The sequence below is a fragment of the Podarcis gaigeae genome (assembly GCF_964106915.1).
Source record: "Podarcis gaigeae genome assembly, chromosome: 11".
Classification (NCBI taxonomy): Eukaryota; Metazoa; Chordata; class Lepidosauria; order Squamata; family Lacertidae; genus Podarcis; species Podarcis gaigeae.
The window spans coordinates 37,581,321-37,652,930 of record NC_139687.1 but is presented as its reverse complement, the minus strand read 5'-3'; the positions used below and the strand labels follow the sequence as shown (position 1 = coordinate 37,652,930).

Genomic DNA, 71,610 nt, shown 5'->3' with positions numbered 1-71,610 from the left:
CATCTTAGCGCAACGCTAGATGACAGCATTAATGAGATTTGGGTCATTTTGGCTCAAGCCTGTACCTTCAGCTGAATCCCAGGTTCTGCAACAGCTCTAAACGGAGTTGCCTGCCAATAGGTCTGCTCAGTCTGTTTCCACATCACCACATAAAAGCTGGAACTGTCTTGATAACCAAAAATGAAGCCGGCGTAGTCATCATCCGTTGCCGTGTTGACAAAGAAAGTGCCTTCAAAATCGACTCCATTGAAAGCTGTGTAACCTGTTCAAATGTATAGGTATACACATCAAGTCCAAACCAATTATAAGTGTAAAACTTGTAAATACTTGTTCTTCCTTTAGATGAAAAAGGTCCAATCAACTGCTCCAGACCCCAGGCCTGCAGTGCCCAACCCCTGCTTTAACCAGAAATGCTGGAGATTTATCTGAGATTTAATGCTTCTAGCACTAGGCTATAGACCAAAGCATCCTGAAGCTGGATGAAGGCTGCACATTGGGGATCACTATACAGTGGTACCTTGGGTTACATACACTTCAGGTTACAGACACTTCAGGTTACAGACTCCACTAACCCAGAAATAGTACCTTGGGTTAAGAACTTTGCTTCAGGATGAGAACAGAAATTGTGCTCCGGTGGCGTGGCAGCAGCGGGAGGCGCCATTGGCTAACAGTTTCAGGTTAAGTACGGACCTCCGGAACAAATTAAGTACTTAACCCAAGGTACCATTGTATGCATCTTTTGAGCAAATAGTTATAATCCATTTCTGCTTGTGAGCTGCCTTGTGAGTGTCTACAAAAAAAACCAAACTCACATACCTACAGCAAGTCCAGGATCACTATTCATGGTCTGCACAATCTCCATGCCCTATAAAATATAAGCAATATAATTCATGAAGCTAGTCTAAGGATGTTTTATTAAGCCATGCCCAAGATGATCGATAAAGACCAGTTTCATTATCAATGCTCATCCATGTGTCACCTTGTGAGTCCAGCACATTTATGTTCTTTGCCAAAAAATATCCAGATTGTTTTCCTCCAATAAGTACCACCCCCGCAAACCCCACCACCACCACATTTCAACATTAACACCCTTATTCTCCCAAGTTTTGAGAGAAGTCTTTGTTGCTTTTTCCTGCCTATCATTCCTGGATGCTTTTAGATATTAAAAAATGTTTTACCTGGTTCAGAACCACCCAGTTAGGGTCAATCTGAGCATCCCCTTCTGGATCCAGGACGACAGTCTGATAAGCCCTGAAATCTGTCAGGGTGATCTCTGCATTCTCGGGACAAACGTCAATCCTATCTATCACTGTGTCTTGATCAAAATCTGATTCACAGATATCACCAACTCCATCACCTGGACACATGAACACAACACCCAAAGGATGTGATTTGATAGCTGTTTTCACAAAACAGCTGTTTCAGCAGCAGTTAACAGGGGGAAACAAATACTTATGTTTTTCCAAGCTCATAGATATGCAGGAATTGCATCAGGCTCAATTTCTGATTGCCTTTAACAGTGAAAGGGAGGAGGGGTGGAGCAACCCTAGTAATGGCCAGGTACCAAGAGATAAAACTAAAGAGAAGCATTTGAGCGATGTGTAAGCAATCCTGAGGACTGAATTAAACAGAGTTGTACATCACTTTAGGAGATTCTGGCTGAAGCCAGATTATGAACTGAATCCATTTCAGGTTTCATTAACTACTATAAAGCAGGTAGGGCAGCCATTTGGACACCACCTGGTGAAAATAGGTGAGAAGAAGCAGCAGCCTTGCTATGAAGTGAACAAAGCAAAGGTGTAGCAGCTGGTGAATCACTGCTCTGGTACTTCAGCCCAGAAGCACAGGAAGAGCCTGTGTTCCCTGTGGATTACACTTAAAGTCCATACTGATGTATAAAATGTGGGTTCTAACCATGTTTGTGGATAAAATCGGGGAACTGTGGTTACTCTGAATGAATCACCCAAAAATAAACGGGTGCAATTTATACCCATTTATACAATTACAGGTGTTGTTTAGTCTTTACATCTTAATTTTATTGGGCTTCATTAAGAGCCTTGACTTAATGTGCTTCATACCAAACCTTACCACCACTGCCCTCTCATGGCCTTTTGTAACCTGCATGAAATTGTTCACACTTGTGGTAGAGTCTGGTTTGACAGACAGGCCTCTGCTCTGCAAAAGAAGCTGAGATACACAGGACTGTCTGCGCAAGGGGAAAACTTTCTGCTCCTACTATGGATAAAATGGCCCTTGCGCCTTATAATCATCCATTATATTCAATTCTCATTCAATATAAGTTTATTGTTCCTGTCAATAAAGCTCAAAAAAGGCATTTCTTAAGGAAGCTGGAAAGAGTCTGGTCACATAACTAGCTCTAAAATGCTCTGTTTTCAAGAGTGGATACCAAGGGGGAAATGTGGTGTTTCTAATTAGTTGTAGGTCCCTTCTGGATTCGATCCAGAAGAGCCAATCCCTTGGTTGACACTTATTCAAGGTCAGAGCAAAGCTCAGTTCTGGAAAATATAGGTTCCTTATAATCAAAGGAAATCATCAGCTTCCTTTGAGGATTAGAAAGTACCATATGTTATGTATTTTTTAAAAAACTGAGGTAAAAAGAGGAAGAATAAGAAATGTCTGCCATACTGTTGTCATCTTCTTGTCCTGGATTAGGAACAAGACGGCAATTATCTGGGCCTGGAGGAACAAGGTCTGGAATTCCATCATTGTCGTCATCATCATCACACTCGTCCCCCAGCCCATCCTTATCGGTGTCTAGCTGGGAACTGTTAATGACTGTGGGACAGTTGTCGGTGCTATCTTGGTGTCCATCCCCATCGCTGGGAGTAAAGCAGGAGGGAGCAAAAGCAAAAACACCCTGTGTTAGTTACTATTTCTGTCTTTCTAAGTAATAGGAATGTTGGCTACTACTTCTTGTACTACCAACAAGGAATGCTTGTTTGTTTTCCTGTATCCATCGTTACACCAGAAGGCCTCTAATGAAGGTATGTTGTGACAGTTAGTTCTAGGAGACCAAACCACCTTGTTTGAGGAAACAATTGGAGATATTCACGTGATCTCAGGGAACTTCTTGAATCTTCTCTAACCAGAATATATCTGAGGTTACTACAAGCTGGAACTAGACATGAATGGAAACACTGATGTTTATTCCTGTCCTAAGAATGGTAAACACTCTGCAGCCTGAACTGAGGTCTTTAGCCATAAGGGAAGTCATTCCTGCAGTTAGGTTTATAATGACTACCATCCTTGATGTATTACTGAGAATGGAGGGATCCAGCAAATGATTTCAACCCTTCTGACAATATTTGCTTATTTTACTTGTATGAAGTAAAGCCCAAATGGTCTTTTGCTGTATTTGTTTCCATGCACTTTTGGCACACAAAAACCTGTTTTCTATACACTTTCATGCAGTTGTTATTGAAATGAGCTTTATTGCTCTTCTGCTTTAAATAACGGCATTAATTAAAGAAGGAGTAGCTAGGGGGTGAGCCTTGCAGTGCTGGGGTGTAGTTAACTCTTTCTCCTATGCTATTTTCTCAAAGGTCATCCCCACACCTCTCTAGTCCATAGCTGGGCAAATAGTAACTTGGGGAGGTGAACTGGTTATGAGACAGTTTAATTGCTATCCGCCTCAGCCTGTGAGGGTGCTTTTAACATATATGAAGAGAGACAATTTGTGGAAATAGATTGTAAATCTGCATTGGTTCCAATAATGAGCACAGTGTATTGAAAATAATTTAAGCTAACCTTTTACCTTGGTAGAGACATAGGTGCAATTTCAGTGAAATTAGTGGAAGGAATCCAACAAAGTGAATGTTTCATCATTTCAAGGATATTTGCTTGTGCAGGGGAATGTTTCCCCCCTGACACATGCCCCCTACATCAGGAGCAGATTGAGAGAGGGTGCAGGCATGTCCCATTACACAAGCATAAATATTTGCAGTGATGGGGCAGGTTAGTTAAATACCTTCCAGCGGCATCATAACAAGGATGAATTTGATTCTGATTAAGATTTACCCTACCTGTCTTGATTGGTGTCACAGGAATCTCCTACCAGATCATTATCAATATCTGACTGTAAACAGAAACAGAACAAGATTGAATTACTAAATTGCGGAGAGGGGAAAATATAAAATTACATTGCTGGAAGTCATTAAAATTCAACGCACATCTTTCAATAATCTGTATTAGAAGGGGATTAATATCTGAATAGGTGGAAAGATGGATTGGACCCCAGCTGTGCATACAATTCTGTGTTCTATAGGCACAGATTATTTATCCTTAGAGAGATCCCCCCCCCTGCATAAAATCCTTTTCAGTTTCTTTGTTTGCCTGCTTTTGCAATTAAATAAGATTGACATTTATTGGCATTGAGCTTTATCTCAGTGATTTGCACAAATGAGGGCTCAGGAGTGGAGAACATGTTTTGAAAGGAGGAAGTCCCATGTTCAATCTGACACCTTCAAATAATGGCTGTCAGGTACAGAACTGGGAAAAAGCCACTTCCAGAGATTCTTAGACACCTGCTACCAGTCAGGCTGAGGTAGCAAACCTTTTGGGTTTTCTGGACACCTTTATGCATGGATTGATTAAATGTCAGATCAAGACTTGTGTCATACAGGAAAACAATAACTACAGCATTACTGTAGTTATCATAGTTCATACTAAAGTTTAACAGAGCTGTACTTTTCTTTCTTTCTAAATATTTATTGCCACAATGGAACTGGAACACTACACTTGAAATTTTCATAATCTTAAATTGACAGTTCCATTGTTGCTTCCACTAAGAACCAAAGACTTTGATTCCCCATCCAGGTGCCATGCAGATGTTGTTGGACCCCAACTCCCATTTGTCCCAGTCAGCATGGCCAATAGCCAAGGATGAGGGGAATTATAGTCTAAAATTATCTGGAGGGTAACAGGTTGCCTACTCTGGCCTATGGCTCCCCCCCCCCCCCCGCTGTTGCTCACCTGATTTGGGTTGCTAATATCTGGGCAGCTGTCACAAGCATCACCCACACCATCATTATCTCTGTCTTTCTGTTCCCGGTTGGGGACCCTCTGACAGTTGTCCAAAACGTTCTTAATACCTGAATGAAACAATGACACAAAATCCATGTTGGCTTTGCATCGCTCTAGCAACTCACAAGGGCAAAAACAAAGAGTCAGTGTGGCATAATGGATAGCAGATGAGATGTGGACCAAGGAAGACCTTGTTGCAAATTGCTACTTGGCCATTAGATTCACTGGGAACTCTTGGGCTTGTTGGGATCTCTGTGCCTAATCTACCTCAAAGGTATTGCCTGAGGATGAAATGGGATAGTCCCACATATAATTCTGAGCCCTTTGGAAAAGAGGAAGGATACAAAACAGCAGTAGTAATAAGGATGGTGGAGAAGTAGTTTTAAAAAACCAATAATAAATGTTTTCTAGAACAGGGTTGGGTTTAGATACAATGTCTATGTATATGGGGTCATGTAAAGGGTTAAATTTGATGTCCTAGCTATCTGTTGGTGACTGACAGTTGGCTTTTATTTACTTACATAAGACTGGGGGCGGGGGACTAGATTCTTAAGGAGAGTATTGTAAAATTGCAGTTCTGAGTGGCCGGCTAGGTAGAAATTATTGTTAAATCACTGAATGGCAAAAATGGCCTGATGAGGGGGAGACTTATATGCCACTCAAATCTGATGTGTTGAAGGACAGGGTGGCAGGAAGATAAATAAGCCTATTCTCAGTGGCATAGCGTGGGGGGTGCAGGGGGGGGCAGCCGCACCGGGCTCAACATCTGGGGGTTAGGGGGCGCAAATCCACGGGTTAGGGGGCGCAAATTACTTGCCTTGCCCCGGGTGCTGACAACCCACGCTATGCCACTGCCTATTCTACTACTGTTGAGAGAGACAAAGAAGAGCAAAGAGATGAAGAAGAGGAAGACAAGAATGAAGAAGATGACTTAGGATGAGACTAGCTAAGAATACAGCTGAGGGAGAAGGCTGAAGTCTAGACTCCGGAGCTGAAGCAAGATGGAAAAGAGGTTATCGAGGCAAAAGAAAAGCTTGGTAGTATAATTTGCCCCCCAAAAAGCTGAATCACTGGCTTAAGCCAAAGCCTGGCCATGAGGCCATATAAGGGCATTGAACAGTACAGAGAATTCAGCAAGGCGCTTCTGAAGATGATCAGAATGAGAACTGCCTGCTGGTCTGGCTTGAAGGAAACCAGGTGAAGTCCACAGTACCTGGCGGTGGGCTCAACTGAGTAATTGCCATATAGATTAAATAGTGCTAGGAACTTCTCTTTACCAGCCAGCCTTATGTAAACCTCTGAAACGGTCAGTTAAACATACAGTAACCTTACAACAGAAAACAGTCAGTCTTAAACAGTAAGCAGCTATTGTTATTGTTTACCTTACTTTACATGTATAAAGGTAAAGGTACCCCTGCCCGTACGGGCCAGTCTTGACAGACTCTGGGGTTGTGCGCCCATCTCACTCAAGAGGCCAGGGGCCAGCGCTGTCCGGAGACACTTCCGGGTCACGTGGCCAGCGTGACATCGCTGCTCTGGCGAGCCAGAGCCGCACACGGAAACGCCGTTTACCTTCCCGCTGGTAAGCGGTCCCTATTTATCTACTTGCACCCGGAGGTGCTTTCGAACTGCTAGGTTGGCAGGCGCTGGGACCGAGCAGCGGGAGCGCACCCCGCCGCAGGGATTCGAACCGCCGACCTTTTGATCGGCAAGTCCTAGGCGCTGAGGCTTTAACCCACAGCGCCACCTGCGTCCCCCTAACTTTACATGTATAGGGTTTTTTAAATAAATAAAAAATAGACAAATGATATCTTGCTACTTTTATTTTATGATACAAGTGTGTCTGGCTGCTTTTGTCCCACATCCAAAATACCACAGCTACTGGGTTATAGAGTTACGGACTATAGCCAAACCTAGTTAACAGTATAGTACAGATATTTGGTTGCAGTGGTTGCAGGTGGTACATAAAAGCTCATTCTCCACATATAAAAAGAAAAGATGAACTCACCACAAAGATCACAATTGTCACAATGACAATAAATAGGCCAGGGCTTTGTTAACTGTCATTTGTGACTAAGGGACCTCATTGATGTTGTTGCTGCCTCCTAGTCTTCAGAAGCAGCTCTTTGGGGCGCTGAGAGCTGTGTTGAGTAAGTGGGGCCTAAGAATGTGCTACAGCTGCTTAAAAAGTCAATGTTGAAAATGGAAGCTTTGATGCTAGTTCCCTCCTGTGCCAGTTTCAAGCGCAGAACAGAGAGGGTATCTAACAGGCGAAGATGTACTCACCATCTCCATCCATGTCATCATCACAGGCATCTCCTCTGCCATCTCCGTCCGTGTCTCGCTGGTCATTGTTTAAGACCATACGGCAATTGTCACAAGCATCACCAAAGATATCTTGGTCGCTGTTTCTCTGGTTAACGTTAGAAGCCAGTACACAGTTGTCCTGAAACAGAGAAAGGCAAAGTGCTCTGGGCTACAGTCTCTCTGGAGCACAGTGGCGTAGCGTGGGTTGTCAGCACCCGGGGCAAGGCAAGTAATTTGACTCCCTAAGCCATGGATTTGCGCCCCCTAACCCTAACCCCCAGGTGTTGCGCCCAGTGCGGCCGGGCCCCCCCTGCACCCCCCACGCTACGCCACTGCTGGAGCAGAATCACTTATCATCATCAGTCTCTGCTGACTTTGCTTTTGCAAGTGATGAATTTGCAGAAGAATTCAGCTCAGTGGGTTCACACAGGGAATCTCCTTTTGAAACTTTGTTGTTGATGATGATGCCTGGCAACTCTTACAAGGTCTGCTGTACCATGTCCGGGGAGACTGAAATGCTCCCCCACCGATATCTGTTACCATTCTATATGTCTAATCGAGTTCTGCATACAGATAGACCTGTTTGATCTAAGTAAATAATCAATAAACACACAAGACATAACCGGTTGTACTTTTGAATAAATAAGGTATACTATTCATTGTATCAAATTGTAGATTTCAACGAAAGTCTCATAAAGTTCAATGAAGAAAGCAGAAGACCACTACTATGCTATAAGATCCACTATCCTGTAATATTACATATGAGCCTGTTCTACTGATGAAGCCTAGGATGGCGAAACAAGGCTAAAATTCCGGAAATTGTTGTCTTAGACTCTGTGAAAGGATTCTGTGGAACTGTAACAACCCTTCATGTGGATTATTAGACTCTTTGAACAGACAGGTGGAATAGATACTATTACATGTATGGACCTTATGCATGAACTGACTAGAGAATGAACTGATCCACTGGGTCTTCTGCTTTTTTCGTTGAACTTTATGAGACTTCCATTGAAATCTACAATTTGATACAATGAATAGTATACCTTATTTATTCAAAAGTACAGCCGGTTACGTCTTGTGTGTTTATTGAGTATGTTACACGTAACCATAGGTTTGTTGTTGTTGTTGTTGTTGTGTTGATCTAAGGAAATGGCAAAAGGCCACTGATGCACTAGAGGCTGTGCAGGGGCTTGATATAAAGGCTGATGCTTACGATCCTGCTGTTTGAGTATGGGAGGGATGTAAATTACACAGATAAATAATACCTATAACCAGTACCTGTTCATTCGGAATACCATCCCCATCGGCATCATCATCACAGGCATCTCCAATTCCATCTCCATCAGCATCTTCTTGTCCAGAGTTTGGAACCACCTTGCAATTGTCCTATGGGGGAAAAACAAGGTGGCGATCTAGAACCCATGCTTTTGATCATGGGTTGCAAGCTGTGGGCATATTTGCAAACTGCCAAAACTATTATGGGCATCATGCACATGATGAAGCCATACACCTGCATGCACATTCATTTAACCCCTCCCCACCAGCATTTAAAGCTTGAAGAAGTGTTTTTGCTTTTTGAAAAACCTAGTTGGCAAGTGACCATCCTGGAGAGAGCAGCTGGGGAGGGAAGAGCTAATTTCTCCAAGTCTAATTTCATAAGCGAAAGAGTGCAGGTGTCAGGGAAGACCACGTGTGTCCAGAGGCAATACGTTGCTGACTCATGTTTGCTCTGTTTCTCACCCTCCTGTGCCCTTCCCTGTGCTGTGATTTAAAATGAAGAAGACATGAGCGATCAGGTGCTTGCCCTCTTATATCTTACCTTTCTGCAACTCTCAGCTGAGCATGAAAGTTCTTCATCAGGATAGCCATCAATATCGATATCTTTTCCGCACACAAAGCCATCGCCAGCCCAGCCAATACCACACTGCGAGCAAAAGTGTTACAAAATAAAGCCAGGCTGAGGAAGTCATTATACAGACAACACACAGTGCTGCTGGAATATGGAATTAGAAGACTCACAATACAGTGGTACCTCGGGTTAAATACGCTTCAGGTTACAGACTCCGCTAACCCAGAAATAGTACCTCGGGTTAAGAACTTTGCTTCAGGTTGAGAACAGAAATCGTGCTCCAGCGGCGCGGAAGCAGCCGGAGGCCCCATTAGCTAAAGTGGTGCTTCAGGTTAAGAACAGTTTCAGGTTAAGAACAGACCTCCGGAACGAATTAAATACTTAACCCGAGGTACCACTGTATGCTCTTAAGCAGAGCAGTGTAATTACGTACTACTAAAAATGTAAATAATTAGTATGTAATTAAGATGTCCTACTTAGAGCGTATTGTCAAATTAATTGCATTTTTTAATATATATATTGAGAACTATGGCTCACCCCCAAAGGATAGCACAATACATTTTAAAAAATGAATGAATGAATGAATGAATTACAGAACATGGTTTTACTGAATAATGTCAAAATAGGATTTGCTGCTCTGGGATCAAATGAAAACAAATCTGTGAGATCATCAACTTACAACACATGAGATGTCTCCTTGCCGCACTTCAGCACACTGTGCATGGATGCTGCAAGGGTTCAGAGCTTGATTCCTGCAGCTCCTTTCAGGCCTGCATCCCTTGACCTGGTCTCCAGTAAAACCTGGTTTGCATGTCCCACAGCGGAACGAGCCCTTTGATGAAAGCAAACAAGCATATAAGCCACTCAGACGCTGTTTGTGATTGGTCCGTGCACGTATTGTAGGAGGAACAATTTAAAAAGAGGTATTCTTTCCTCTGAGAGAGAGAATGTTTTAACACATCTACACTTCTTTCTTTTCCTTTTTTAAAAAATGTAATGTTTTAATAGACCCCCTTTAAAAAAAGTATTAAAAATAATGCATATTTTAAAAGATTTGCCACCTGATTAATTGAAGGTAACTTTTTAATCCTTCCACAAAATGTAAATTGGTGGACCTAAACAATTAATTGATTAAAGTGTCTTTCTGTTTGTTGCTTCAAGATAAGAAAACTTTCTCACAACAGTGGTTGCCAAGCACAGGGAGGCTATTCCAATATGCTGTATACTGGCTTGATATATTTTTAGAAATGTGTGGGATATAAATACTTAATGAATAAATCTGTGGATAAGAAGAGAGGGAGAAATTTACAATGGGGCAGGGGGGAGGGACCGTGTAATACCCATGGCCCACTTTGGAGTTTCTTGAGGTTCCAAAAGGCACTTCATTAAAGTCTGCACAGGTTTTTAAAATCTCTTAATGAGAACTTTATGCAAAAAAGGTAAACTCAAACCTAATATTACACCCACCAAGGCACATCCTTGGGCACTTGAGAGACATGTGGCAGAGCACATTGTTTGCTCCCAGAAGATCCTGGGGTCAATCCCTAGTATCTCCCAGGGAAAAAGACCCAGTATCAGGTGCTGAAAATGCTGAGATTCTGCTAGCTGTCAGAATAACCAATATGAGGCTGGATGGACAAAGAATCTGAGCTCATTTAAGGCAGTTTCCTATGTCTCTCTCTTGGTTTGCACAGGGAAACTGTTTTTCTTGTTAATGTATCTGGTTAGTATAATATGTCTTTCTTGTTGCAACCACATGGATGGAATTCCCTTTTTCACAGATGGCAGAAGAGGAACACACTGGATAATGTCATTAAGTGGAAGGGGACCAGAACGGGACTACATAACTATCTGCTGGCTTCACACAATCGTTATGTGGTTGGCATTCAAGTGAATGTTGTGCCACTGAGTTTATAATCACTTGACGGTGGTTTGTGTGAACTGTCCCCTTGTTTTGGGACAGCTCCTCAAACATGCAGGATGACAATCTGACATAACTATGTGCTTACCACAGTGTTTACACACTGGGAATTGGGAACACAACCCCCGTTTCCGTTGTTCTGACATTCATCTACGTCCAAGCAGATCTAACAGAATAAAAACAAAAACAAGTTACGTACAGTGAGTCAGTCATTAAAGTATAAAATAACTAGCATAAATCTGTTAAAATTTATTGGTTTGCTTTTTTAATATGGTATTAATGCAATTGTGAAATAGTCTAAAAAGCACAGCAAAAGGTCCTTTGAGTAGTAGATAGGTCAATTAATCTCTGCTGTAGCTGCTGAGCTGGTGTAATGGAAAACATTTTATTTTAGAAGTTTGATAGTAACTGTCAGGGAACTGCCATCGGAAGAACAGGTGGTAGAAAGGCTCCAGGAGAATAGGAGAGACTCTGCAGCAGAAGAGGGAACCAGTAGGGGGAGAGCAGGAGCTCAAAGGGAAAGGGAGTCGGAGGGGAGGCTCTGGGATACTTCCAGTGAGAACAGTGAGGAGGTAACAAGACCCCCTTTAGGAACCCCCACCCCTCGCCGGAAGCTGTCACGCAGAGAGTCCAGGAGGCGCATGTCCGTCAAACAGCTTTTATGTTGGAGTAAGTTCCATAGACGCCCACTGTCGGATTCTACCAGCGACTGACGGAGTCATGCTTTGGGGGCTCCGTTAGAGACTCAGGTTGGCTGACCAGCCAAAACCCGGAGGGATCAAGCTTTACGCACAAGCAGCTCATTATCCCATCACAGTAACAATGAATGGATGCCAGTTGCAAAGACAATATTTGGCATGTTTGGCAGTTTCAAGTAAAATAAGTGTGCTAAAGTATGGCAAGTTTTCTAATGCAAACTGAAAAATTTCCAGTGCAAATCATGAGAATCTTTTTCCAGAAAAGCCACATCTCTGTCCACAAACAAACCTATTAATACTGCCTTTAGTTAGGCCAGCATTATTTTGCCATACATTCGGAAGCAGCGCAGACATTTTTTACAGACATATCTGTTAAGATCTTTAAGAGAAATACATTCAGCTGTGCAGTGCACCCATAAACAGATACAGAGCTAGACTTTTACTAGCTTTTGATGGATTGCAATGAGATCACACACCTGTTTGTTATTTTTGGCAGAGTTGATTCCCACTCCTTGAATGATTTGCCCGCTGTATCCTGATGGGCAGGCCTCACATCTGAAACCTGGAGCTGTATTCACACATCTCACCCCTGGGAAGCATGGATTATACCGGCACTAAAAGGCAAACCATCAAAGTGATTCAATGTACTAATTATATAGGTTTCAGCCAGCAAAGTTAAGAGTCCATTTGGACATTTGCTAGAAGCCTATGTTCTAACAAATACTTCTTACACTGGAGTAGGCAAGCTTTTTTCTCTAGAGGGTTAACGTAACCTCACAAAAAATGGGCATGGGGCAGAACTAGCAGTGGGTAGGGGTTATAATAATAGTAATTTATAGTAAGAGCAGTCATGGCTTTAGTAAACATGGTGTATTTCCTCTACCTTTCTCCCTACTTCTTTATCATCTTTTTCTCCTGCCCCCGCACCCTTGTCTCTCTCTTACTCTTGCAATGGAGATAGAACGGGGAAGGAAAGGGACATGAGCCAGATAGCTCCCCAGTCCATGTTAAACCAGCCTGAGGGCTGCATGTGGTCCCTTTGTCCATCCAGCCTCATTTTCTAATGTAACACCAGGAGAAAGGGGACTCACTCTGAGCACCAGGAATTTATTTACCCTTGGTCATCAATTGATGAGACATCTTGGATTTCTCTAGCTCCAGAATTCATAGGCTGAACCTCTCCTTTCTCAATGGGCTGTGCATGGGTGCTTTTAAACAACATTTTACCTCATCAACATCTGTGCATATAACTCCATTTCCAGTGAAGCCTTCAGGACAAGGCCCACACTGAAATCCATCTGCCGTGTCCATGCATCGCACCCCTCGGAAACAAGTGTTGGCTTCACATTTGGGCTTAGGGGGCGGGGGGGATGGTGTGGGGAAATTTCCAGCTCCCAAACCTGTGAATGGAGGTAGAGCAATTTATTTATTTTTTTAGTAATCAGCTGCTGATCAGTAAATCCTGAGGTAAATGTTGAACGTTTGTACCACGCATGGCAGTGGATCAATCCTCCGGTTGGGTTGGATATCTTCTAAGATAATTGTGTGAAGAACGTGTATCTATTTTGCTTCTTGCAAACACTACAGTAACCACCACAACCAGCTACCATTGTTGGCTCCAGATTCGGTGAAGACCTTGGTGCAGGCTGTGTGCAGTGAGTGTGTCACCAGTGCCCGTCTCCCTCCAAGTCCAATCTGACCAGAAGGAGACTACAAACCAAGTGAAAGTTGCCAGTCCTCTTTGCTCTTACCACTGCTCTTATGCTTAGAGAGGCCAGATAAGAAAGCAGCAATAGCAAGGGAACGAGGAAAAGGGCTATAGGGATCTGGGAGGTGACACCATCTGTGGTGCTAGCCCCATCAGGCGCTCAACAATACTGATTTTCATGCCAGCCCTGCCCACCACTTAGCTTCCCACTGCCTGTCCAGGGATGGGAGTATACATGTGTGTTTGTCTCACAACAATGCACAAAAAATCAAGGTACAATTTTCTACATGAAAGTAATAACTGTGTAGGAAATCTGAAAGGTGTGGCTCTGAATTCTGCATGGGACAAGGCATTTCAAGGTCGTGTTCATGACTTCTTGTTTTCTGTTTAAGAGCAATGGGCTCATAGTTTTGCAGCAACACCACCCCCAACTGAAAAAAAAGTATGAAAGGCTAACAAATTTACTATGGCATTATTCTATTCCTGTGGAATAAATTCCACAAAATCTTATGCCGTAATAAATTTTAATGTTCAAAGCTGCTGAAATACTATTTGCTGTTTGTGCTGACAGGTATGTTCTCTGTTGAAATATGCAGAAAACAAAACTACCTAGAACGGGGTTATTTTCCGTTTGGTGTTCAGGCAATCAATATGTTAAGAAGAACATGAAACATCTCTTTACTCTCAGTCATTTAAGCTCCAGTTCTATGCACAATTACCTGGGGGTAAGCCTCACTGAATGGTGGGTTGACAAATCTGTCTCAGGAGACAATGGAGGAGTGCTACTGTGGCAACTATTTCTGCATAAGCATGCATAGAACAGGATGGTATATTGTTTTAAACTGCCAATCAGTCAGTTAAAAACTCAACTATTGAGTCCCACCAGCAAAAGCTCTGCACAAGGACTTCTACTTGTTCAGCAAGGCTTTTCCCCCATGATACCATGATATTAGGTCAGGGGGGAATAAGGAGAACCCCTGGAAAAGGGAGGGTAGGAGAGCCAAAATGCTCGCCCTGATTGAACAAACACCTAAGCATGTTGAATTTTCCCCCATGTCTAGTTGGAACTCCTATGAAATTCAGTAGACCTACTTCAAAGGAAGTGTTCACAATTGGTGTGGCTAAGGACAACAAATATTGCTTTTTCGGTTTTATGATTTGGTTTATACCATCATATCTTAAATCAGGAAATACAAAAGTGCTTACCACATGCCTGGCATTCAGCTATTGTGTTCCTCAAAAATGTTGTTTCTTTAACCTTTGAATTATATAAAATAAAAACATTCATCAGGCTTGTTTTTCTTGAATTGCCACTATGACTGTTACAGAAAAACCAGACAATGCACATTATACAACCTAACCAATAATACTGCCTATTTTTTCAAAACAGTTACTTGGTACTGTTTTTGGCATAATTGCCCATACTGGACCTTATGACAAGTCATCTCCAAGTAAACAGTTATGATTTCATATTTTAACCTCCTGCTATCTTCAGCTGAACTACTTAGAGCAGATAGTGTTCATCGCAGCTCAAAAATAATAATGCAAGGCTTAAATTTTAATTTGGGCTTTAAATGTTTTTGGAGTGAACTGTAGACACATGCCTGAGCTCAGCCTTGCCTCATTTAATTGCCTTCACATATCACTAAATCAGCTCCAAGAGTCTCCATGATTTTCCCAAGTCTGGAAAAGTGTGCAGGCTCAGGCCATCACCATTCATAAATAACTTTATAAAGTTAAGCATATCCTTCATGCTCTCAGCCACGATCTTTCTTAGAATTTAATCCATGGAGGCCAGTGGTATGATTCAGGAATGAACTATGCCATGCACATCCAAAAACAACCAAGTCTCTTTCTTAAATTGCAGTGGACTATTTCATTACTATTGCATTATTTCTTAATGTAAAGAAAAGAAGTTTGCCCAGAAGTTTCACTTGTAGTGTGTTTTTAATGTTGTACACCGCCTTGGGATCTTTGGATAAAGGCTAGTATATAAATTGAATAAATAATAATAATAATTGTGGGTGAAACTTGGGCAGAAATAATAAGTTACCCATTTAGCTAGTGGTCAGCAAAGTAAGTGTTATATAAACATGTGTCTTTTACCTGCTGTCGGAGAAGATCTTTCACATCACCCAGTATTTGGTTCATTTGCATCATGTGACCTAATAACTGCCTGTTAAAGTCACTTGTAGAGACACCTATAATAAAATGAAAGTTATGAAAAAGTGTAATGCAGAAGTTCAGAAACCCAACAGTATTGACACTTATCTAACCTCCAAAGTACCGGTACTTCATAAAAGTTCACAATTGCCTAGAATTTGGACCTCAACAAACTTACCATCTGTCTCTAAGAATGTTTACTCTGAGATTCCACTAGTTTCAATAAGACTTATTTCCAGCTAGTTTATTATTAGTTTTGCAGCCATGCAGCCCTATCTTAAGCATGCTTCTTTGGAAATAAGTCCCACTGTTCGACTGAGGCTTACTCCCAAGGAGCCTTGGTCTAGTAGTTCAAGGACTGCATTGCAGCTTAAGGGCCAACTCAACCTCTACAGAATCAAGTGATCGCTTAAATGTGTTAGCAAGTCATTCATGGATCAAGCATTACCAACATCATCCTTGCACATGCAGATGGCAGCAAAACTAGAAATGATGTCACCATCCACCAATGACAATGCCACTCATCAATGACACTCTGTATAATAAAACGTGGCCTGCCTTGAGAGGACTGTGTGGCCCTGAAAGGCAGTGTAAGGTAAAGGTAAAGGGACCCCTGACCATTAGGTCCAGTCGCGGATGACTCTGGGGTTGCGGCGCTCATCTCGCTTTATTGGCCGAGGGAGCCGGCGTACAGCTTCCAGGTCATGTGGCCAGCATGACTAAGCCGCTTCTGGCAAACCAGAGCTGCGCATGGAAATGCCGTTTACCTTCCTGCCGGAGTGGTACCTATTTATCTACGTGCTTTTGAACTGCTAGGTTGGCAGGAGCAGGGACCGAGCAACAGGAGCTCACCCCGTCGCAGGGTTTCAAACCGCCGACCTTCTGATCTGCAAGTCCTAAGCTCTGTGCTTTAACCCACAGTGCCACCCACGAAAGGCAGCGTAGAAATACCCAAATAAACAAATGAATACATGCATGGAGGGAACTATCAACACATGGCAATGGTGGGAACACTGACATGTCATCCTCCCACCTCCACATACACACAATTAAAATTGTTGAAAGAAACACCGGTGTTGTACTGATATTCCTCACAGCAAGCATGTAAAGAGTGGGCATCGTACACACATGAGCACATGCACATGAGGCCCCTGTGTTGCATCGGTGTTTGATGCAGCAGTCTTAAAGTGCAGAGCTCTCCTAGACACAAGAAAGGCAGCTGCTACAGAATTCTGTGCACTGAAATCCAAGACACATCAGCTCTCCCAAGATCAACCACCGATGATTTCATTTCAGCTAATACACAAAACACAAAAACGCCCATGCACTGATGATATGATTCTTTTCTCCCCAACATATGCTAAAGCGATCTAGTTTAAATTGTTTCTGGCCACCACTTTGATATCTGCTGAACAGGTTTACTAGAAAAAAGGCTAGAAAACATGCCCATAGAACAATGCGAGCCAAATCAATGCTTTTCTAAGAACATACGCATCTACCCTGAAAAGAGGATGAGCTTCTTCTTTGCATGACTTCATACCTTGTTGGCATAGAGCCAAAAGGCTCTGTTGCCCCTCCTTCAAGTCACTTCCCATCCTTATCCAGTGGTGATTATTACAAGCCCCTGCTGCCATGCTGTCAGTCCTCAAAAAAGGAGGACAGGGAAAGGAAAGCCAGCCAACAGATAGACACTGAGAGATCGAGCTGCTATGAAGTGGCATTTGCCACATTATGCAGACCTGCCCCAGATTAAACTCAGGGGGAAGCAGTGCTGTCAAAGGTCTATCTTTGCACAGGCCTGATTGGCTGGTGGATGTAATGTCACAAATCCAACTCCCCCAACATCCTTGGTGCAGTTTTCCAGCTCTTTTTGCATTGATTTCCCTCTTTAAAAAATAAAACAAAAGCAGCAAAAAATGCTTAAATGCAGGTGGGGAGTTCATGCTGAGTTTCAAAACTTTTGAAAAAGATGAACACCTTGCCAGGGTTCTGGGACTGAGCAAAAATAGCCTCCTAAAACTATTCATAAAATGGAGTTAAGTGAAATTCCAATAACAGGTTTTCCTCAGATAACTCTCTTCTGATAAATTTCCGCCTCCTGAAACTTGGGTGAAACTCTACTGACTATCCATGCGGGTTTGTGTTTTGCTGTTTGTTTAATGTTTCTGTTTTGGATTTAATATATTTCCTAAGGCAGTTGCCTAAAGAACAACAAGTCGAAGGCGCTGTTTATGTTTGGCCTGGTACAGAGGAGACTGAGAGGAGATACAATAGCCATCTTCAAATATCTCAAGAGCTGTTGCAAGGTAGATGGAGTGAGCTTGTTTTTGCCTGGTCTAGAGGCTAGGATCCGAACCAATGGATTCAAGTTACAAGAAAGGAGATTCTGAATAAACATGAGGAAGAACTGTCTGACAGTAAGAACTGCTCAACACTGGAACAGACTTCCATGAAAGATGATGGACTCTCCTTCCTTTTTAAGCAGAGGTTGGATGGCTATCTGCCATGTGTGCTGTAGTTGCAATTCCTTGCCTTTTTCTCATACGTCAATCGGAGAATTAAAGTACAACATCTGGTGTCAAGGGCAAGACGTGGCAACTCTACTGCTTAGTTACAGGAGACTTTCTTGGAAGGATGGTATATCTTTGCTTCCTCTTGCAGTACAGCTAGGATAAAAATAGTCACTAGGAAACCTGGTTATGCTCTGAATACAATATTACATATGGCCAAGCACATTTATTTTGTAATATAAAAACTACCTGGATATTGAACTGCTGGCTCAATCTGTGGAAGAAAACAGTCCTGGAGGCCAGCTACTTGGGACAATGACCCTTTTACTACTAGCTTCAGTTCCTCCAAAGTGTCCTGCAATGTCAAAAGAGATTTGGGGGCATAACATTAGGAAGAGGTATCCCAGCTTCTCCTTTCGAAAGCTCACAACAGTTCAAATGCCTTTCATGACCTTCACAAACACAACAGGCAGCTGCAAGAACTTTTTGTTAGGAGATGACATACAAATGCTACTAATGCGGACACCAGTAATAGGTGCATCTATATGTTGTATGAATGAATATGTTCTTGCTGTAACAGTCATAGGAAAAGTTGCTTCCCAAGAACCTGAAGGATATGCATTTTGGTTATGACCAGCTAAGAAAACTTACATGTGCCCTGTATCTTAAAATATTGGTATCTTTATCAAGCAGAGATTAGGTAGCTGCCCTTAGGGCAGAGTTCTTTGACCTTGTGCCTCCAGGTATTGATGAACTAGAACTCCCATCAACCATCTTAGCCCAATGGTCAGGGGACTTGCAATCCAATATCTGGAGGCCCAAGGTTAAAGAAGGCTGCCTTAAAAGGTACAGGCCAGGCAGATTATTGTCCAAGACGGAATTTCATCTGGCTGGCCTGTTGTCAGGATAGAATGGGGCTATAGAGCTTTGGCCTCTGCCATCAGGATCTTGAGACACTAGGACCTTGACCAACTTTGCACCACCCATCAGCCATAAAATAAGCAACTGCAAAGAAATTGATTCTTCACTTCCTGCCAGAAGGAGCACTTGGCTCCTCTTGGGACTGCAGAGCTAAAAGAATGCACACATGAACATTATGATCCCATCCATCAGCCAGAGAATGAAGGGCTGCTGGGTTGTGCAGGTTTAGAGGCATGTCTCTATGTGCATTCTTCAATTACAATGATGATCACTTGATCAAAGGCAGGATATAGTAAGTGCCAAACCAGGGGGAAAAATCTATGTGCCACTGGTATCCTCCCCCCTCCCCCCCACTTTCTATCCGTTGCATCTTTTTTTAAAGCAGAATGGGGTGCTTTGCACATAGAATCATAGAACTGTAGAGTTGGAAGGGACACCAAGGGTCATCTAGTCCAACCCCCTGCAGTGCAGGAATCTCAACTAGATCATACATGGCAGGTGGCCATCCAACCTCTGCTTAAAAAGGAAGGAGAGTTCGCTTTCTTTCATGGGAGTCACTGATTTTTATCAAAAATAAATTGAAGTTGCTTTGTGCCAGAGGCAAAAGGAATACGGCACATGCCTAGATTTCAGCGTAACTTTAAGTCAATTAACTAAAAGAGAAGTTGGTTTTCCTCATAAAAGTACACAGAGAGACAGGCTCAGTTTGAGATGCCAGAGTTGTTGAAAATAAAAGTTAGCAACCCTAATTGGTCTCTTTTCATATATGTAAGACGTTCTCTGGTTAAAAGAAAGTTAGGTAAAAGTAAAGGACCCCTGGATGGTTAAGTCCAGTCAAAGGCGACTGTGGGGTTGCGGCGCTCATCTCGCTCTCAGGACAAGGGAGCCAGTGTTTGTCCACAGACAGCTTTCCAGATCATGTGGCCAGCATGACTAAACCGCCTCTGGTGCAACGGGACACCGTGACAGAAACCAGAGCACACGGAAATGCCATTTACCTTCCTGCTGTAGTAGTACCTATTTATCTAGTACCTATTTATCTACTTGCACTGGCGTGCTTTCAAACTGCTAGGTTGGCAGGAGCTGGGACAGAGCAACGGGAGCTCACTCCATTGCAGGGATAACTGCTGACCTTCTGATCAGCAAGTCCTAGGCTCTGTGGTTTAACCCACAGCGCCACCCGCGTTAGCAACCCTAACTGGACTCCTTTCATATATATAAGAAGTTCTCTGGTACTGCCACAGAGCTCTTCAATTGCAAGGGAAGGTTATACTCACGAATCTCTCTCCAAGAGGACTGAGGGGAAGAACTTGACTGATGAACTCATGAATCTCCCCTGCTCCCTCTCCATCCTGCGCCTGACAAATGAAATGCATGTGTCTCCATCCAATCAGCAAGCACCCTGACATGAGAGGAGCTTCTGCATGAAGACTCCATCACTCCTCTACAGCTGCTCACCTGTGCTTTTTTCTGCAGTGTCCGTAACTCCACTGCCTCTGAGCTTTGTGACAGTCCTGAAAAGGCTTTAGGCAGATCTTGAATGGAATCCATCTGCACACAGTCCACGTATAATTCGGCTTTGCTGGAGCCACGTTGCAGGCCGCTTAGCCTGAGGAGGACTGAGCGGCGCTTCCCATCTGCCAGTGGCACGTTGCTGAAGATCACAGCATTTAACTTCCCATCGCTCCTCAAATACCGAAGGGAAACTAGAACAAAATAACATTATTGTAAGGCAAGAACACAGTATAATTGGTACACAGTGAAACCTCTGCCAATGGAGCAGGAAGTTTGCGGAAAGTTAAGGAAAGCCAGCTCAGCTTTTCTTGGTTCGATCGTGCCTGTTGCGACAGCTCTAGTTAACAAATCACTTGTAAATGTATATACCATGTGGAGTATTGTCCTAGATGCAGATAAAAATAAAATAGCTAACAAAGGGAGGGGGGCACCCGTCAGCTCCAGCTCTCTCCATGATCACAGATGCACAGGTTGGGTTGTGGCCAAACGCAAAAAGAGGAAAGGCCTCCTGCACCTTTAGAAGTTGCGTGGAAGAAGGAATTTCAACAGGGTTCCTTCTTCTACACAACTTTTATCTATCGGTCATCTGCTTGAGACATCTTTTGAAGACATATTTTGCCCATGCCTTTTCCTGATCGATGAAACTGGTCCTTTTATGCATGCTACAACATCGGGTGAAAAATTTCTGCATTGCAGAGGGTTGGACTAGATTATCCTCATGGTCCCTTCCATCTCTACAGTTCCAGGCATTTCTGTACTTTTAATTGTTTGTTTCATTGTATATTTTTACATTTTTCAATGGGTTTTCATTTTAATTGTACTCTTTTACCACTTTAGTGTTTGCAACCCTGAGGGTCCTTGGAGAGGAAGGGCAAGATAGAAATTTTAATGATGGTGATGATTAAAAGAAGCAATTTTGTGTTTCCTAGTATGTTAAAAACCATTTAGATCTATTCTTATATATTAAGTGGTATAGAAATGATCTTCAATAAATCATGAAGGTGTAGGAGCTCAGTTCTGTTTTGTATCTGGCCCTGAATTAGTTTCTGGTTCTCAGATTCCGTTTCATATTATTAAAGCAGAAATAGTAAGGCCTGCAGCTGGGTTGGCTAAAGACATCTGGAAAGAAAACTCCAGAAAGTACCTCTCCCCATGCTAAATTATATGCAGCAACTGAACAACTTATAATTTCTTGACCTTTAATGTAGCTCCATATTTGCTCCCTCAGGACCAAACTAGATGTAATTTGTGAGATATCAAGTCCAGTTTCCTTTTTAGGAACTGGCCCCACTATCTCATGGATTAGATCTGGCCTGATGGTTTGTTAAGCAAAGGTGCAAAAGTTAAGACCATAGAGCATTTTATCTACTAAAAGCTGCTATGTAAGTGGCAACCACATTAGAAGAACACTGAACATGCCTTGGTTTTTTTCCCCCCTTCGAAAATAAAAGCAACTGAGGGAAGAAACTGGACTATGATGAGGGGGGGAAGGGATTTAGCCCTTTCTCTGTGTGCTGTAATCCTTGTAAAAATAAACCCTCCCCCTTGCATTATTTGCCCCAGGAACAAAGCTACCAGTGATCTCCTGTGCAGCCATGTGTTGTCAGGACCTGGGATGCAACAGACAAGAGGAATCTCTACTGCAGATTTAAAGATATGTGAGCATTCTCCAGCTTTGAATCTGGCAAGCCCTATAAGAAAGATCCTGCATCTGGAGCAAGACTGAATAAATCCAGCAGAGAATGAGAGAAAGATAGATAAAGGAAAGGGGTGGAAGAGCTCACAATTGGCCAATGGCCACGAGACAGGATTGCCGGAGGGCAGCTGGATTGGATGGAAGATCAAGGTTCATCTGAGGGGGTGGAATACTTTTTTTGGGAGAGAGCAGAGGGGGAAATGCTTGCTAGGAAGGACCAAAGACATTATTATATTTAAACCATCTGTGTTGCTGCACCCTTCCACTGCAGGAAAAGTTTAAATTTAATGGTGCCAATGGACAATGAAGACTTCAGTCATTTTCACTGTGGAGAAAACCAGAGTCCCTGCTGCTTTGCTTATGAAAGGCAGTAGAAAAAAGTTTCAATTTAGGATACCAGAAATCCTGTTGGATATTTGAATAGGCTTCAAAGAGCTGTTGTTAAGTGATGCTATTTTTAAAAGATGGGCAGTCTTTTCTCTGAGTGTATATCCAGGTGAGAAGGTCAGGAGAGAGGGGAAAGTAGACATGGAGGTATCTGGGGAGTCTGCAGCATATATTTTGATGGATTAGCATATGTTTTTGTGATCACTGTCCACTTCTGGAACACCATTGACTTGGTTAAAAAATACTTTCATTTCTTCACTTTTTTAAAAAAACAAGTCCTTATGGTTTGAGAAGAATGAAAAGGATGCAGTTTTAATATTTTAATGCATTAAATTCAATAGTAAATTACAAATTCAGTAGTCAATAGATAAATCACAGAATCGCAGAGCAGCATTTTAGTGAAGGCCTTTAATGCGATAGCCAAGAATTTATTCATTCCTTATTAACAGAACTATAGCATTACCCCTGAACCACCATCAATTGTTTATACTTGTACAAATGTAGTGGTGAAGGCTGGTTGCAGAATAATCCCTAAATTCCTAATCCCTAAATTGCAGCTACAGTGGTACCTCTGGTTATGAACTTAATTCATTCAAGAAGTCCGTTCTTAACCTGAGGTACAACTTTAGCTAATGGGGCCTCATGCTGCTGCCATGCCGCCAGCACATGATTTCTGTTATGCTGAGGTAAAGTTCTTAACCCGAGGTACTACTTCCGGGTTAGCAGAGTCTGTAACCCAAAGTGTTTGTAACCCGAGGTACCACTGTACTTCCTTTAGATGTTATGTGGCAATGGAGACAATGAAATTAACCTTCACACAAGCAGCTTTTAGCCTGCCTTCTAAGGCAGTGGTTCCCAAGCTCCTCACCCACCTGCCCTAGGAAGGACCACTTGAATATTGCTACTGGTTTTGGTGGACCACTTAATGATTTTTCAACCTGTTGTAGCAATTGCAATGCACTGTGCTATATGCTGCATGATTTGTAACTTTATTTTTATAGTTTCTTTTTTATACAATTTAAAATAAATATTAATATTAAAGTGAAACTGATGGACGACTGGTGGTCCATGACCAGTTTGGAAACCCATGTTCCAAGAGAATTCTTCTTCTCTTTTAGGAGAGCGAGAGTGAAATCATCATGAAGGACAATGCAGTTATGAAACCGAGAAGCCCAGCTTGCAAGTGGATTCTGCTTTAATATGTTACAATCCTAAGGGAAACAAGTGAAAAGAGATGGCGGGGAGAGAAATGCTCTGGAATAGCAAAACAACACACAAAGGGAAAAAGGTACCAAACTCTTGTATTTTTTTTAAAGTGTTCTGTTCTGTCATACTAAAAACAAGCAAACATGAATTTTTAAAATATTGCTCCTGGCAATGGCAACAGGCATTGGCCAGTAAACACCCATGGCAGTCAGACCACACAACTCAAGATAGTCATGTCCCTGCTGAGCTGTCATAAATTAAGTAACCATAGCAATTGTTGTTATACAATTCCATTCACCATATAGATGGGTTTATGAAACATTTCTGTGTCCTTCTGCTGTGCTGAAGAAGAATTCCACGAAACAGTGGGTATATCCGGAATCACTGTTCACTATGTCTGTTTGCGGACCACTTTGGCAGCGTTGGACGTCATAAAACAAAGCTTTACAGCTTGTTTTCACCAGATAAGAATCTGACCCATTGCTTCTTTCAGAGACTTGCATAGCCCACAGAGACTTTCAGAGACCTATAAGAATTGTGTTTATTTGGTTCCATGTTTTCAAGAGAATCCATCAAGAGTGCATAATTTGTGACTTTCAGAGATTTAGAAGATTTCTATAAATTACTGCTGGGCTGCACCTGGCTTGGTGGACCCCAAATGGTGCATTATAACGGCCAGACTATCTCTGTCCAAGAATCACCATAGCTGACGTAACAGCTAGAGCTGGTAAAAGGCACTCCTAGCAACTGAGGCTACCTGAGTTTCCAGCAACAAAGATGGATCCAGGGGCCCCCACAAACCCTGAATGTGTTTTTCCAGAGTAAGTGCAACCCCATTGAGAATAGGCAACTGGCCAATCTCCTGGACATGGGAATCACCAACCCAGTGCCTCTATACTCCCAGCTCAGTTCATTAGCTCTCAGATTATATTTGCATTAATTTATATGACTAACATTTTGCTCTAAAGGAAAACACATGTTCTTTATTTGCTGATTTATAGCAAACTTCTTTATAACAAATTATTATTATTATAATTACATTTCTAAACCACCCTTCAATCTGAAGGTTACCAGGGTGATATACAACTATTCCAATAAAAGGAAACATATCAAAACATCAAAATTAAAAGCAGAAAAAGGAATTTCAGTAGAATATAATTACAACAGAAGTCAGACTACCTTACATACTCTTCCTATCCCCCACAGCTTGAAGAAGCAAATGGGTCTTCACTTGACATAGGAAGAATAGAGTGGGGGAAATGTATCTTCAGTGGAATTGAGTTCCATAACTAGGGTGCCGCAACAGACAGAAAGCCATGAATTGTTTGACTGTAGTATGGACCATGTGCACCAATGGAAACACTAGCAGAGCCTCTCCTGCAGACCTTATTGCATGGGACAGCAGATAATGGGAGACACTCCTTCAAATATTTGGGCTTCAAATATAGGGATTTATACTTCGGAAGTAGTCCTTGTAGCAAATCAGGATCCTGTGCAGCTCTTTAAGGATCTGTGTAATATTATCCTATTTTGTTGTGGCATTTATTAATCTAGCAGCTACATTCTGCAGCTGCTGCAACTTCTGGAACATCTTCAAGGGCAGTCCCATGTAGAGCTACATATGAGGTTACTAGAGCATGCAGTACTGTGGCTGGAGTACTGTAGTCCAGATGCAGTTCTGGGTAGTGAATGAATTGGAAATAGGCACTCTTGCTACTGAGGTCACCTGGGCTTCAAATGACAATATTGGCTCTAGAAGCAACCCCCGACTACCCCTTTAAGGAGCAATCCTACACCCACTTGCCTGGGAGTAAGCCCCATTGGCTTCAATAGTGCTCACTCTGAGCAGACATATACAGGATTGCAATGTTAGCCTGGAATCCTGTGCATGCTTACTTGGGATTAAGCTCCATTTAACTCAGCGGGGTTTACTTGTATAGACCTGCACTTGATCCAACCAAATGCATTTTAAAAGGCTCACCTTTTAGTCAATCAAAAGTTTTTAAATCTGTTAGTCTAACCAATCACTAACGAGTTGCAGCCCCAATTTAAAGGCAATTTAACTAAACGTTTCTGTAATTGGTTAGCATGCAATTTTAGTTAGTAGGTTTATTGTAATTGCACAACCATTTCTCCCTTTGTAGATACCACACATTTTTCATGCTGTACATTCATGAATTTACCATAGCATGGCAGAGTTCCACACAAGTCAGTGCTATGGCTCTAAACAAGCGCATTCCACTCAGCCAAGAGCATTTTCTGTCATGTGGCTGATTTTATAAGGCCTTTGCAACAGGAATGTTTATCTTGCACAGTCAAAGCTAAACTTCGGGATCAACTAAATTAAGTTCCCATCTTTCATATGCTGAATGCAGCATGTGCGTGTATCTATCAAATTCCTCAGTAATTTGAAACAGTGATTTCCCAAAGGGGAAAAAGGAAGAAAGAAAAACCTTTGACTTGGTTCTCTGAGAACCATTCATCACTGCCAGTGGGAAGTTTGCTGGCAGAAAGATGCCAGCCCCCATCTCCCAACATGGGGAATCAAGGCTGTTCAAGAACACAGAGACAGGATGTTGCCATAAGCTAATTCTCGTACTTCTCTGAAGCGTGGAATGCAATGAGTATGCAAGCAGGCAATAAAAAGCAGTAGCAAAGTGCTGAAATTATATTTACATTAGCTTTCATTCCTAGTCTCAGTACTGATAAGACTCCAATACTGCAATAAATTCTGAGCACCAGAATTTAAGAAGGATATTAAGCAGCACTGAAGTATTCAGGTGGTGTTTAAGAGGACGGTAAAAACAATTCCAGGAGTAAACATTAATTAGATGAATTAAAACTTAACCAAAAAATGTAAGCTAATTGTAGAAGATTTGTGTGAGAGACCTTCTTGAGAATAGGCCCAATAAAATCACATCTATTCATTGCTTTCACACCCACCCACCTGACTTTTGTAGGACTTACCTTTATTCACCCGTCCCATAACTGTGAATTCAAAATATTTTCTGTTTTCAGTGGAGGAATATAGCCCAAATACAACAGCTGTGCTTTTGGGTTGCAGTCTGAATGTCGACAGCACGTAAATTTCATTCAGTGTAGGATCTGCCAGTGTCTGTTGCAAGAAGGTTTTTACTAGCCTCTGGTTGGGTGTAGAAAGAAGATCAAAAACTATAAAGAGATAAGAAGGATTTCAATAAGTTGATAATTATAAATAATATACAAGTGGGACTTCAATAAAATGGTGCAGTTCATCTTTGCAACAGGAATGCTCCTGTAGCATGACAGAAGCCTGTAATTTTATCAGGATGTTTGTTGTTTACTGTTGTAACAATTGTTTTCTCAATGTATTTTCTGTACCATGAAAAATAAATAAAAACAAACAAAACCAGGAATGCTCCTGTTTCAGTTTCTGGCCAATCAGCTATGTCCTCCTCCAGGAAATTCCATTTCACCACCAGTATCACCCCCAACTTTGCATTTTCCCCTTGCCCAAATGCCAAGCCGAGCATTTAAGGGCTGATTTAGTTCAATGAGAGAAATGGAGCTCTGCAGCTGCAGATTCAAAGTGCCTCAAGCCACCTTAGTTGGTGTGAGTCATAGCTCAGTGAGTGGTAACCACATGGTTTGCTTGTGGAAGGTCACAGATTAAATCCCAGGCATCTTCTGTTACAAGTACAGTACAGTATTCTTTCAGGTGGCCTGTTTGGGAACACCTTGAAGCTGTGGACAGTTTCACCTGTAGCAGTGGCGTAGCATGGGTTGTCAGCACCCAGGGCAAGGCAAGTAATTTGCACCCCCTAACCCGTGGATTTGCGCCCCCTAACCCTAACCCCCAGATGTTGCGCCCGGTGCGGCCGGCCCCCCCTGCACCCCCCACGCTACGCCACTGACCTGTAGTACCAAACAAGAAAGCTTTATGTTCTGACTCGCTGCAAATCAGTCACCTGTTCTTTCAGAAGAACTTACAAGAAATTCCTCCTTGGACTGGATTTTAAAGAGGTGAGATTTTATTCTGTTTCGCTAAAAGGAAAACTTTTTCTTTTTATTGGTCTGAGTATTTGAGATGGAGGTGGCTACAGATACAAATAAATCAATAAATTTCCAATGATTATTAGTGTTATTTAAAATCGCCCTTCACTAACCCAACTGTGCTGAAAGAATAAAGAGCGTTAAGAGACATATCACCAATCTCCTGGTGAAAAGTACATCAGGAAGATGGGAAACATTTATACATCATATGCTTGTTGCTTAATTGATTGCAATAATTTATTTGTTAGATTGCTTCAGGTCTGATCTGAAAAAAGTTTAAGTCTAATGACCTTACTAATTGTAGTCAAATTAAAATGCGTTCCTTCTGGATATACAGCTCTTTGAATTAAACTCATGTGACTTTATAGAAGCCAAGAATCAAATTAAACTTTGTTTTTTCAGGAATTAACATGGTGCTAGCTCCCTGACCAAACTGTACTCCTATATAAGCCACAGTGTAGATACTGTTGCTTGCAAGCTTACCCTGTAGGTGGTACATTTTTCACAGCAGACAGGACTTATTTCTGGCTCTGGGTGGAGACATTCTGGATTTAGCTAAAGAGCACAGTTCTGCTGGATGGTATTTTGCTGAAGTGAGTGATCACTGAATATACAAGGTTATAAAACTATTTGCTTATTAAAAGAGCCATATAAAGAGACAGTGAGGAACAAAGACCAGATATTTGTAAAGAATGATAAAACAGCAGAGCACACACATTTAGAAACAAAAACTAGGTCTTGGCTTTTTTATTCGAGAAAGAAAGTTGAGAAGAGGCAAAGGGCACTGGGATACAAGAAAGTGGTTAGATACCATTTGGAGATTTATGCAAGCAGGGACAGTCTTTGTGCTGCTGGCTTGCCCATTCCCCTCTCTTACAAATACAAGGGCTTCACATGGAAGTCTGCACATTGTTGAAAGGTTTCTGGGATTTCTTCTCCAAAAGCAGGAGAAAATTGATACAAATTGAGATTTTATTGGCTTCCATTTAGAGCAGGGGTGGAGAACCTGTAGCTTTTCAGATGCTGTTAGACTCCAGCTCCCATCAGCCTCAGCCAGAACGGTCAGGGATGATAGGAGTTGTCATCCAAAGGTATCTGGACAGTCATGTGTTCCTCATACCTGAAATAGAGCACCTGTTGCACACACTATGTTTATGTGTGTGGTAGAGTGTGCTTATTCCTTAACTATGCTGTACCTTCATCAGGATGTGTTGAGACCAGGCCCCTGGTTTCAATCCTATGAAGATGGTAAATTGTCGCCTAGATTTATCCAATAGCAGAGTGCTAAGTTACCACAATGTAGTGTGGATTATTTAACATATCTACACCTGACTGAAAATCTGAAAATTATTTCTATCAGTTGGCAGCTTGTTACAGATAACCAAGTGGATTTAAATGGATGCCATGTTAAATTGCCTTTGGGTAAAGGGTCTTCTGAAGCCACACACTTAGCAGTGCTTATTTGAAGAACTAACTGCTGACATTCACAGAGGTTAATTATCACAGAAGGGCTGAACATCTACAAAAGCTTATTAGCCTGCAAGTGTACACAGAATGCATGACTTCCCAGAGTGAATTAAACCAATTGTTCATGCACTCCAACAGCCACCTGGACACAGACTGGTAGCTTTAGAAACAGATTCTCAAACTTTTCCAGAATGATGAGCCTCCAACTCAAAATAGGGTGTGTGGGGGGTGGCTAGCTTTTCCAAGTGTAGTTTATGAGGGGACCATGATGCATTGGACACTTAAAAGCACAACCCACACAACTTTTAATGCTCATTGATTTCAAAGGAAAATAAAGGACCTCAGACTGCAACTCTTTACTCACTTACATGGGAGTAAGCCCCAGCAAACTCAATGGGACTAACTTCTGGGTAGGCATCTATAGGACTGCACTGCTTCGCTATAGTGGGATATATGAAATAAGGTCATTTCATTGGATCATTATTCTCTAACAAAGTATACATTTCCAAAGGCTCTTTATGATTTTAAGGAGATTTTGTTAAATAAAAGGTACAGATTCCTTTGGAATAATGCTCCTGACAGTTTATGTCATTCCAGTGCCTTCAAAATGGAGTCCTTTAAACTTTGTACTTTGTCTTTAAATATTTTCCTGTCCTGTTTCCACCTTCTGTTTCTGCTCACATTCCTGCTCTATTAACAGTGCAGGTCTCTACCTGTCTACTCAGAAGTAAATCCTATTGAGTTTACTTAAGGTAGGTTACTCCCAGAGATGTAGGGACTGCAGCCTCATTATCTTGTTTCACTAGCAACCGCCTGTACTTAAATTTAGGAAACCATAATGAAGCAATTAAGACAAAACTAAAAACCCTTCACAGTGGACAATATTACTGTTGCTAACTTCTTTGAGGACTGTGGGCACACTCACAATATGGCCAATGATAGCCTTTTCAGATTCTTATGGGGGGGGAGAGTCTAAGTCTCCTGAATCAAAACAAAACCCTCTTTCCCACATCTGTTCTGTTAGAACACCATATCCCCCCCCCCCCAATTCAAGTGAAGTTAAAGCAGCCCCAGAATGGTGAGAAGGCAGCTACAGTTCAGGAAAATCAATGGGAAAACCTTGACTGCGCACATTTTTAGATAGATGTTAGGGTTTGTAATACTGTTGTTTCAAGTCGTCTACATATTTGCTATGCACGCACTTTTAATTTCTTGGGGGGAAAAGTATAATAGGCTTCAAAAGTTAACTTTATAATAAAACAATGTAATTTTATAACCAAACTTTTGAAGTGTTTCCCTCAATTCATTCATCATTCTCTTTGGTCATGGTTTTGCAGTTGGTCATAGGCATATTGTTTTTCTCTGATATTCCCCCCCCCCCATCTCTGCTCTACAGCCAGTGGATTAGGGGCTTAAAATTGCTCTGCAATATTTATAAATCATCCTTAATCCAGCGAGTGGGTGACCACAAGCTTAACGTGAGTCAACAGTGTGATGCAGCAGCAAAAAAAGCTAATGCTATTCTAGGCTGCATCAAGGGAAGTAATAGTACCACTCTATTCTGCCTTAGTCTAAACCATAGAGCCTAGGACTTGCCGATCAGAAGGTTGGCAGTTCGAATCCCTGCGGCGGGGTGAGCTCCCGTTGCTCAGTCCCTGCTCCTGCCAACCTAGCAGTTCGAAAGCACGTCAAAGTGCAAGTAGATAAATAGGTAACGCTTCGGCAGGAAAATAAACGGCGTTTCCATGTGCTGCTCTGATTCGCCAGAAGCAGCTTAGTCATGCTGGCCACATGACCCAGAAGCTGTACGCCGGCTCCCTCAGCCAGTAAAGCGAGATGAGCACCACAACCCCAGAGTCGTCCGTGACTGGACCTAACGGTCAGGGGTCCCTTTACCTATTCTGCCTTAGTCAGACAACACTTGGAATACTGTGTCCAGTTCTGAGCACCATGATTTAAGAAGGATGCTGACAAGCTGGAAAATGTGCAAAGGGCAACCAAGATGATAAAGGGTCTGGAAACTAAGCTTTATGAGGAGCGCGGTATGTTTAGCCTGGAAAAGAGGAGACTGAGAGGAGATATGATAGCCATCTTTAAAGATTTTAAGCACTGTCGCATGGGGGGAGGAGCATCCTTGTTTTCTCCTGCTCTGGAGGGTAGGACTCGTACCAATGGCTTCGAGTTATAAGAAAGGAGATTCCGACTAAACATTCAGAAAAACTTTCTGACAATAAGAGCTGTTCAGCAGGCTCCCATGAGAGCCTCTCCTTCCTTGGATGTTTTTAAACAGAGGTCGGATAGCCATCCATCATGAATGCTTTAGCTGAGGTTCCTGCATTTCAGGGGGTTGGACTAGATGACCCTCGGGGTCCCTTCCAACTCTACAGTTCTATGGTTCTAGGGAGGCATACATTAGTTTAATAGATACGATAATACAGCTCAAAAAAATTAACCTACATGCATCATCACAACATATTCAACGTTCTACTCATTGAAATAATTCCGCCTGAGAAGCTTGAAAGAGATTCTTTTCCATTTCATTCAATTTTAGATTTCATTCTTACTCATACCTACAGCCTTTGGGTAATGCATGAAAGGAGTCAAGGTGGTTCAGTTGATTAACTGATTAATCTCGAACGAATGATTCTTTAGTGTCTTCACAATCTATCATCATACAGCCCACTAAGCAGCTTGAATTTAAAAACATGCCCTTTCTGCAAAGGTAATTAGCACCAGCGGTGCATTGTGCCTACATGGGAAAATCAAAACCATAAAAATGTGATCTGCAAACAGGTATCAGCTACAAAAACTGTTCATCCCCATTTTCAACAATGGTACTATGCTATTGTCCTTGTAATATTAACAGCACAGCAACGTACGAGACACTGCTGTTTAAATCAAATCATATACAGCAATGAGTGCCAATTCAAAGCTGAATAATTCTCCCCATCTGGAATCAATAATAAAGTATCTTCAGGAACACCATCCTAATCAGAGGTAAATTACATTGGATGTATCCAAGGCTGTCCCTCTGTTCATTAAAGGCTCTTTGACCCAACAGTGGGGTTTTGACACTGGAATGGGGAGGCAAACTATTTTCACTAATTCACCCTTCCCTGGTAGCTCCTTACTGTTCCAGTGAGTCTCCCAACCCCTGGGAGCAGATTGGGAACAGATGAGGGCTGCAGCTGTTGAGGGTGAATATGTAAAAATCACATTCCTTACCTTTTCTGCTAACAGAAGCCTCTGCTGCATCAAGTTGTCTTCTGTCACTAGATAAAATCCCAAGTTTAATGGAATTTAATCACTAGCATGTTTAGGGCTGTGTACACACCAAATTTCTGAAGCACACTTAAATTAGTGCACACACCCCAAAGAATCCTGATAGCTAAAGTTTAGAGGCTGCAGATACTCTTACTGAATGAGGTTCATAATATGTCTAGCAAGGATTTTACAGGTGTGATGCTGACTTTATGTGGAATTGCCACCCCAATGAAGCCCACCAGGATCAGGCTCTGGCTGAATTCAGACATTTGGCTGAATTCAGGTGAGCATTTGGCTTGCACATACACACACATACACACACACACTTCACAAGGAGTTCAGAAGCTTTCGCTTCTATTTTTTATTATCTGCAGTTTGTCTTGCTATCTGAATATGACAAACTGACTTAACCGATTTGTATGAAACAAATCAATTTCAAACCTCAAGTTATAAAACTACCTTGTTTCAACAAACAATAGTTGAGATTAACCACAGTTTAAGGTTACAGCACAAGAATTAACTGGTGAAACAAAATCAGAAGCACAAGATTGTGATCTCCTTGCGGCTGCATCAGGAGAGGAGAAGGAGGGGGTGAAGAATGAGAGTTCATGGCTCAACTAGGCTTCTTTCTCTTACAAAGAACATAGTTTATTATGATGTGTCAATGCAACAAATATATGGTTTCATATAATCCTGGCTTTTTCAAGTAGCAATTAAGCTAAATTGAAGTTGATTTATTTGATCCTGGTCAGGATTTTGTTTGTTTTGGTTGACCCCGTGGTTATTATTGCAACTTTTGTTGTTTTGCTTGTGCGGCACTGTTTTTCATTGCTAGTTTGTTCAGTTTTTGATTTGATTTGTTGTTTCATCTTTACAAGGTAAAGTGGCATATGTATATATATTAATGGAAAAAATAATATCTGTTACTGTATTCACATCATTGCTACTCAAACAGGCTAGAACCCTATATACTGTAAATAGTAAAGCAACAGATGTTTCCATTCCTAGGCAAGAGAGTAGGAAAAGAGCAGAGGTAAAGCAAGATATAAGTACCCCCTTCTGCTCCTGCAGATCTTTTTGAAGGTTTGAGAGTCTCAAGAATCTGTGGAATGTGTTTCCACATATACAAGCATCAAACTTTTTTTTAAAAGGGGCTTTACTATCCTTATTCTAAACAAATGCCTTGAAAAGAAAAGCATCCAGTGATTCTGATTTTGCTTTATAAAAAATTCAGTTCTAAAGGAACTCCTTAAACTTACGGTTTCATAACAGTGCAGTTACCATCACCCATTACAAAGGTGGCTTTAAAAACTAACCTCGTTTGTCAAGTCTGCTTAAACTCCAGCTGCTCCTTTTCTTTTGCCTCAAGAGATGGATTTGGGGCACCCCACCAGGGCTGCTGTTACTGCCATATGTTTCCCATCAAATCTCCTGTTTCTGGACAAGAAACTCTCCCTTAATCCTGGTGGGAATTCCACCGTCGGCCACCTATTCCCCTATCCTTGCCTTCTGTAAAGTTCAGCTCCGTCGAGGGAAACGAGAGGCTCCCCCCCCCACACTTTTTGGACGCCTCCAAGCTGCGACTGTTGCTTCTTACCTTGAGGAGAAGGAGGCTGAGCGTGAGTGGCCCCGCCGGGGCAAAGCTGCAGGGCAATCTGCAACAGGAGGAAGGCGGCTTTGCGCTTGTTCATCCTGCCCAGCAGTCCAGCGAAGGGAGATAGATGCCCAAAACCTGTGGCTGAAAAGCTGCTGCTGTTCACTCGAGGCTCGCCTCGGATAGAGAGAGGGATGCGCGCGGAGGTCTGTTCTTTAGGAGCAAGGCATGGAGGCTCCTACCTGTTGCTCGGACACCGGCTCACTGAACTGCAGCAGCCCCGACCGGAGCTGTTTAAATGGGAGAGCAGGCAGACCCTAAGCCGGGCTGCGAGGGGCGGAGCGAAAGGGACCGGGGCCGCGGACCATTGGCTGCGACGGGCGAGGGGCGCGCTGCCTCAGGACCGGGAGGAGGCGCTTAGGAATCTTTGCAAAGGGCAGGAAAAGCGCGAAGAAGCCTCCAAGCTCTCCCAACTTCCTTCCAGTCCCAATAAGTTTGTGCCAAATAATAGGGACAACACGCTCAGGCACGCTGGGAGCAGCCTGGGCGCAAAGTCCTTGACACTTGGCTTGAGAGCAGTACATGTGAAAAGGATCTAGGAGTCTTGGTTGACCACAAACTTGACATAAGCCAACAGTGTGACGCGGCAGCTAAAAAAGCCAATGCAATTCTGGGCTGCATCAATAGGAGTATAGCATCTAGATCAAGGGAAGTAATAGTGCCACTGTATTCTGCTCTGGTCAGACCTCACCTGGAGTACTGTGTCCAGTTCTGGGCACCACAGTTCAAGAAGGACACTGACAAACTGGAACGTGTCCAGAGGAGGGCAACCAAAATGGTCAAAGGCCTGGAAACGATGCCTTATGAGGAATGGCTAAGGGAGCTGGGCATGTTTAGCCTGGAGAAGAGGAGGTTAAGGGGTGATATGATAGCCATGTTCAAATATATAAAAGGATGTCACATAGAGGCGGGAGAAAGGTTTTCTGCTGCTCCAGAGAAGCGGACACGGAGCAATGGATCCAAACTACAAGAAAGAAGATTCCACCTAAACATTAGGAAGAACTTCCTGACAGTAAGAGCTGTTCGACAGTGGAATTTGCTGCCAAGGAGTGTGGTGGAGTCTCCTTCTTTGGAGGTCTTTAAGCAGAGGCTTGACAACCATATGTCAAGAGTGCTCTGATGGTGTTTCCTGCTTGGCAGGGGGTTGGACTCGATGGCCCTTGTGGTCTCTTCCAACTCTATGATTCTATGATTCCAAATCTCATACCTATCTGTCGATCTTGATGCTGTGATCATTGTAAATGTGAAAAAATATGGTTGTGCATATATAAAATGGCATTTCTTTGCTTTATTTATATTTGTTTTTATTATACGTCCATCATTCCCACCTTCCCTGTGAGGTGCTCGAGGTGGCGCATGTGGTTCTCCCTTGAGGAACGCCCTCCCACCAGATATCAAAGAGAAAAACAACTACCAGACTTTTAGAAGACATCTGAAGGCAGCCCTGTTTAGGGAATCTTTTAATGGTTGATGGACTATTGTATTTTAATATTTTGTTGGAAGCCGCCCAAAGTGGCTGGGGATATCCAGCCAGATGAGCGGAGTATAAATTTATTATTAATAATAATAATAATAATATTTTAGCATCGCCACAGCCCTATGAGGTAGTTGAGGCTGCAAGATGGCAATGGGGCCAAGGTAGTTGAGTGGGGATTTGAACTCTGGTGTCCTAGTCCAGCACTCTAACCACTGCACTGGATTGGCTCTACTTTCTTTCAAATCAAATTTTCCACATTTTTGTTCTGATTTGGTTACCAAGTTTGATTTGTTGCGGTCACTATGCAGGCTTACTCTGCAAAGTTGTTGTTAACAAGCTTTTTCTTTACCTTCCCTTTACCTTCCCTTCAGAAATGGAAAATCAGGATTAAATGTGGAAATTTTGTTGCTGGAATGATCTCACGTGGATACTGTAAAAAAAATTGCAAGTATGAAGTCTACTAATCCCGAATAAACAAGCATTCTGGAAGTGCCCTGGTTGCTTTTCTCGTGTTTTGTTCTAGTGCCTTGAATGTCATTGTTTGTTTTCGAAACATAGAAGTTTTCATGCTAGAAATGGTGCCATCTTGATTATTAGGTGGTGCTGACATATGAGCCAACTCCTAAGGGGTCCCTTCATCCCCCCATAAAATATTTCAGAGCGCTGCCCCTAAAGTTGATGAGCATTGTCACTCACATGGTATGTGTGTGCCATGTCTTGTGGTCAATTATGCCGGGAGGGGCTTACTTGCCCCCCCCCAATATTTTATTCAAGTTGGCACCCCTGAAGTTCTCTTACTGTGAAGTTCTCTCAATTATTATTATTATTATTATTATTATTATTATTATTATTATTCATCCATTAACACAAAGTCTTAGTCTGCCTTTGTCTAAAGTACATATAGATAATTTCTGAGACTTTAACTATTTTCTTTTGTAAAATGTTTTTAAGCCACATATAACTGTAAGGTTAAAAAAACATATTTTTGAGTTTCAGCTCAACTCTTAAAATATTAGTTTTTCCTTCTTTTTATTTAATCAACAGACTTCTGCATGCTTGGCCTATAGAAAAATTGTCCATTGCTGTTGATTTTTACTTAAGAAAATGTCAGTGGCTCGTTCATATTCCAAGCTACGAAAAATTGACTCACTGATTCAGTCAGGTTTTACCATTTGTTCATAAACAGCACAGAAGACCCACTGTATTTCAAAAACGGTTCTGGGTCAGTATTTTTAGGAAGGAACCAAATCTGCCATTCTCAAATAACTTACTCTGGATCAAACCCCCTCTATGACTTCAGTGAATCAAGTGAGATGAAGATCACAGCTATGCAGCAGCAATCCCTGAACATTTACATTCGCATCATCCTGTTGGAAGTCACAGCATAAGAAACTACTTCATATTGAGTCAGGCCACTGGTTCATTTAGCCCCCTACTGATTACCATATATAGCAATCAGCTAGAGATACCAGGAATTGAATCTACGACTCTGAATGCAAGAGACCTGCACCATTTTAAATAGGCAACTAACAGCCTAATCACATTACTATTTGGTTATGTGGTAACTGTTGCATATTGGCTGATAGCTTCTAGTGAGCTGATTGTTGTATACATCCACCATGCCAATGGCACACTTTGGGCTCTCAAATTTGAGCGGCGCCCTGTGCAACTCTAAAATTTGGCAGGCCCAGTGGCCAAACCAGTCACATTACCCTAAAATAACTTCTGACCATGCTCAAAAAGTTTTGCAAAGCACTACAAATGTTGCTTATTTCTTAGTGTTTGCAAAACCTACGGCCTGCGAGCCAACATTCACATGCTTACCAGTGCTTTTCTACTGCTACCATGCTTATTATTATTATTATTATTATTATTATTATTAATTATTATTATTTTATTTGTGTTCTGCCCATCTGGCTAGGTTGCCCCAGCCACTTTAGGCAGCTCTCAACAAAATATTAAAAACACAATAAAAGCTCAAACATGAAAAAATTCCCTGTACAGGGCTGCCTTCAGTTGCCTTCCAAATGTCATATAGTTGTTTATCTGTTTGACATCTGATGAGAGGGCATTCAAAGGGGTGGGTGGAACTTCTGAGAAGGCCTGATTCCTTGTTACTTCGTTTATTGTAGGGACAGAACTGGCAGAAGGCCCTGGGAGCTGGACCTCAGTGTTGGGGTTGAGACGCTCCTTCAGGAATACAGGGCCAAGGCCATTTAGGGCTTTCAAGGTCAGGGCCAATACTTTGAATTGTGCTCGGAAATGTACTGGAAGCCAATGTAGATATTTTAGAACTGCTGTTGTATGGTTCTGGCAGCCACTCCCAGTCTCAAGTCCAGCTGGTGCATTCTGGATTAGTTGTCACCTTCAAAAGTAGAACACATTGCAATAGTCTAAGTGGGAGAAAACCAGAGCATGTATTACTCTGGCGAGACAGGGCTCAGGTAGGTAGGGTCTTAGCTGTTGTACAAGTTGGAGCTGGTAGACAGCTGCCCTGTACCCAGAATTGACCTGTGCTTCCATGGACAGCTGTGAGTCCTAAATGACTCCAAGGTTGAACACGTAGTCCTTTAGTGACACAGTCACCCCATTCAGGTCCAGAGTGTCCCCCACACCTGCCTGCCCCCCAGAAACAGTACTTCTGTCTTGTTATTTACAAGCTATTTACCCGTTTATTGGTTCTGTAAGTGTATAGTATTATCGCTTCTACTGTGCAAACAATGTGCTAGATGTTGTCGCACTGAATTTAGCAACAACAGAGTTCCTCCTTAGGCAGGCCTAACTACAGCTTAATTCACATTGTAATTTTTCTGATGTAAGCATTAATACTTGTAATATGTTCATAAATATATTTTAAAATTTCTGATTGGACCACACTAGGAAACATTAATACTTGTGTCAGAAAAGTGTTGGGCGACTAAATCTTCAAGGGCAAAGGCTTATTGTATTGTATTTTTTGGAAAAAAAAATAGGGTGGCTTGGTTACCAAAATAAGGCATAGTTACAATGGAAGAACTGGAAGAAATGCAGTAGATGAGCCTTACTGGAGAGATAGAATATAAAGGACAAGTGTGGCAGACATGAAAGCAGAAATTTACAGAGCAACCATATACATATCTACACAAATTTACTCCTAGGTAACTGTGTATAGGACTTCAGCCTTAGGCAGGCATAAAAAGCTAAGAAGTCTGCATATGCAGAGTAATATGCAGAGTTGGATGTGTAATATATCAAAGATACAGTGCAGAGAAGTGACATGGCAGAGTTTTGGAAAAAGATGATTTTAGCAGAGGCATTCTTTACTGCTTAGATAAGGTAGCAATACTCAAATCACTGATTTGGGACTTTTTACATCACTTTTTCCTATATGAGTATTAATGCTGCAAAAATTCAAAGAAAGTTACCCAGAATTTTCAGTCCTTTCTCTCTATAAAGTACATACTTCGATTTCAATGTTGTGGGAACATAATCTCTATAACCAGGCCTTTGGCTTGTTGAACAGTGAACATTAAACATGTTTGTGGGAGTGAGGTTATTTGCTTTTGTTCTTGTTTTATTATGTATTTTGTGTTGTCATTTTGTATTTATATGTCATTTTTCAGCCTGTATCATGGCCAATGCCATCTAACAATTTGTCTTATTTTTTTATCCTGTTATTGCTGTAGCATCACATCAATTGTTGTTGAGCTTTCCTGTGTTTTGACATACTAGATCAACAGGACTCCCCTGCTTTTTAATCCCCATAGTCTTTTAGGTTGCTTCTGTTACTTTTTCTGACATGTATATGAAGTTCTGTGTTTGGAAACAATCCACAAAGATACATGCAAAGCTTAGTTTGTAATTGTCAAGCATGTGTTTATTTAATTCAACAGAAATGTGAAAAACAGCTGGATATTTTTGGGTGTTCTTTGGTTGTCTCACTTCTGAAGCCCTGAAGTTTCTATATCCATGGTGGGCAAGGGTTTAGGTGAAAAATAAATCTTACTAAATCTCTGACTCCAGGAAAAGGGGTTTTACTGAAACCACAAAGTATTTCAAGTCTCTCTGTAAAGTCTATAAACTCTCCATAAAAATCCTTAACTGTTGGTAACACTGACTCAATACAATATGGCACAAGGAATATTTGTGCTTCTGAAATACTTCTCCTTCTGCCTCCAGGTGCAATAAACAATAATTTGTCCAAATATTCTCTCTTAAAAATAGCAGTTTTCATTCTGAGTGAACGACCCATTGTGAAAACAAAGAGAACTTGAAAATTAGTTGTGCAGCAAAGAACTTTGCATCTGCGTACAAAGTGCCTCAAAAAGGTTTCCAAAACCTTTCTGAATATTAGATTCTTAAAGATGAAATAATGAGACTTGAACGAAATTAAAAGCCTCGCAGCTTTAATAACATGTAAATAAAGTTTACACCATCTGTTATCTCAGAATGCCTATCCAGTAAAGTGCTTTCGAGATGAGTGCATTGCTGTTTCTATAGTAGCCCAATTGAGCTAATTCTGGGATGTGTGAAAGTACTTTACAAATGAGGCTGTATTGTACTTGCAGACATGAATACCACAAAATACAGGGACAAAATACATACGCCTGGCAGCAGGTGGGAATGGTGCATGAACACTTAAAATGCTTCTTTTGTTAGCAAACTACTGGGAGCTGCAATTGGGGAAATTTTAGAATGGCACAGGTGTATATTTTAACATAGAAACCATGTAGGGTTGCCACCTTTGTTCTGGCAAAACACAGGACAGGACAGGGTGGATGATATTTTTTTCAAATGGCGCTGAAGTGACTTCAGAACAATTCATTACAATCTACTGCAGCCTGTCAGGATGCTCCTCTTAAATTTGTCACATGCACATGCACACATAGACATGAATTTGTAAATCTCAGGGGGAACCGCCCTGAGACCTCCAGGTATAGGGTGGTATATAAATTCAATAAATAAAATCTGTCTGTTTTTGGCTACCTAGAACTTAAATACATGAACATGCATTTGGAGAGGGTCCCTAACTTGGCAGAGAGACAAAACTATCAATACAGGACATAGCATTTTACATTAACATACGGAGCAATCTTGCATTATACAGGACAGCTGGCAACCCTAAACCATGGCACATCTCAGGTGCTCTAAGTAACTGTGTCACATAGCATAAATACAAGAGAAAAAATATCTTTATGGGCTGGACGTGGGGGAGCTAAGAACATGAGTCTCTTTGTACCAGCCTTACCAAGGATTGCATCCTTAGTTGCAATGAAAGCCACAATCCTATGTACCTTATTCAGAAGCCCTACTGAACTCCATGGGTCTTACTCCGAAGTAAACAGGCATAGGCCCTGGCTGCTATTATCCACACTTTAAGAGTAGGGTAGACAAGACACAAGAGACCACAGTTCCTTAATAGTTGTAATGTGCATTTTTTTTTTAACGTCAGGTGTGGGTTACATAACAATTTTGCATAACTATTTGGGAATAAGCCCCGCTGAGATCAAGATTTACTTTTGAATAAACAAGATTAGGATTCCAAATTTGTCTTTGTCGGGATTATGCTGCGTTTTTCTGCTTCCAAGGCATTTGTAAGGCAACATGCGGATCCACTATGCAAGTAACATGCAAGTAAGAAGGCAGCTTTTTAAATTTATTTAATCCGAAATTAACCCTTTGGCTAAACAGCAGCTAGGAAGTTCATGGAGGTGGGCTTTTTTTTGGTTTTTGTTTTGCACTACCAAACCTTCGTTTTTCAAGGCCAATGCTTTGCCCTGATAAATTATAAATAAAGATGAGTAGCTGCACTTTGCCCCACAACCACCACAACCACCACAAGAAAGTATAGCAAGGCCGTTGTAGGGCTGCGTATCTGCGCCGCTGCTCTAGCCCTGAGACGCAGTCAGAAAGAGGCGCTCGGTGTAGCCGCTGGAACACGTAGAAAACGTAAAAAGGGCGGAGCATCCCGCCTCTCGGGCCTCTTCTTCGCCCCGCCCATGCCGAAGGGCGGACACTCCGCGAGGAGGGGACGGGCGGGGCCGTAGGCGGATCTTTGTGAGGGCAAAGGGTTTGCTGCGTCCAATATGGCGCCCGCCATGGAGCTGAGCTGCTGGGGCGGTGATTGGGGGTTGCCGTCCGTGCACGCGGAGTGCCTCGTTGTCATGGTAACGGCGGGTTTGCGGGCGAAGGCCCAGATTCGGGTGTGAGGGGGAGACGGAGAGATGCTTGTGAGGAGCCGCCACAATGGATTGCACCTGGGGAGGAAAGCCTCAAACATTTCCAGTGTCGAAGGGGGAAAGCTTCCACCTATATATATTCATGCATTTTTATTTTTATTTTAATATACAAAGGAGTCTCTATCCTGCTTTTTAAAGAGCCTTTCAAAAGTGGTGTATACATTCTGGAAATAAGCAATAACCGGCACTTAACTCTGGTATGAAATGTTGTGGATCAGAGAGCCCACTTCATGGGATGCATCCGATATGGTGTGGGTGCTAGTACACAAGAGTTAATGTCACAGTAAAAAATTTAATCCTGGAGGTGTTTGTGCTTTCTGTAGCGGACTGTGGCTGCAGCAGTGTTGCACATTTACCTGTGAGTCAGCCCATTGGACAGAGTGAGGCTTAACTTCTGAGTGAAAATGCATAGGATTGTGCTGTAATGCAGCTATCTCTAGGACGCACTACAATGTGCAATCAAGCACCAAAAAGATAATATAGAAATGTCCCATCAGAAAACCTTTATTGTCTATAAGGACAATTTCATTTAAATCCTTAAAATCTTTTTTTAAGCACTTGGGTTTCACATATCTTCATGAGTAGGAGGAATAGAAAATGAATATACCAGTAGGTTGCGTCTCCTTTCAGAGTCCACTCTTACAGCAACACTTCAAGACAGGCATTTGTTTTTTAAAAAGTAAAGTTCAGCATTTGTGACTACTGAGATGTTAACTTGTCACTTGTGCATATTGTCATAGACTTAATCTGCTCATCCACATCTTTTTAAAAGAGAGAGCAAGCTGATATGTATTAAAAATGGTAATTTGAGAATGGTCCATGGATATCTCTGATTGCTTTAAAGTTGTCTGTACTGTACATCTTTTAAAAAATATGCAGTGGCTCAGTTTGCATGTACTTTGCACCTCACTGGGTCCTTCTTCTGTCACACTACCTAGAGCGAAATCATAGTTTTGCTGAGTATGAAGTGTGAACTTGGGCTTGTGGAATATATTAACAATATAGGTTGATCTTAGCCCAATTCCAGCTGTTTTGTGCATGTAGTGGAATGTAACAGCTAGTGGTCACATCCAGCCAAATCAAAGAGAGTTTTACAAATAAATAGCTGCATGTACCTTACATACCCATGAGCTGCGGGGCTGGAAAGGATTTCCTTGGGTGGAACTAGGTCAGTGTATTTTAAAACTAGTAATGCTTTCCCATAATTCATGCTGAGAAACCTGTGCCCTTCAAGATGTTGTTGGATTCCAGTTCCCTTCAGCCCCAGCCAACATAGCCTATTCCTCATAGATAACATAAGTTGAAATCCAACAACCCCTGGAGAGGCACGATTTTTCCCCAGCACTGTCTTAGCTCCTCTTGGCCCCATAGCCAACTGACATCCCATTGAAGTCCATAGTAAATTGTCCATTAATTGTGACAGTTGAGTGTTGCATTTAATGTTGATTATGGCAGTGACATAATATGACTGGGCACCCCGAGCTTTTGAGATGAGTGAGGTTGTAAATCAAATAAGTAGCTTCTTTACCTAACATTTAGGTTGTCAAAATTCTGAAGAATAAAATATTGAGTTTAATTATTTTGTAACTTTCATTGCAGGCTTATGCCAGGTTTTGTGGTGCACCATTGAAAGTGAATGTTATAGATCATTTGTGGAGAGCACCAAGAGGTATTGCTTTAACATTTTATGTGTATATATTTGCATTTTAGGTCGCATCTTAAGCAGTGGTTACATCAGAAGCAGCCACTGGGAAAGGGTGGTGCCACAGATCTGGCTTCACTGCTATGTACTGGGATGGACAAGGGGCAGTGGCCAGGGTGGTGTGGGCACAGTGACCGTTCCAGTCCAGTGCTCCTGCCAGTGTGCCCAAACCAACCCAGCCCCACTGTCACACCATCTGGGTATGCAGCAGCCCTACCTCCCTGCATAGCAATTCTGGGTTACATACATACATAAAGGTAAAGGGACCCCTGACCATTAGGTCCAGTCGCAGACAACTCTGGGGTTGCGGCGCTCATCTTGCTTTATTGGCCGAGGGAGCCGGCGTACAGCTTCCGGGTCATGTGGCCAGCATGACTAAGCCGCTTCTGGCGAACCAGAGCAGCGCACGGAAACGCCGTTTACCTTCCCCCCAGAGCGGTACCTATTTATCTACTTGCACTTTGACGTGCTTTTGAACTGCTAGGTTGGCAGGAGCAGGGACCGAGCACCGGGAGCTCACCCTGTCGCGGGGATTTGAACCGCCGTGCTTCTGATCGGCAAGTCCTAGGCTCTGTGGTTTAACCCACAGCACCACCCACGTCCCTTACATACATACATAACTGTACAAATAGGAAGATCCTCAGCCCTGGCTTAGAACCCAGTCTTACTTTCTGTTGTACGAAGCGAAGAGTGGATCATATCAGATGAAAGTCAGTTCAAAGTGAGCATTACATTCCAAGCTATTTGTTGCACTAGTGCATTGAAAGACCTAGGATGTTTGAACAGGGAACAACTTAAGGGAGTGCAGTTGCATTGTGAAAGGCCTTTTATGAATCAAATGTGGGTGTAGCAGAATGGTTCTGGATGATGAAGTAACAGTGCTTAGCGTCATCTGATCTATGTCAGCAGGATGAAGGATCACCCCTAGCCTTCTTATGTTGAAGCTACAAAATAAGGCAATTTTAAAAAATGAGTGGCAGAAGTGAAAGCTTATATGCACCGATCCTTGGTATTGAGCTGAATTAATTTTATAATGCATGTTTTTAGAGTGTTGTGTTGTACTGTTGCACTGTTTTATTGTTGTTACCTGCCCTGAGCCCGGCTTCGGCTGGGGAGGGCGGGATATAAATAAAATTTATTATTATTATTATTATTATTATTATTATTATTATTATTATTATTATCAGAATTCTTACATGAGCAAATTTAAACACCTGTTAGCGCTAATAGGGTTGTTTTGATTGCGTTATCTTGATTGATAATTTATTTTTAGGGAGTGTACCAGTACTGATATTGAATGACACCGTTATTTCTCAGCCAGCAAAAATACTAAACTTCTTAAGAAAGCAGGTGAGTTTCCATAAATAGTATCTCATATCTGGTAAGTTAAATCTTTAAAGATTAGCGAATCTCTAACTTTCATTTCAAAAGCTTTGTGAGATTTGAGGGCAAATTACTTGTGCTTTTGTTTGCTTCTTTATTTACAAAAAGGGGGAAAATGTTTTTTTCACCTGATTAAGGATTTTTTCCCCCTTCCTTAATTTTAACATTAGAAATTCAGTTGCTGGCTAGCCTGGAGGTTTCACTGAAGACTGGAAAATCAAGGAAATGACAGCTGAAAAATCAGGATATTGAGGCAGAATTCTTAAAACTGTTTCCAAAGACTAAGGAACATTCTGGAGAGAGGACACCTTTGCTAGGGTTTGACTGCCACCTCTCCCTCTCCTGTTAAGGTATGAGAACAAACAAATGTGCCCCAAGAAATCTATAGTCTACCAGTCAATTGACTCCGCCAGCCAGACTCAATACTACTTGAACTATTTGAGGGTTTTTTGTTTTGTTTTTTTACAATCAAACAGTATATAAATAGTGTGAAATAAAATAATAAATAAAACTCACTGCAATCATTCTCTTCTAGCATATATGAGTGCATGGAAATCAACCTGTAAAGTGGATCCCCACCTCAGTGAAGCAGAACTTTGTTGTGCCACACAAGCCACAGCAGTGCCTGTACCCTCTATCATAGCCAGGCAGGAGCTAATGCTTTTTACAAAACAATCCCACAGGCTACTTGTCCTTTCTCCCTGAATATGGCAAAATTTCAGCTTCTGTTGACATCACCCTGCATAGGCAAGATCAGGAGATAAACTGACTGCTGGATTGTCCTAGGGAGCGCTCTATGCAATGCACAGAAAGGCTTCTGTGTAAGGTGAAATGCTTGGCTGATAGAGCTTTCAGGCATTGCTGCATCTTGACTGATGCTCCAACATCAGAGACAGGGAGGAAAAGGTTCTTCTTGGATCCTACAGAGTGCCATTCCACAAGATCTCTTGTCTATATATTCACTAGGAGATCAGGATTGCAGCTCATAAATTCCCAACTCTTTCAGATTCTGTTTGTACAATAAAAGAGCCAAACAGGAGCACAAGTAAATTATATATTTTAGGGGAATAGAGATGCATTCTTAAACTCCATTTTTCAGGATTCACCATGACTAAAAGCAGTTTAAATAGAAAGGGCATGCACACCTTAACTAAAGTGCAAGTTGATTTTGTTAAAATATCCCCATTAGTTTGACTTCAGGCAGATTCATCTTAGAATTAATTGCCTCTGTAACTTCAGCAGTCAACACTATTGTTAAACATTGAAACCATTAACTTGGAGGAAAAGTTAAGAGTTTAATTTTATTGTTTATTGCTTTTCTGTTTTTTGAAACAATATATAATTCACTTTTTACAGGAACCTTCAATTGTTGGCTTTATTTTCTCTTTGGAAAGTTTCATATGACTGCTTGCTGCATTAATGTATTGCCTTTTTCACTGGCAGAAATACAATGCTGATTATGAGTTGTCTACAAAAGAAGGAGCAGACACACTGGCGTACATTGCACTACTCGAAGAAAAATTACTTCCTGCTGTGGTAAGATACAGTTGTTGTTTGTGACCAAAGTTTTGCAGTGCCACCCACCCAAAGTCAATAACATGCTTATTCAGCTCATTGAAATTAATGTATCTTGAACTTCTTGTGTGTTCCCATGAGACGTCTTAGGAGTCAGTAATCACCATTAAAATCAGATCTCTTTAAAATCAGCATTCCTATTAAAGAGCTCAGTGACAATAGGGTTAGTTCAGTAAACTGAAAGCAAGAGTTTGGACAGCTGTGGGGGCCTTCCAGACATTGTTGGACTCCCAGTCCCATCATCCCTGACTATTGGCTATGCTGGCTGGGACTGAGAGGAGCTGGAGTGCAACATCATCAGGAAGGCCACAGATTCCCCACCCCTGCTCTGTGGCTTTGTTCTCACAAACAGTAGACATGGTGGTAAACATCTGTCTGGGTTTTATTTCTTCACTCTGTAGATGAAGACTTACATAACTAAATTTTTCCTATACAGAAATTCTTTCCACAAAGAAAACTAGAAACAGATAAAATGAGTTCTAGTGTGGTTTTAATGAAAGTTGTATGTGATAAGCTTCTATTGCTCATATAAAAAGCACAGCAACCTAAAAACAAAGTTAAACTAATCGACCAGATGCAATACACAATAGCTCATTACCATTTCTGGGTAGATCTTGCACTAGATACAAAATGGCAGGAGAAGAACAGCCACAGACTTTCTTAGACCTTGACTTACCCATAATGTGCTAGGTTTTTATGTGAAGTTTTCAATCTGCTATTTGTAAGGACTAGGCCAGTAATGTCACAGAAGTTCAGGTAATGGATAGAGGAGACTTGCAACTCATAGCGAGTAAGTGTGTGATTTAAACTAGTTACTTTTCACTGTTCTGAAACACTGCTGACATGGTAGGAATAATTTAAATTGAATATAAATTGCTTCTTTAAAAATAATATGCTTGGTATACTTTGACTTTTCTAATTACCTCTATAGTGCAGTCCTATTCATGTCTACTCAGAAGAAGGCCACATTGAGTACATTGGGACTTATTTTCATGTAAAAGTGTAGAGACGTGCACCCTTATCGAGATCTGTCCTATTCGTATTATTAATTATTAAAAATGTCTTTGCATATCTGTAATAGTCTAATGTCTTAACTTTATTTCCACTCTGCTGAGAAAATAACTTGGTTCTTGAACACTGAGACAGGCTATTAGATGCCCCAAAATCTATTGGTAAATGAAAACAGGTTTGGATTTTTTAGTAACAGGGAGGCTGATGTTCATTATCGAATGTTAACCTTCTTTGTCATCATGATATAGCTGCACACTTTCTGGGTTGAAGCTGATAATTACTACAATGTGACAAAACCATGGTTTGCTTCAAGGATTCCATTTCCATTGAGTTGGTATCTGCCTAGAAAGATGTCTGGAGAAGCACTTAATAGGATCTTGCTGACAAAGGGAGGGCCTCCGCTCTACAGTCTCACTGAAGTGGAAGCACAGGTATATTTTGCTTTATGAGTCATTTAGGCCTATAATTGATGCAGATGTACTAGAATCGGATGCTAAATATGATGGTGCTTGTTTTAATACTTTTTGAGACAATAGATTTCTTCAAGGTGATGTTGGAAGGATCAGTGAAATTTACTGGTCCAACAACTTCCTTGATCAACCAATGATTCAAAAGAATTTTCGGGAGAGGGCTTTCCTGATTCTACTTCATTTTAGTTGCCACTTGAAATTTCCCATGCCTTATGCTATTGTTCTGGTTAACAAATTTGTCAACACGTGCAGATGGAAAGAACTAGTGTTTTACATTCTTTCTGCCTGGCATCTCTTCACTCATGTCTTGGGGAGGGACTGGTGTGCTTTATGCCAGGTGGACTGATTTGGCCCTCTTCTGCTGTAGTGCTCTGATGGATTGAATATTAGTTTTATGTTATAATGAAGTTTTTTAAAAATTGAATACATTGTTTTAACTGTATTTTGTAAGCTACTCTGGATCTTAACCAACGAAGGGTGGCAAAAGAAAGAAAGAAAGAAAGAAAGAAAGAAAGAAAGAAAGAAAGACATTTTGTTATTAGCTGAAGCTTTTGAACAGTCTTCAAAGACAAGCTCACATATTGCAGATTGCAGTAACTAATCCACAAGATGATCAAGGCATGGATAGCAAGCATAAGACCCTCATATTCCAGCAGGGTACAGGAATAATGTGATCACATAGGGAACATGCTGGTGGTTGGAGGGAGACCCTCTTGCAAACAAGTAAAAAAATAAGCCAGCATACAAAGGAGTGGCCACAGGCAGGTTATGTATATGTGTGCCCAAGGACACATAACAATTTCTCAAATATTGGGTTGTAGCCACTACATTTTACTCAGAGTACTCCCATTAACATTACAGTTGTATCTTGGAAGTCATATGGAATCCGTTCTGGAAGTCCGTTCGACTTCCAAAACGTTCAGAAACCAAATTGTGGCTTCTGATTGGCTGTAGGAAGCTCCTGCAGCCAATCAGAAGCTGCAGAAGCCCCACCGGCCATTCGGGTTTCAACAGAATGTTCGCAAACCGGAACAATCACTTCTGGGTTTGCGGCGTTCGGGAGCCAAAATGTCCGAGTTCCAGGGCGTTTGGGATCCAAGGTATGACTATAATGGACAATATTAATTTGGGTCCATTAATTTTCAGTGGATCTACTTTGAATAAAACATTGTTGGCTAGAACTCATTATTTGGGGGTTATGTGTGTGCATATCTTTCAGACGCTAAATTGAAGTAGTATGCTTTGGGCCTTTTTTAATCTGGGTTGTGCCACAGAGATTCATAGCTATCCATCATCCATGTACTAAGTTAATTTGAGATGAGCTCCTAGAAAAGGTGGTATGCAAATAAACTTTGATGTTTGTTTATTTGTTTGTTTGCTTGCTTGCTTTAGATCTACAGAGATGCGAAGGAATGCCTGAATCTTCTATCAAACAGACTGGGGACGTCTCCATTTTTCTTTGGAAACACGTGAGTACAGAATGTTTACAGTGTTTGCAACATATGCGGTGTGGTACTATTAATGCCAAAATACTTGTGTATGTGTTCCAATTTTCTTTTTCCTTGTGAATGAAACATAGATTTTTGGTATGTATTCAAGTTTTAAAATCAGATGTCATTCTTCTAGTGCTTGTCAAACCACAGGGTGACCAATTAAATGTACTAGAGGCAAATAAAAATATGAACAAGAGCTCACCAGCAGTGAACTTGGCTTGCTCCTGGCTTTGCAAGTGAAACGACACATTTGCATGCTAGGGAATTGATTGCTGGCTCAGCCATCAGCCATCAGTCTTCCCTTGTGCCTCAGGCAGGCAGTGTGATTTCTGTTCTCTTTTCTTTTTAATTAAAAGCACATCCCTGTTTGTTTATCTATTTATCATTTGTTGCTTTATTTTTTTAAAAAACCCCTGCTTGAAGTGCTTTTTTTTCTTCATGTTGCGGGTGGTATAGTGGCAGATTCGCAGGTGCCAGCCAGTCAGTCCTGTGCAAAGCTTGCCTCTGTTGCAGCCTTGAAGAATCAGGACTTTTGGGAGCTTGACCCTACAGAGGAATAGATAGGTTGCAGCTGAACAACCTAACTTAACTGCCCTATACGTGGTATGTCTTTGTTCCATTTGATCTGTTCCCTGCACAGTTGGTCTGTTGCTTTTTTTAAAAAAACATGGACAGTGAAAACCAGACCATGCCTGCCCTATTTACAGATTTTTATTTCTAAGAGCACATTGGCACATTGTTTTGTGGGGAGTCTTATCCTCATTGGATATACTGTACTGCAGCAAACCTTCCTGTTCCACAGGATGCCCATTTTCGAATTGTGTTAGTCTGTGTACCACCTGCACTTCAGACAGAAGAGAGGAGTCAATCATCTCAATTGTTGTTGCGATTCTCACCTTTCATGCCAAACACTGTTTTTCTTCTAAGAACTCGTCTTATATTTTTTTTAATAAATTACCACAGTGGTGGTCGTGGAAGCCACTTCAAGTGAGGCTCAATCAGTAATGCTGGCACAGGAAATAATTATGTGATTTGTCCTGCCTGTGTAGTTTTTGCATCAAAATGTTGCTGGAACAGCATGGAACAATTTGGCAGAAGAATGGGGTACAAATACTCCAAATAAGAAAAAAATAAATAAAAATCTGTCCCAATGCAGATGTTGGAGTAATCTGTGAACCAAATCTGAGTTTTGTTGATGGCATGTGATCACCAGATATATCACCATTTATCAGCTCTTGTATATCTGTACCAAGGGAGCAGCTGAAACTATGACAGTGTTCAACATTAATGTCTCTAAACAGACTTGGGACATGACAGCAGCTGCTGTTTTGTAATTATATGTGCAGCCTGCAGGCAGTTGAATCTTGCTCATTGTCTAATAAAATTGTATGCCATGAATATCTGTCTCTTTTATCCCATTAATGGAGATATTTTATGACAAAACACAATCTTACTAAACTGTTGTGAAAATCAGAGACTATACCATATGTTGAGTCAAACATATTTTTAATCTTCCATCATGGGTTTAATTCCACATTAGCACTCAGGTTATTTTGCTAAATACGAGCTACATTTTGCTTGATATTTTTCTCTGTTTAGAAAGTGTCTTACAGAGTTTGAGATATCCGTATCCCACGTTTGTTACCCCTAGGCCTACAACTCTTGATGCCTTTGTGTTTGGTTTTCTTGCTCCTCTTTATAAAGTACCGTTCCCCAAAACCCAGCTACAAGATCATTTGAAGCAGCTTCCCAATTTATGTCACTTCTGTGATGACATTCTGATTTGCTACTTCAGATCAAACTTATCAGGTAAGCCATATGCTTCTCTTTCAGCATGTGTTATATAAGAGGTATACCTATATTTGCACTGAATCAGTACAGCTCTGGAAGTCTTACCATTTAAAATTTTCTCTGTTGTAGAATGGAGGTAGCAGATGATTTCGTTTGTGGTGGGGAGGTGAAATTGATTTTTCAGGCTTACCCATAGGCACTTGGTTGGCCACTGTGAGAACAGGTTGCTAGACTAGATGGGCCATTGACTTGATCCAGCAGACCCTTCTTATGTTCTGTTCCCTGATGAAAATAAGGAAATGCTTTCTAAATGTAGTTTCAGTCCTTCCTAACTTTCTGTTTCTGTGTGCATTGCTTATTTAGGTGCCACTCCAGCAGGTCAAGACACAGTTGATGCAAATCTACAGAAACTCACACAGCTTGTAAACAAAGAATCCAACTTAATTGAAAAGGTCATTTTTGTTTCGGTCTTTCTGTATTTTTCTGATCTTCTTGTTGATAACTAGGGACCAAATTAGGCATGACCATGGCAGTTCAGTGTGTTTGGACCATTTCTGTCTAACCAAGTAGAAAGAGGGGATGGAAATCAGAAAAGGGACACATGAGTGAAGAGAATAAAACCTGTCCAGCTTTCCAATAGCTTGTCAACCCAAGTGCTTTCTCCTTCTGCCAAGCTGTGATGCTGAAGTTGCCCTTGGCTTAGCTTGAAGGAAAGGATTTGTGGAGCAGGGTTGCATTGGATGAAGGATAATTCTGCATTTCTCCCCATTAGGTTCCATTTGCTTTAAAATCAGGGCCCCTCTTCCTAGTCACTGTCATGTAATTTTCAGGTTAATTTTAGCAATTACATACTCTAAAATACTTGTTTCAGGGTATGCATATTATATTGCATACCTAAGAAAATTCATTTTCTTCAAAAGTGAGCTAGACAGCAGTACACAAGTCGCTTATATTTACTTCAGTAGGAGTATCAAGAATGAACCCTGGATTTCAACACTCATGTACAGAGTTGGAACATGGAATCTATTACCAGGCGCAAAATATACTTAAGGACATTGGCACTCATTACATCAGTTCATAATGTGCTTTTTGAATGTGACCACCTACAATAATTGACAAAATCCTGCAAATTAAAATAATATGGCTGCATTTTGTTTTGATTGTTTCAGGTTCTATTGCTTCCACCAGAAATTAATTCATTTGCATTCCTACATCAATTGCATCCGAAGCACCTTGTTTTCTTGAATGCATTTTTCTCAGCTGTAACAACTAGTGTGGTGGGGCATGGTGTTGCTGCAGCTTACCTGGACGGGCTGGGGTGGGGCCTGGTGGCAGTGAGGTCAGGACTGAGCAAGTGCATCAGAAAGAGTGCTGGATTGGTTCCACTTGTGCGTCTACACAGCCCCGACTCTCCTTCTGCTCTGTGCTACCCCAGCCCTTTTCAAGTAAATGCAGTGACACCAGTGTCGGGAGGACTGCTCCATCCTGCTCCACCAGCCACTACTGTCTTACCAGTCCTTGCCTAATGGACTCTTTTTAGATGGTTGCCATCTTCACATAATGTTGGAAAATACTGGCAACTCATTATTGCTGTAATTTTACTTTTAATCTGTGTTCAGATTAAACTCATTTTCTAAAGCTGGATAACCTTAACAAACATCCTTGCTAGATTTTGCCAGGAGTGTTGAAGAAGTTATTTTGAAGTGTTATCCTAGAGTCATGTGAGATCTTCTTTCCAATGAGTGGCTTCTATGCAGCTTGAGTAGCATTTAAATGTTCAGATCATACAGGTGGGGGCCAGTTTTGTGCGCCTCACCCATGGAAGTGGCATTGTGTTGGAAGAGGGGAAGGCAGTTCCTATGGGAAAGACTCACGCACTAGACCCTTCCCATGTGATTAAGTCAGTTAAACATCATGCCAGTTGTGTCTCCACCTTTACAAAAAATCATCTCCTACATATCCACAGAAACATTTAAGGGGGCCTGACTCTTGTTTATGTACGTATGATAGGTCAAGTAGTACACAATATGATAAATACATTTATGGATAAGCAAGAACTAGGCTTGCTAAGTGCAGTCTGAAAGCTAAAATATCTAGGAATGATGAATCACATCCATGAGGAGTTCTATTGAACATTCACATTGGTCTGGTCTCCTTGATCAGTTAGACTGTACTAGTGCATATCTAGTAAACAGCTTTGTAGAGTACATTTTTGAATCTTTCTATGTGAATATTTTTTTATAGATACCTTCTTTAGATATATGAATTGCTATATATGTTGTTTCTGCAGATGGATGATAACCTTCGTAAGAGTCCTCAGCACCCTCCACGTAAGCTGACAACTCTCAAACTTTCTACAGGTGGGGAAGGAAATAGCTCACCAAACCGCTTATCACCCTGAGAGTTTTAGTTGTCATATTTATGTGTGTGATTAGAAGCTGACATCAAATCTGAACAATCTTTGCACTAATTCTGTAGGTACATGAAGCGAGGTAAAAATGTGAATTGGCAAATAGGCACAAGCACATTCGTTTAACCAATGCTATCTATAGTCACATAAGGAACCAGTAAAGGTCCAAGTTAAGCACAGACAGAATTGTTGAGTAATTGTACAATGCCATATGAGGTCACCATAAGTGCTGCATAATGCTTGCCTTTTAGGGTTAGTTGACCGAAAGCTAAGATTCCATTTTGGAATATGCAAATGCATCACCATTTTCTGCTAGATGCTTTTGATTTTGGCTGCAATCATGTTATAGCTCAACTTGGTTGTTGCATGTGGAGTAGCTACTTAAGCATTTGTATAGATTTCCAATGTGGTTCAAATACAGAGAGAAAATTAAAATTTGTGACAGGTAAGCTGACAAGCAGTTAGAAGGTATTTTCCATTTTGTTTTGTTTTTTCAAGTAATGATCAGTGTATGTTTAAATGACTATAGAGGTGAAAAACTAAACTGATCACTTGGGAACATTAATTAGATTTTTTTTTTCAGATTTGGTCTTAATCAGGAAAAGAATAAGCTTGACCAACTTCTGTGATAGTATGCCTACATTCAAAATGTCAGTACACAGATTGACAGTATCAATCAATGCATGTAAGAGGTCAAGTTAGAAACCCTGTTGCAGGCCAAGACTGAATATGTAGTATTGACATTGTCTCACTTTACTTTGTCTGCCCCGGCAGTTTCATTAGCTTCTTGTTTTATATATTTATCCAATATCAAACCCCCAAATAATCTAGATTTCCCCCTAGATTAGTAACTTTCATTGTTGGGTATAAAGAGATATTGCCGACATAAAGCTCAAACTAAACTGCCCGGTGCACTGAAACAACAGGGACACCCCGCCATTTGTTACCAATGCATACTGACACTGTAGTAAGTAAGTACGCAAGCACATACACTGTACATACACTGGAACTTCTACATGCGTGGGGAAGCCCTACATCAGGCCAGTAGCAGCAGAGGTGGCACTGTTGCTCTTCTAGCTGCCCAAAACAGCAGGCCACTGGCTTGCTGAGAAGGGAGGGGGAGGCACAGGGAGCCTGGCCCAGTATGTGGGAGGGGGAATGTCATATTGACTCCACTATTGCATGCTGCACTGGACCAAGCTGCCTGCAACTCACCCCTCCCCTTTCCCTCTTGGAAAGCACCAGAGACCTGCTATGCTGGGAAGCCAGGTGAGCAATGGTGCCCCACTACACCAATTGTTACTAGATCAGGCTGGCAATTTTTTATGGTGATGGTAATTGTAATTTCAAATTATGAGCAGCTGCTATCAACTGGTCCAAAAGTTCCATTACTAAATCAAGGTTTGCAACTATTGCACTGGGGGTGATTGCCTAAAAAAACAGGTTCTTTGGGAGTATTTTACAGCAAGCTGTGCATTTTGAAAACAGCATTGATCTCTGTGCTGTTGCAGAGGCCTCCGTGGTGTGGGGTTCCTGCCAGGTTCAAAGCAGCTCTTTATGCACTGCTTCCAGGCGCCACAAAGTGGCAACACACCGCAGAAGTCTGTTTGAGGTCTCAACACACTAGAAGAAATATAGGCTGTGCAAAACTGGGTTAAGGACTATGGGCCATCAGTTGCCCTCCCCTATTCTAAGGACTGATTGACTCGAAATTTTCAATATATCAACAATATTTTTGAAAAGCTACTTGGCGGAAATGGCAACTGCCATTAACCAATGTATCTTATGGTATCTGATTCCCAAGAAACAGTTTTCATATGTATATAAGATAGTTTTATTTGCATCTGACTTCATTTTGCCAAGTCAAACAAATCTGATATTTTTCTCTAAATTACCTCCAGTATTCTGTATATGTCAACAAATAGCTGTACAAACAAACCTGTAAATAATGTATATATATGTATTTGCAGAGTATTTATAAACCTAAGGAATGTAAAGATCCTTAATGTATCTTGTTGTTTATAACAATAATTTTTGATGTCTAACAAGAATAAATTTAAGTTTCATGTTACTTCCTGAATGTTTGCTTTGGTTATTTAAAGCTGGAGATGTCACACACCAAATCATGATAATCATAAGGATATATGTTAAAGCAAAAACTATTCGTGTCTAATCTTGCAGGGGACATCAAATGAGATAATATTACTTGGTTTATACAAAACTTTCATAACACAAACATGGTTTTGTCTGCTTTGTAAGCATTTGTGACTGATCAAGAAAATTGTGTATTTGTATTGCTGCAGTCCTAGGAATATTTACCTGCAGGGCAAGTGACTTGAAAGCGTGATTTGCTTCCAAGTTAAACACACATAGGATCAGACTGCATCAAATGGTGCACTCTTTGTGCCAATGAAAAAGTCACCACACCATTTTATATGTTTCATATTTGGAGCAGTGTTTCCTATAGGAGAGCTGGCCCTTAAAGACTATGATGGAGAGAAAAGTAAAATGATTGCTCAGATTCCCTAGTACGTAACATTTTACTGCAAAGTATTGGTTCTAGTCTAATACTATAGAAATATGCGTTGCATTTCTTTTTAGAAAAAGTAATCTCATTTGTGGGAGAAGATAGGAAGTTAAGTTATGAGGGAAATGCATTGTGAAGTATTGTTTCTATTTTTGGGTGTCCTGGTTGAAAGAGCAAAATCTGTGGATGATCACCAAGGAAGAGACATGTAGATTTTAGCAGAAAATCAGGGCCAGTTCAGAGGTAGGTCATAGATTAATAAAATGTGCTTCTGTTACAAAGAAATGTCATGTTTTATTTAATAGGAAATGCTGTAGCACAAGGGTTTCCAGACTGTGGTCCACAGACCACCAGTGACCTGCTAGCTTTATTCTGATGGTCCACAGCATGTCTGTAAAAGTACAATTGAAACCCTTATAGCATCCAGAGCACAGCATATTTTCCACAGGGGCTCCTCATTTGTGGAGTGTTCTCCTGGTGCCTTCATTATACACCTTTAGCTGCCAGTCGAAAACATAATCGTAGAACCATAGAATTGTAAAGTTGGAAGAGGTCACAAGGGTCATCTAGTACAACCCCCTGCAGAGCAGGAATCTTTTGCCTAATGTGGGGCTCAACTGAGATTAAGAGGCTCATGCTCTACCAACTAAGCTACCACTCCCAGCAACCAGGCCTTTGGCTGATTAACATCCTTTAAAAAAAAACATTTTAGTTAAAGGTTTTCAGTTGTACACTCATATCATTTTCCATTCATATACACTTGTCAGGACTGCCGCTAGGTCCCAGCTCACAGAGGACCAACGCCCAGTGGATATTATATACAAAAGTCTTTATTGAAGTTTAGTTTCCATTTCCAAGCTCTGGGCGCGCAGACCCACGTCTTAACGCTAGACCGGCTAAGTCCCCTCTGACTCACTGCTCCACCCACACCAGTTTAAGATTCTAGCCCGGCTCCACCTCTTGCGCTGCTCTTTCCTGCGTTGGGTCCTTCTGCCCTCTGGGGTTCCCTCCTTCCTGGACTCCTCTGACGCAGAGCCTCCTGAGTCTTGCCCCTCCCTCCGGCGGGCTTTAGGACCTGGCTCCCTTCCCGGGCTCCCCGCTGTGCCGCGCTCCTGTACATTTGAACTTGGCGCGCGCGCCCAGCCGGTGACTTTCCTTCTGACCGTTTCCCCGCTTCCTGATGTGGGTGTTGCCAAACCTGACTCCTCTCCTCCCTCTGGTGGTGAGGACACTGGTCCCGACTCCTGGGACTCCCCCTCCCCACTGCGCTCTGGTGGAGACGCTGGTCCTGATCTCCAGCTGCTGCTCAGGGACTCCCCGCTGGCCCCTCCCTCTTGAGGTTTCTCCCTTGGAATCTCCCTTGCTCTGGCCACCGGCGCTCCCTTCTGTGAGTCCTCCGATTCGCTAGAGAGGCTTGTGGAATAACTCTGGCCACTGTCACTGCCTGCGCCCCCCTCGTACTCCTCATCCTCACTCTCCATTTGCTCCCCCTCCTGTGTCTCTCCTTCTGAACCCCTGACATCCATCCCCCCCTCGAAGCCCCCCCTTCCCCCCTCCCCCTCTTCCGGTGCGGGTTCCGGGTGCTCCATTGTTGTAGGGGTACAGGATACAGGATACATCCAGGATACAGCTCGTCCCCTGAGGCTTGCAACCATCGAGATAAGTCCGGGAAGTCCCCCATGGGCTCGTCGACGACGACCTCCTCCGCTTCCATCTCCTGCGCGGTGTGCTCGAAATCTGAGCTCGACCCCAAATCACCCAAGAGCCCTCCTCCCCCTGTTGCTTGATGGGGGTCCACCTCCCAGGGTCCCTTCGGCATGTCTCTGCGCCAGCCCACTTCGGGTTGGTCCTCCCACCAATAAGATCCCCCCGTGCCAAAACCTGAAAGCGATCCCTCCGGGGAGCTGCCTCCCGGAGCCGAGTCCTCAGCTGACGAGAAACCCCGGAAAGTGCTGGCCGAGAGTGTGGGTGTGAACAAACAATCCTCCAAAAAGCCCGCCGGCATAGGCTTGTGCGGGAAAAGTGTGTGGAATTCTTCCTTGAGCAACTGCTCTTCCACTGCGTAATCCGGCACCCCCCTGTTGGCGCTGGCCGGGGTGTCCTCTGTGGCGAGAAGATATTCAATCCCGTCCTCCCCCCACCTTGAGTCTAAAATCTCAGTGGCTTCATTAAGTGGCTCCCCTTTCGGCGACCCCCCTTTTTTGGGCGCTTCTCTGAGCGGGTCTGGCGCCTTCCCCGGTGCTTGAAACCTGTGGGGCTCTCTGTAGGGCGTGAGCACTGATCTATGAAAGACCGGGTGCATTCTGGAACCCTCCGGGAGTGTCAACCGGAAGGCCACTGGGTTGATCTGCGCCTCTACTTGGTAAGGCCCTAGCTGCTTGTGCCCTAGTTTCTTCTTGGCTAACGATCTGGCTGGAACTGCTTGTGCTGCCAACCAGACCCAGTCTCCCACCTGGATGTCCTCCCCAACCCTCCTGTGTCGATCTGCCTGCACTTTGTAAGCCTGTTTTGCCAACTCTAACTGCCTCCTGAGCTGCTCGTGGATCTCCTGCAACTCCGCTGCCACGTCCTCTGCTCCCTGTGGCTCCCCCTCCCGCACTGTGTCCAAACCCGGGAAGGTTCTGGGATGCCTCCCGTAGTTGGCGAAAAATGGTGTCACCCCCGTGGACCCGTGCTTCGTGTTGTTGTAGGCAAACTCGGCCAACGGTAGATAGTCCACCCAGGTCGATGGCTGCTGGTTCGCGTAGCATCTCAGGTACTGCTGCATGATGGCGTTGACCCTTTCCGCCTGCCCGTTAGTTTGCGGGTGTCTCGCCGACGCCAGGCTGACCTTGACGTTCAGGAATCCCATCAGCTTTTGCCAGAAGTTGGAGATGAACTGGCGCCCCCGGTCGGACAAAATAGACCGTGGTAGGCCGTGCACCTTGAACACGTGGTCTATAAACATCTTAGCGGTCTGCTCGGCCGTGGCCACCTTCGCGCACGGAATGAAGTGGGCCATCTTGGTGAACAGGTCCACTACCACGAGCACTGCCGTCTTGCCCCTCGAGCTGGGTAGATCTGTGACAAAGTCCAGGGCCACCCTCTCCCACGGTACGAACGGTGTCTGTAGCGGTTCCAACAGGCCCGCCGGCGGCTGGTGCACAGGCTTAGCCCTTTGGCAGGTGTCGCACCTATTGACATAGTCCGCGACATCCCCCCGCATCTTAGGCCACCAAAAGTCTCTGGCTACTAAGTCCACCGTCTTCTCCTTGCCGAAGTGCCCCCTGCTGGGCGCGTCGTGCAGCTGTTGCAGGACCTTCGCGCGGAGGCTGTCTCCTGGTACGTAGAGGACTCCCTTGCGTAGGAGCAGGCCGTCGCGCACTTGGAATTCGTCGCCCCTCGCCTTGCCGCTGCACACCTCCTCCATCTTGGCTCGGGCGAACGAGTCCGTTTGCAGCGCGCGGCGCACCGCGTCCAGGTCCACCGTGGCTGACGCGCATGCCCACGCCTGTGGTGTGAAAATGCTTGGCCGCCGCCGGTGCCTCTGCCTCCAGATACTGCGGTTTTCTGGACAGCGCGTCCGCCAAGACGTTGCTGTTTCCTGGGATGTACTCAATTCTGAAGTCGAAATCTGCAAAGAACTCCGCCCAGCGGATGTGTCGCTGGTTCAGGAACCTCGCCGTGCGCCAGTACTCCAAGTTCTTATGGTCTGTGCGGACCTGCACCGTGTGCTTGGCTCCGACGAGGAAGTGCCGCCACGCCTTGAAGGCTGCATGTATGGCCAGCAACTCCCTGTCCCAGATGGTGTAGTTCTGCTCCTCTTTGCTGAGTTTTCTGGAGTAGAAAGCGCACGGCCTCCAGTCCCCCTGGTGGTCTTGCTGCAACAGAACGGCTCCCACGGCCCTGTCTGAGGCGTCCGTCTCCACTCTCATGGAACTGCTGGGATTTACGTGCAGTAGGTTCTCCTCGGAAGCGAAGAGCTGCTTGAGCTTCTGAAAGGACTGCTCCGCCTGCTCCGTCCAGATGAACCTCTTCTTCTTGGAACTGAGGGTGTCGGTGATGGCCGCTGTCTGCATGGCGAAACCCTTGATGAACTTGCGATAAAAGTTGGCAAAACCGACAAACCTCTGTACTTCCTTCCTATTGCGTGGGCTCTTCCAGTCCAGTACTGCACGTACCTTGGCACCGTCCATAGCCAGTCCCTTGTCGGACAGTTTGTAGCCCAAGAAATCCACCTCCGTCTTGTCGAACTGGCACTTCTCCAGCTTGGCGTACAGCCTGTGCTCCCGCAGCCTCTGCAGAACTTCCCTAACATCTCTCTCGTGAGCCTCCGGCGATTCCGAGAAGATCAGGATGTCGTCCAGGAAGCAGACGCACTTCTTGTAGAGGAGACCCGCCAAGACATGATGCATGAAGGCTTGAAAGCAGTGGGAACCATTTTTTAATCCAAAAGGCATAACTCTGTATTCATAAGTGCCCAGCGGCGTAAACATGGTCGTTTTCCACTCGTCGCCTTCCCGTACGCGAATGAGATTGTACGCTCCGCGCAGATCCAACTTGGTAAAGATGCGACCCTTCCTCACCGTCGCCAGCAGGTCATCGATCTTGGGCATAGGGAAGGCTGAGGGCTTGGTCTTGAGGTTCAAGACGCGGAAATCAACGACCAACCTCTTCTGGGGCGTATCCCTCTTCTTTACAAAGAACACGGGACTGCCTCCTGCCGCCTTGGACTCCCGGATGAATCCCCGCTTCAGGTTGTGATCTATGAACTCCCTGAGCTCTTGCAATTCATCCTCAGACATGGAGTACAGTTTCCCCGTCGGGAGCGTCGCCCCGGGCAGGAGGTCGATCTTGCAGTCGTAGGGTCTGTGGGGAGGCAGCTTATCCGCCTCTTTCTCGCAGAAGACCTCCAAAAACTCCTTGTATTTGTTAGGCACCGCTTGCAACATGCCCAGGTTCAGCTGTGGTCCATCCTCGTGCCCCTCATCTTCCAAGTCCGCCAGGATGCAGTGTTCTGCGCAGTAAGAGGAGCCGAAGGTCAGTTGCCGCTGGTACCAAGCTAATGCCGGGCTGTGCCTATCCAGCCAACTCATTCCCAACACTATGGGCGTGTCTGACAGGCGGGTGACGTTGAAGCTGATGACCTCACGGTGGTTTCCAATGCGCATCACCATTGGCGGCGTCTGCTGTAGCACTTGCCCTCCCAGTAGCTCCCTGCCGTCCACTGTGACGACTTTCAGAGGTACCGCCGCTGGCAGAAGGGCTATGCCATGTTGCTGGATGAACTGCATGTCTATAAAGTCTGCATTGCTCCCCGAGTCTATGGTGATGGGAATTTCCACAAGTAGCCCATTGGGGAGCTGAAGGGATGCGGTGAGCTGCACTACTGGTTTGGGTGGGAGGGGGTCGGTGGGCTGTAAGATCCCTGGGGATTGCTTCACTGACTTGTCTGGCTGGTCCCCAGAGACGCCATCTCCAGCCAGACAGTGGAGTTTTCCTGCTGCGACTCCCTCTGCTGAATTGCGTCTGTTACTGTCGCTGCGGCTGCAGTATGCTTGTGAAACCGCTGGGGACACTCTTTTGCCATATGCTGAGCACTGTCGCAGATGTAGCACTTCCTGGTTCCTCTAGGAGGCTTCATCTTGACTGCTCCCGGAGTTAGGGCTCCGACTGTGGAGTGAGCCTTAGCACCACCTATCTCCATCGGCTCCTCTCCCCCTCCCAACGGAGGCATGGATCGAGCGCGCGCCGCCTCCTTGGGGAAGGGAGGCAGTCCTCTCGCTGGCGTGCGTCCCAAATGCCCTTCCTCCTTGCCCCAAGGGCGTCCTTCCAACCGAACCCCAATGGAGAGTGCCCGTTCCACCACGTCCTTGGTGGTTTGGGGTCTTCCCCCCCCTTGCGATCTCGTCTTTCACAGCTCCGCTCAACCCCTCCCAGAACAGGTCTCTGACGGCAGGCGATTCTTTCTCCCAGGCTAGCACATTCACCAATGTGAAAAAACGTGAATGATATTGCCTCACAATGGCTCTACCTTGTCTTAGTCCGTGAATCTCCTTCCTAGCGATATCCACATCAATCTCAGATAAAAAACACGCATCCATCACTTTAATGAAGGCAGCCGCATTTTGGAGGGCTGGATCCTTGTCTCTCCATAGATTGCGCAGCCACGATTTCGCCTCCCCCCGTAAATGCGAAATAATAAATCCCACTCTCTCTTCCTCATTTTTAAAGTCTTTGTCAAGCAGCTGCAGTGCATAAATTACATCTGCTCTGAAGTTAGGATACTCCTGCAGGTCCCCATTGAAGTGAGATACCAGGCTCCCTCCTCTGTTCCCCAGCCCAATCCCTTCTGGTCTGGTGGCCGGTAGCCTCTGTGTACTTAGCACTTCTAACCTGGTTCGCAGATCCTGGCAGGCAGCAGCTGCTTCCTGTTCTTTCTTTCTGGAAGCCGCAATTTCTGCAGTCAACTGCGTCACTGCGTTTTGCAAACTCGCTATCTTCTCTTCGGTAGTCATTTCCCTGTTTTTCGTGAGCTCGCGAAGCACCAATCTTCACCCCTCGCTGCTTTCCCGCACTCCACGAGGTTGCAAAATTGGTGAAAATGGAGAGGGGACTTACTGTCAGGACTGCCGCTAGGTCCCAGCTCACAGAGGACCAACGCCCAGTGGATATTATATACAAAAGTCTTTATTGAAGTTTAGTTTCCATTTCCAAGCTCTGGGCGCGCAGACCCACGTCTTAACGCTAGACCGGCTAAGTCCCCTCTGACTCACTGCTCCACCCACACCAGTTTAAGATTCTAGCCCGGCTCCACCTCTTGCGCTGCTCTTTCCTGCGTTGGGTCCTTCTGCCCTCTGGGGTTCCCTCCTTCCTGGACTCCTCTGACGCGGAGCCTCCTGAGTCTTGCCCCTCCCTCCGGCGGGCTTTAGGACCTGGCTCCCTTCCCGGGCTCCCCACTGTGCCGCGCTCCTGTACATTTGAACTTGGCGCGCGCGCCCAGCCGGTGACTTTCCTTCTGACCGTTTCCCCGCTTCCTGATGTGGGTGTTGCCAAACCTGACTCCTCTCCTCCCTCTGGTGGTGAGGACACTGGTCCCGACTCCTGGGACTCCCCCTCCCCACTGCGCTCTGGTGGAGACGCTGGTCCTGATCTCCAGCTGCTGCTCAGGGACTCCCCGCTGGCCCCTCCCTCTTGAGGTTTCTCCCTTGGAATCTCCCTTGCTCTGGCCACCGGCGCTCCCTTCTGTGAGTCCTCCGATTCGCTAGAGAGGCTTGTGGAATAACTCTGGCCACTGTCACTGCCTGCGCCCCCCTCGTACTCCTCCTCCTCACTCTCCATTTGCTCCCCCTCCTGTGTCTCTCCTTCTGAACCCCTGACAACACTTAAAATAATTCTTTTGGACTTCCCACCCAACATCCCATGACAGTTCTTTGTACATCTTAATTAGCTGCGTATACAATAATACCTTCACCTTATTTGGCTGGTTAACATCCTATACCCTTTGAAATGTGTTCATAGGAAGGGAAGGGGAGGGGGGTTGGTTGGTTCTTGTTTTTATGTATTTTGTGTTTTTATATTGTATTTTTGTGTTGTAAACCACCCTGAGATTTATGCATGAAGGGCAGTATACAGATTTAACAAATAAAATAAAAATAAATTACAATTGCTACAACAGGCAGAAAAATTATCAAGACTTTTGTCTCTGGCTTTGCCCATAATTGGCTGGTTGTCCCCATAGGCTGCCCATTTGTTGCTTAATTGATGCAGAATCTGGGCATGCACTTAGTTGAGAGGAAAGACGTATAAGCAAAAAAGCATGGCTGCTTAAGGCATTTTTATGATAACCTACTTGACTGAAGCCAGCATACATTCCTACTTTTGTTCCTTAATCTTTCACTAGTTTGCTTAGTAAAATAGCCTAGCTATTAAGCCTGATGGTTTCATTGGGTGGGGCGGGGTGGTGAAATGTGGTTTAGACATAGGCAGGGAAATATTTTTACCTTGACATATAAAAATGGAATTCCTAAGCATCTTCAAGGGCAAGCTTTAATTCTGTTGCTTTTTTTCAAGAAAGAAAATTGGGAAGGAGCATATGAGCTTGCATTCTTACACAGTTGCAGCATACTCACTAGAATTTAATTGCTTTAAAAATATTGTTGAAGTTGCTTATAGTTAAAGTGGTTTTCCAGATATATTAAGGTATGTATGTTCAGTTACTCCATTTTTATTGCTTTTGGCAGTGCAGAGAGAACTACTTACATGCTGTTTCTCTAACCCTTTACTGAATATGTGAGCTTTCACAGTTATGCTTTTAAAGACCTTTTTGGTGCAAAACAAATGCAACGTGATGTGACATACTGCAGACAACGTGACATACTGAATTCCTGCTATCCAAGTTGTCGATCCTCTCTTGTTATTGGTCTCAGTTCAGCTGAATACTTCCAATTCTTAAAGGACCATTATGCTTTTTGGACTCAGGGTCCAGAAATCCATAGGAAAAGTTCCCTAACTACTTGATTAGGATGTGTGTGTTTTTTTAAAAAAACACATTTTTATTTATTTGCATCAGAATTCTTTAATAATTCTGCTTTCAACTTGTTTGAGGGCTTTAAAACCTGAAAGGAACTGGAAAAAAAATTAGCTCTAAGAAAAGCTTTTGGGGGTCAGGGTGCAGATTTTGCAAAGTTTACTTATGTCACTATGATAATTTCCTTACACTTCTGAACCATAGTCAGGCTTCTGGCTCTAAAGTGCTGAACATTTCTGAGGGCAAGATGTTGCTTTATGACCGCATCGCTGCCAGGGTTGAGAGAAAACAGATGTGGCATCTGAAAAGTTTATTTTTGCAGAGATGCTCAGCATTTTCGGATATAAACTCCCATAGTTTCTACTTTAAAAAGAGCCTTCTTCTGCCATGCCTTTAGGCAACCATTTTAGGAGCCAGGGCTTTGAAAAATACTGTAAATGGCACACATTCTAAGAAGCAACAAAAGTTGTCGTGCAGTTTAACTTCATATTTCCATAACCCGCTCCATTTAAATGCTCTATGCCAGACAGGTATTATTCATCCTGCTGTGGTTATGTACCTATTAATTTCATGTTCCCCTCCTTCCGATCTTCTAAACTGCATTCTTTTCTACGTTGTGGTATCTGAGGACAGGTAGTTGTGTAGTATTACTGCTTTTTTGAGCTGGGAAGTATATATGGGTGGTAAGGAAGGTGCATGCTAAATTTCTGCCTTTTGGCAACTGTGTATTTTCAGTTTGTCACAAAGTGGGAGCCATGACACACCAGCTTTTGCCCAGCTATCGTGCCAAATGCTTGCCTCTACAGGCCTTTAGTATGCCAAAGAGTGACAATCCTTTCTTGGCTCATGTCTCCAATGTAAAACAAAACAAAAAAATCAATTAAACTCCCTGTAATGTTCAGTGAAGAAAGTCAGGATATGTTCAGGAGTAACGGCATGACGTCCTGATGGCAATGGTACCTCTTCTCCAATGCTAAATGACAGCTTCAAGAGGGGGATTTTTGTCAGGACTGCAATGCAGAAAGAGTTAAACAACCCCCCTACACAACACAGTCCTAGACCAGAACACTCACCTCAGCTGCTGCTTTGAAATAAAGAAAAGACCCGTAAGGGGAAACTAAAAACCATCACATACTTTGGGCCTTTGTGACTTCAATATCCTAATACAGTCGTACCTTGATTTTTGATCAGCTTAGTTCTCAAATGTTTTGGCTCCTGAACGTCGCAAACCCAGAAGTGAGTGTTCTGGTTTACGAACGTTTTGGAAGCCGAACATCCAACAGGGCTTCCGCGGCTTCTGATTGGCTGCAGGAACTTCCTGCAGCCAATTGGAAGCAGCGCTTTGGTTTTCGAATGTTTTGGAAGTCAAACAGACTTCGGAACGGATTCCATTTGACTTCCAAAGTAATGACTGCATGCCGGGGAATATTAGAAGACAAGAATATCCTATTTAGGTGAACAGCACCTTGAAGCATCATCTTTTTTTGGTAGGGGAGCTTAGTTTCTGCTTCCAAAATCTCCCACGTAGCAACATGTTAGGGAGGCAGAACAGTTTGCCCAGTGCCCAGAGTGGGATGGTTTTGAAGGAAGAGGCACAGTTAGGAACATAGTAAGCTGCCTTGTACCATGTCAGACCATTAGTCTATTTAGCTCAGTAAGCTGTGTTGTAAGCTTTCAGGCAGGGGGCACTGCAAGGTCTGCCTGGAGATGCTGTGGATTGTGAACCTGGTAATGGGGTAGGAGAGCTGAAAATAATGACAATACATTTCACATCTGGCAACCAATGCACCTCTTTGGTTTCAAATAGTACATGGGTAGACGAGTCTATAAAGACTAGGGCACAATTTTTCACTGCCCTTGAGTGGCTATGGTGGCTCATTTACCAGAAGTTATATATTTAGCGTTAACTCCTACAGCAAAAGCATCCAAGGAGGCTTAGTTTGGTCAGAACCAAGTATACGGTTTAAGAGTTGATGCTAAATACATTACTTCTGGTAAATGAGCCACCATAGCCCGTAAAGGGCCATGAAAATTGGTGTCCCAAGCTTTTTAGACTTGCTTATCCATGTACTATCTGAAACTCAAGGGGCACGTTGGTTGCCAGATGTGATTTTTTTTTAAGCTCTCCTACCCCACTATGGGCCCTAGATGCTCTACTACAGCTATGACCCGTGACCATATTTCTAAAATGGGAGAAGGGAGATGGTTGCACCATATTCAGTTATGTCTGTCTGAAAAGTGGTGCTGGCATCCTATATTGAGTGTGTATTTGTGTATGGAGTATTAAGGGGAGTTTTCAATAAGAACAGATTACCGTATTTTTCACCCTATAGGACGCAATTTTCCCCCTCCAAAAATGAAGGGGAAATGTGTGTGCGTCCTATGGGGCGAATGCAGGCTTTCGCTGAAGCCTGGAGAGCGAGAGGGCTTCCCCGGGCTTTGGGAAGATATCGGGCAGCCCCACAAGCTCGGGGGACAGCGGGGAGACGCAGCGCCGCCATCCCGCTGTTCCCCGACCTGGTTTTTTGGGGGGGAACTAGGTGCGTCCTATGGGCCGGTGCGCCCTATGGGACGAAAAATACGGTAAATGTGTATAGCACTACCCAGAATTGTGTATCAAATTTGCTGTATTCTGGTTTGCTTTTTTAAATTTCTAATTGCAGCTAGGCAAATAACATGCTAGTTAGACCTTCATTTCAGCTGCAAAGGCCAAAATAGTAGTTTCCACAATAGTTACGCTTCGTGATTAGAAAAACCTGTGCTTTCATCATGTGTGTTCTCCTAACCACTGCCACCCCCACAACCCACCCACCTCAATGTAATTGGTTTTTTTAAATGACTTAGATTACTTATTGGAAAAGGGGGGCTTGGATGTTTCTTATAAAAAGAAACAGGGATAATGAGAGCAGGGTAAAGTAGCAACTTCACGAGGATCGTCAGGGGTACGCTTGACCAGGACAAGTGTGGGCAGAGATCCATGTGGGAGGCCAGAGTATGTGGTTTCAAGCCCCACTGAGACCCAAAGCCTTTGATCTAACGGATTTATAGTGTGTAATTCTATATCTATTAGACATGTGTTTTTCTTTAATGTTTTAATACTTTGGCACAGGGAGGTTTACGTCTAATACTTTATTTGATGTTTGCGATCAGCATTTTGGTAAAACAGCTTGTAAATTAATCTGATTTGGGCTATGAAGAAAAAAGGTAGGTTAATCAGGCCTCTTTCATTTGTTATTACTCTCGGTTACATAAATATCCTTCCCATCCTCCAAGGAAGAGTTGGCCTACATGTCTTAGGGAATTCTTCAGCTTCTGACAGCCTCTTTCCTATCTCCATATGCTTTCTCCAGGAACACAACTTGGTTCTGAAAAATTGTGAGTTTTTCTAGGAGCCAGATGCAAAGGCGGGGCAGCAGGTTTCTTTCACACCTGTGGCTATTGTGCAATTTCTGTGTCTGTGGCTTTCTCTTAAAGGTAAAGGTAAAGGGACCCCTGACAATTAGGTCCAGTTGTGGCCGACTCTGGGGTTGCGGCGCTCATCTCGCTTTATTGGCCGAGGGAGCCAGCGTACAGCTTCCGGGTCATGTGGCCAGCATGACTAAGCCGCTTCTGGCGAACCAGAGCAGCACACAGAAACGGCGTTTACCTTCCCGCTAGAGCGGTACCTATTTATCTACTTGCACTTTGACGTGCTTTCAGACTGCTAGGTTGGCAAGAGCTGGGACAGAACAATGGGAGCTCACTCCGTTGTGGGGATTCGAACCGCCAACCTTCTGATTGGCAAGCCCTAGGCTCTGTGGTTTAACCCACAGCGCCACCCGCATCCCTGGCTTTCTCTTAGGCCCAGTTTAGATGTACCTCTAAGCTTTCATTTAGTTTTATGAGAATAAGTGGTGATGAGCCTTGGGCTTATATGCCTTTGCCTCTTCCTTTGCCAGGAGGGAACAAGACTGAAAGCAACCACTTTCAGTTTTGAATCAGCTCCAGTTTCTAGTAAAGTATGAACTCAAGAGACTGGATGATTGTAACTCAGGTTAGTTAATCGCACAAAAACTAGGATCTGAAACCACAGTTTGAACTTGGTTTGCCAACCACAGGTAAGCTAAACCACTGTTTCCTGAGTTTGGACTTTCACTCTTTTTTCTCATGGTGTGCAAAGGAGGAAGGGGTATGAATGAGCAAGACCAAAATACATAGCTCATGTAGGTTAAGTTGAGAGTGAGTGACATGGCAAAAGCATGGTTGCAACCAGAACACTAGACACATCTTTTGATCTCCTGAAGGCAGCCAAGGCTCTGCTGCCCGTTCCCTGCTGGGTCCTGTCATCCATCCACTTTGTGGTGAGCAAGAAAACCACAGTTGTCAGGGAAAGATACCAGATGAATGGCTTGGAACCTGGGCAACCGCTTCCAACATAATACTGCCTCCTCACTGAGGTCAGCCTTAGAAACCTGCTTTCTCCTAGTGCCCCCACTATTTGAATGAGGCAGGTGGGAGCTAAGGTGACGGGCTTTTCAGTGATGGCACCTCATCCCTGTGGAATACTACTCCGAGTCCTAGGTAAGCTATCCAGCTGCCCAATTCCATGTCTTCTAGTACCAGGTAAAGACCTTTTTATTTCCCCATGCCTTTTAATGTTTGCTGAAAGTTTTATCTGCTGCCTTATTCCTGTATGTTGTTTTTTAAAAAACTTATATGGTTTTATTGCTGTTTTATTATTGGTTTTGAATTTTTATTTGGGTTTTGCTATCCTGATTCCTGTAAGATTTGGAAATATTCATATTAAACAAACAAGAAGTCCTCTCCACGTAGCATTTTGAATCTGCTGCGTAGCATATGGACACAAACAATTTTATTTAATCTTGCAAAGAAGGGAAAGGGGGAAAGAAAGAAACAGCCAGAGGCAGGCTGCTTGTCCCTGTCTTTCTACTGAAAACCAGTTCGCTGTTTGGAACGGACACAGGCTTTGCAAAATATATTCATCCTGTAAACGTGCAGATTTTTTTTATATAAAAAAATGCAAGTTCCCCAAATTTTCTGTACCATCTTCAAAGCAAAACAGTAGATGCCTTCTTTTCCTCTTAAAAATCATGCTAACACAGTCAAGCAACACAGAAAACAGGAAATTAAATGAATTACTCCTTGAAGCCTACAGCTGATACTCATTTTCCTTTTTACAGTTAATAAAGATAATCTCTTCCTTTGCTCTTTTTTTAAAAAAACTTGTTTGTTAGAGTTTGTTTTAATCCATGATTGTTGTGTTTATATTTGCTATGTTGTAAGCCTCCCTCTTAAATACTACTTTAGCTAAAACGCAACAGATGTGTGCTGCACCTCTTATTCCTACTACTGCTCTATGGTGATTTACAGGGCTGTCTCAAGGCAGGAGTACACCAGGCTTCTCCAACATGGTGGCCCAACTGTGTTGAGCAAAAACTCTCAGCTGGCTGGGGCTGATTGGAGTTGTAGCCCAAAAGATGTTATTTATTTCTTTTACCACAAATTATTATTTTTTGTTCTTTATTGCATTTATAGCCCACTGAACCGCAGGGGGCCAAAATACCATCAGCCAATGCTATTATCTGAAACTGACCCTGGAGATGGGATGGAAACTACTGTAAAACAGTAGTTCCAATACCCATTCCATTCAGTCAGCTCAGAAAGATACCACTGTCAATGGGATCAACAGCCACCGAGAGAGCAGGTAAGGATAACAGTGTCACACACACACACCCTCTTTCGTCCTGTTCCAGAAAAAGATAACCCACCAGAGCAATCAAGGTTCATTCAGTGTCATAATTCAGGGAAGAGCATGTGTTGACACCGCTTGTGCTGAACTTTGAGATGTCTGTCTACCTCTCACCCTTTCACTTATATTCTAAAGAGGTTTTTCAGGTGAGAATACTGAGATAAACATCCGACTGTGCCATGTTTAGCTTTGCTGACCACAGTCTAGCTCTCACACACATGCATCTCTTAATTTATTGCTCGGTACCTGATGACTCACAGCCAAGTGTGGGAAGTTTTTCCATTGTGTTTTGAAGTGCTGTGAAAGCTCTATCTATAGTCGGGCGCTTGAAAAGAGGTGGGAGGCCTTTTACATTTCCCCCCCCCCCCTCAGGCGGACCTATAACCACCTTTTCGTATTCTTACTCATTTATTTATATAACACTTAATGCCCAAATAAGCTGCGCTACAAAGTATAAAAATTAAGTTACACAAACCATTAAAGTGGAAATATCCATCATTAAAATACATAATAAACATTAAAATAACATAGAAAATTAAAAACAAGAGACTTGGATCAGGAAATCAAGGGAATAGGTGTGTAACTGTGGCTGCGTACACAATACATTTAAAGCCTCCGTTCATGAACCTAGAAGAATCCTGGGAAGCTACAGTTCCCATCACTTCGCAAACTACAGTTGCCAGGATTCTTAAGAGTATGTTTAAATGCGCAGTGTGCCTCTTCAAAAGCTGATGGAATGCCAGTATAAATGGGGCTGCTTGTATTTCAATAAGGAAACAAACATGCCTAGAACAAACAGTGTTAAGATATCTTTAAGATAGTAAGTGTTGGATATTATAGGTTTTACAAGTATTGTGTTCCTGTATTGAGAGCCAGTGTGGTGAAGTGGTTAAGAGCGGTAGTCTCGTAGTCCGGTGAACCAGGTTTGCGTCTCCACTCCTCCACGTGCAGCTG

At 43.0% G+C, this 71,610-nt stretch overlaps 2 protein-coding genes and 1 long non-coding RNA gene across 4 annotated transcripts in view; 1 reads left to right on the top strand and 2 right to left on the bottom strand.

Annotated features, from left to right (window-relative positions):
- Positions 1-34,619, bottom strand: part of THBS4 (thrombospondin 4) — a 37,749-nt gene extending 3,130 nt beyond the window's left edge. Inside the window, exons 1-19 of one of the 2 annotated variants that reach the window (XM_083703446.1) lie at positions 34,285-34,619; positions 26,892-27,095; positions 20,579-20,826; positions 18,449-18,554; positions 15,633-15,727; positions 14,733-14,784; positions 13,046-13,218; positions 12,295-12,432; positions 11,209-11,286; positions 9,879-10,031; positions 9,170-9,274; positions 8,629-8,736; positions 7,330-7,489; positions 4,993-5,111; positions 4,044-4,096; positions 2,647-2,840; positions 1,179-1,357; positions 817-865; positions 66-262 (exon numbers count right to left, since the gene is read on the bottom strand). In XM_083703446.1, coding sequence (XP_083559572.1) covers positions 66-262; positions 817-865; positions 1,179-1,357; positions 2,647-2,840; positions 4,044-4,096; positions 4,993-5,111; positions 7,330-7,489; positions 8,629-8,736; positions 9,170-9,274; positions 9,879-10,031; positions 11,209-11,286; positions 12,295-12,432; positions 13,046-13,218; positions 14,733-14,784; positions 15,633-15,727; positions 18,449-18,554; positions 20,579-20,826; positions 26,892-27,095; positions 34,285-34,378 — 2,505 coding nt within the window. In that variant the 5' untranslated portion in view covers positions 34,379-34,619. The remainder of the gene's footprint in view (positions 1-65; positions 263-816; positions 866-1,178; positions 1,358-2,646; positions 2,841-4,043; positions 4,097-4,992; positions 5,112-7,329; positions 7,490-8,628; positions 8,737-9,169; positions 9,275-9,878; positions 10,032-11,208; positions 11,287-12,294; positions 12,433-13,045; positions 13,219-14,732; positions 14,785-15,632; positions 15,728-18,448; positions 18,555-20,578; positions 20,827-26,891; positions 27,096-34,284) is intronic. The other variant, XM_083703445.1, reaches the window with a different exon arrangement.
- A 7,190-nt stretch (positions 34,620-41,809) lies between these two features.
- On the top strand, positions 41,810-55,942 carry MTX3 (metaxin 3). Its single transcript, XM_083703671.1, has 9 exons — positions 41,810-41,964; positions 43,636-43,705; positions 45,012-45,088; positions 46,565-46,657; positions 47,956-48,138; positions 49,570-49,646; positions 51,322-51,479; positions 51,825-51,913; positions 53,752-55,942. Exons 1-9 carry the CDS (start codon positions 41,884-41,886, stop codon positions 53,860-53,862), a joined length of 939 nt encoding a protein of 312 aa, XP_083559797.1. The 5' UTR covers positions 41,810-41,883; the 3' UTR covers positions 53,863-55,942.
- LOC310827563 lies at positions 50,371-53,745 on the bottom strand. Its single transcript, XR_014556416.1, has 2 exons — positions 53,596-53,745; positions 50,371-53,554 (listed from the first exon to the last, which is right to left on the bottom strand). It is a non-coding gene; the product is annotated as an uncharacterized lncRNA (long non-coding RNA).
- Positions 55,943-71,610: the final 15,668 nt, after the last annotated feature.

Coding starts and splice junctions, on each gene's coding strand:
- MTX3 (XM_083703671.1), top strand. CDS start 41,884: ATGGCGCCCGCCATGGAGCTGAGCTGCTGGGGCGGTGATTGGGGGTTG. Junction 43,706..45,011: donor TTTGTGGAGAGCACCAAGAG/GTATTGCTTTAA, acceptor ATTTATTTTTAG/GGAGTGTACCAGTACTGATA. Junction 45,089..46,564: donor TAAACTTCTTAAGAAAGCAG/GTGAGTTTCCAT, acceptor TTTCACTGGCAG/AAATACAATGCTGATTATGA.